This window comes from Lepidochelys olivacea (genome assembly GCF_965140295.1).
Source record: "Lepidochelys olivacea isolate rLepOli2 genome assembly, chromosome: 8".
In the NCBI taxonomy this organism is placed as follows: domain Eukaryota; kingdom Metazoa; phylum Chordata; order Testudines; family Cheloniidae; genus Lepidochelys; species Lepidochelys olivacea.
This window is the reverse complement of record NC_140418.1, coordinates 100,907,254-100,978,492: the sequence shown is the minus strand read 5'-3', so window position 1 is coordinate 100,978,492 and position 71,239 is coordinate 100,907,254. Positions and strand designations below refer to the sequence as shown.

The 71,239-nt window shown below is 47.8% G+C and overlaps 1 protein-coding gene across 3 annotated transcripts; it reads left to right on the top strand.

The window, feature by feature from the left end:
• The first annotated feature begins 14,452 nt into the window (after positions 1-14,452).
• SLC5A9 (solute carrier family 5 member 9) lies at positions 14,453-62,112 on the top strand. 3 transcript variants are annotated; one of them, XM_084635780.1, is made up of 15 exons: positions 14,453-14,514; positions 19,950-20,149; positions 21,593-21,664; positions 28,182-28,286; positions 30,558-30,722; positions 33,644-33,749; positions 34,802-34,882; positions 35,523-35,728; positions 36,220-36,355; positions 37,678-37,785; positions 39,264-39,414; positions 40,671-40,839; positions 42,532-42,747; positions 55,687-55,846; positions 59,185-62,112. In XM_084635780.1, exons 2-15 carry the CDS (start codon positions 20,021-20,023, stop codon positions 59,391-59,393), a joined length of 2,013 nt encoding a protein of 670 aa, XP_084491906.1. In that variant the 5' UTR covers positions 14,453-14,514; positions 19,950-20,020; the 3' UTR covers positions 59,394-62,112. The 3 variants fall into 3 exon arrangements, with proteins under 3 accessions (XP_084491906.1, XP_084491908.1, XP_084491907.1); XM_084635782.1 differs by lacking the exon at positions 30,558-30,722; XM_084635781.1 differs by lacking the exons at positions 14,453-14,514; positions 19,950-20,149 and adding an exon at positions 21,110-21,343.
• The last annotated feature ends 9,127 nt before the right edge of the window (positions 62,113-71,239 follow it).

Below are 71,239 nucleotides of genomic sequence, written 5' to 3'. Positions count from 1 at the left end.
AGCTGTGGCTGAAAAATACACAACACAGCTCAGAAGAGGGATGCAAAGACTGAGTTCCCCCAACCTTGGGCAGGTTGGGCCTGGGTCCAAATCTGAAGCTGCTCAAATTATGCTGGTTGCTAATAGGATTTAGGCAGCAGCTAATGATCAGTGAGGAAGTCCTGGCTATGCCTCCTTCTCCTGACTACGCCCCATACACCAACGACAGGGAGGGGGAGAGGGAGGGGGCATAGGGGTCACTGCTCAAGCTACATGACACCAGAGGATCCCCCTGCAGGGTGGTCTTCCCGTAGACACGGAAGCTGGTGTTAGGACACTTCCGTTAGGGTCCAAGAGAACGTTCCGCACCCTTTTCACATAAATCCCTTGCATGCCACTGAGGCGAAAGGCGGGCCACCGGGGTCAAGCCGCTTGTTGCTGATTTACTGTGCTTCAGCCATGGCGCATCCATACGATCTCTGCTCCACAGCTGAAGGCACATGTAGGGGGGCACGTCAGAATTCATACAGCTTTATTAGATGCTGCGTACAGTAAGCATGCATATGCCCAACCCGTCACTGTGTCTTCCACCTCCCGTCTCATTTACATCAGCTGTTGGGGCATTTCACCTCTCCAAGGACTATCCACTATGTTCCCATTATTCACTCATCTTCCACACTTGTATTATCCCCCCCACCTTGTGCTCGGCCATGCAAACACCATTCCTAAGCATTACAGGGCATCAGAGCTCTGTCCCCCATCCCATAGGGGCCAGAGGACTTTTGGGGTAGGGAATAGGGGGGTGAAAGAGCAAAAAGAACCCAGCAGCTCAAGGTCAGTCTGCTCCCTGCTCTTCCCCTCCCCCTGCAGCCCGTGCCTGGTAGCAGGAGGGCAGGGACAAATCCCTGCACATGTCCCCCACCCCACCACCTGGGAAGGGGGAGAACAGGACCCTGCAGCAGCTGCTCCTCCCCCAGGCCTGGGAGTGGGAGTATGAAGACATTTGGAGCTGCAGAAGAAGGAGGTGAGGTAGGGTGGCAGGGAGGAGCTGATGTGGAGATTGGGAAGGGTGTATAATTAATTGCTGGCCTTGGGGAAAGGCAGATGTGGGGTTGGGGGGGCGGGATCCAGAATTAATTCAGTAAAATGTTGGGATTTGGGGAGACGCAGGAAGATCAGAGCCATCAGGCAGCCAAGGAGACCTGAGGGCTCCTGCAGCAAGGGCCGGAATCCCCTTGCTCAATAAATTTGGACGAGCCAATAAGACTAATTGTCAAATGCTGTGTGGGAGTGTGTGTGTGGGGGGGGGGGAGGGATTTCAATGACTGAAAGACCCAACCTCACAGTATTATCTTTTGTAACCATCTCATGATTTGGGGGGCAATCACTTTTGAACTTTGGGGGTTGGCCATACTGAAATCTCCACAAGGATTTCCTCATTGAGCTCCCCTTGCATGGTGCCAACTGGTCACGGCTGCACCTAGGCCCCCTGTGAGGATGAGGGACGGAACATAGAATAGACAGTCCAGCCTGGGGCTGACTGGCTTCCATAGGGACTGGAGAGGGGATGATGCTCATTGTGACAGGGCGCCTGCCCCGCTCTGGCCCTGAGAGGTTTAAAACGAGCCTAGGAAGTCTGAGTGGCAGGCAGCCAAAGGAGGGGCCGCAGGGGAGACAGCCAATGAGGGTGTCAGCTGCCAACAATTAGGGTGGTGGCTGGAACAGCCAATCAGGGCCCAGCCGGCCCATATAAAAGGAAGCTGCAGACCAGCATGAGTGAGTCTGATGCAGGGAGCCCTAGGGAGAAGACTGGTCCTAGAGGGCTCCTGGTGGGTTGCCAGGACTTACAGGAAGAGGGCAAAGCAGCTGGAGCCAGAGGCAGAAGGAACTGAGAATGTGGGGAAGTGGCCCAGGGAATAGAGACAGTGAGATGGAAGGAAGAGGCAGCAGGAAGCTGCTGGTTGCAGGGTCCCAGGGCTGGGCCTGGAGGACTGGGCGGGCCTTTCCTTCTCCTCCTCCCCTGCAACTGCTGAAGGAGTGGCCCGGCTGGGGACTGCCAAGCCACTGTGAGGACTGGCTGGACTCTTGTTATAGGAGTCCCCTGGATGGGGGAGGGGAAACTGGATGGTGACACAGCTGGAGGGCTGTGCCATGAAGCAGACACCAAGAGGAAGGAGCTGTAATGGGTCTGCAGGTGGAGGCGAGGACGGGAGAGCCACCACCACCCGAGGGTGCACCTGCTGGGACTGAGCTACTTCCTGAAATGTCCAGCAGGAGGTGCCAGTGTGATGAGTGACCCCATGATGCTCATCTAACCCCAGCTCCATCTACTCCTGCCTACAAGCCAACGCAGTCCTGCAGTCCAGCCAGACCAGTTCTCCCACACAGACCCTTGACCATATGCCCAAACAGGGACATCCATATATAGCAGGGTTCCCTTCCCACTCTGCTTTGCGAGTGGCATGACCCGGGTCAGAATTTATACCAGAATACAAGACAGGCAGATGGGGGAACGAACCAGGATTTTCTGCTTTGCATTTATTGAAGAGGAACTTAATGAGCCAATACTGCCATCTGCTGTCAAGTGTAGAGAGCAGGATTATTTCACTGGCTGATGTTTTGGAGCAGGGTGCATTCATATTTTTTTTCTATGTGGTCATTTAGGGTATGTTTACACTGTACATTAAGCCCAGGCTCTGACTCCGGTTTGAGCCCAAGCCCCCTATACTGTCCACACACAAATAAGGGGGGAGGGATAGCTCAGTGGTTTGAGCATTGGCCTGCTAAACCAGGATTGTGAGTTCAATCCTTGAGGGGGCCATTTAGGGATCTGGGGCAAAAATGGGGGATTGACCCTGCTTTGAGCAGGGGGTTGGACTAGATGACCTCCTGAGGTCCCTTCCAACCCTGATATTCTATGATAAGTCAGACACAAGTCAGCAAGCACTCAGGATCTGGGTTCCAGGACCCTACTGCGGAGGAGGTCCAAGCCCAAGTCCCACTGTGACTTAGGTCCAAGCACTATCATTTCACAGTGTGGATGTAGCTCGAGCCCCAGTTCCCCATCAGGAGATCTGTGTAGTATAGTGTGGACACATTAGCACGGTTGTGAGACCTGGCTCCAGCAACTGTAAACCCAGGTTTACAATGCAGTGTGGATACTCAAGTGTGGGCTTAGAAACACCCAGTCCACAAGCACAGGTTCCACAGAGCTGGGTTTACAGTGTAGCATAGACCTGCTCCTAATTCAGTCTAGAAATTAACCCTGTGATTTGCAGAAGGAATCTAGATCACAATGGCAAGGGAGATTCCTGAAAAAGTAGAACAATTTTAAGAAAGAAAACAGCTCCTAATCCAGGAAAGCACATGCTTTACTTGGAGCACCTGAGCAACCTCAGTGACTTCAAGGGGACCAATCTCATGTTTATAGTTGGACACACACTTAATAGCTTTGCTGGCCTGGGGCCAGAGACAGAGAAGGCAATTCTACTGATCCCCTTAACAATATGTTACTTTCCTTTCCAGACAGCTTAGATCTGGAAAAAAAGCTAGAATAAAGTACAATTGATATTAATATTGCTAGTATTTCCCCAGTGTTTTGTATTCAGTTGAGCTTAGCTTTAAAGTGACCCTACTATGATCCTCTAAACAGAGTCCCTAAAACTAATACTAAAATATACCGCACAAATGGCCCCAAACAGCACTTTGATCTGTGATCTTGCTTCCCTAATATTCAGCTGGCTCTGGGTGAATTTCTCCAGTCTCAGATATTATGCCTTGGATGCAAAAAGAAAAACCCAGGCTCTGCAAGAAGTGGCACTGGGGTTCATTGGGTGGCATTTTTCTCAGAGCCCTAATATACTAGTTCCATCATGGGTTTCCATAATTTCTGTAGCTCTGTGAGCCAGCCACCAGGGTGGAGTGGGAGAACAAATTTATGTAACATGTGCAAACCAGTGGGTTACATTAGCATAGCATTTGGGAGTGTTGTGTTGTACGACATGCCATCTTTTAGACAAGATGTGAAACTGAGCTCCGACCACTTATGTTCCTCATAATGTTAGCGTTGCCTGCATTCAGAAATTTAACACACATCTCGTGATATTCAGGGTTTTTTTCTTAAAGCCCCAGCTCCTGGAATCAGGTGACTATGTGAGATGCTCAGCTTGCATGAAAAAGAAAAGGAAATGTCTAGCCCTTGTGGTTGTGGAGAACAGTTTAAAAATGTGCCCCAAGGGCCCACTAAAGGCACAGAAATCAGAAGGCAAATAATAAGACTCATCTTTCTATCTATCAGTATTTTCTTGGAGCCTGACTTGTGATTTTGGAATGCTTGGGTTGGTAGTATTGGAGCTCCCATGACACTTTCCCCAAGAGTAAGTCGAACCCCAGTGTCCTGGCCAAATCCCAATTTGGATGATCCCATTCTGTCTATTTAAAATCCTCCCTCGGACTTTCAATGGAATATGGAATTCTTGATCACTGTTCTAAATTTCTTCAGTGAAGCTGTGAACTAGGAACTAGGGCTTGTACAGCCTACCCGAGACAGTTTTATACTTGAGTGGTGGATCATCGCTGTGTATCAACTTTGAAAAGCAGTTTGACGTATTCCTCTGGATTCAGGCGCTGTTTAGGAGTATTTATTATTATTACGATCACAGTGCTGATTAGCATTCAGGGCTATTACTGGAGAATGCCAGAGTATTTTTTCCCAGGATTTAAACTCGGCCACGGGGCCGTTTTTCTACAGAAATAGCACCCTAGAGAGAGCTGTCATTTCTGGATGCTGATTAGCTTTTGCAAGGTTACAGCAAGCAAGACTGATTACCCTGTAGTGAGCCTGAGTTCATTCACCTAATCAGGACAGCCCAGCGGGCGGGTGGGGGGGGGGCAGAGGGGGGAGAATGTAACCCTACCTCACAGTTTGACAACTTGGACTGTTCCAGAGTTTTTCTCACACCCTCAAGCTGTAGCAATTCATTATGTTTGATTTTCATTCTTCCAGCACCAGCCGTGGCCGGTCCTTCATTCACTGCGTGTTCTAGTCACATGCAATTACGCCCAGGACTCTCTTGGCTTCAGCAGCCTCTGAAAGTCTTTGAAATTATTTATGCACCTATTTTATTTACTGATTAATCTTAAGAAATTAAGGTTCCTTCAAAAGATCTCATGTTAAGTATACTAAGACAAGCTAAGAAAGCAGGGTGTCTGATCTGCCCTGCCCACTTCACAGATTGTTTGAGTTGGGGATGGGCAGACCAGACTTTCTGAAGGCTGGGGCTAGAAAGGAAGCAATGGTCTTGTAGCTAAGGGCACTCACCTTAAGAGATGTGGATTCCATTCCCTGCTCTGACAGCTTTCCTGTGTGACTATGGACATGTCACTTGAGCCCTCTGTTATGCTGGAGGTTGGGTGAAACCAATTGTAAGCTGGTTAGTGTAACAGCCAACCCTCATTTAGAATAAACGTAAGAAGCAATGAAGTTTCTTGATGGAATAGATAGTTGAAACAATAGGAGACACCCCCCACAAAAAAACCCCACCAAAAATAAAAATCCATAAGCCACTTGCAAGGCTGGAGTCAGAGTTCTTCTGCCATGTGGTCTGAGGGGTTTTCCTTGGGGTCTGAATGTAAACACGGGGGGCTGAGTATTATTTGGTGGCGCTATGTGTGTGTGTAAGAGAGAGGGAAAGGGCAGGAGCACACAGAATAAGTGGTAAGGAAGCCCCAGAAAAGCACTTGCAGTGTGACCTTGAGAAAAATCTAAGAGAGAGCTTTTGGGCAGAGTGCTGGCTGGAAAGAGGCTTGGAACAGAGAAACTGTCTGCTGCTTTCCTGAACACAGCAGGACTTTGTACATTCTTTGTAAATAGGATTGCAACAAAGAAATTCCTGACTCCATCATCAATTACTCTGTCAAACAGGAACAACCTCCACACCCCCCACACCCCATATACTGACTGACTACTTGGGCCAAAAAGGGTTACACCTTTCTTGATACCACATTTATAAAATTAGGGTATCGTAACTCTTCCTTTGTATTGTCTTTTTTTAGATTGTAAGCTGCTTGGAGCAGGGACTGTGCATACTTGTACAGTGCCTGATACAAGGAGGCCCTGTCCTTGGGCCCCTGGGTGCTCTGTGATTTCCTCACAAGTGTGCCCGGGGCTGGAGTCAGTCTGGCCATGCACCAAGATGCTTGTGTCCTCTTGCAAATGTCACCTCTGCCCTGGAAGAAAACCCCCTCTCATTGGCTGCCTTCTGCCATCTATCTAAAAGTCCAGGGAGGATGTTAGATAGATGAACAGGAAAGAGTTTCTTTGCTCACAGTTCCAACCCTCTTTCCAGCCAGCACTCTGCCCAAAAGCTCTCACTGTTCATCTCCTGGGGAAGGACAGCCAGTCAGGACGGCTGCAGGTAGAGCCCTGTCCTCAGGAGCCATCCTCAGGGATGAGGAGAGAGCAGAAAGTGCCCCGCAGCTCAAGATGTCTCCCCTTTTCTCCCTCCTCCCCTCCAGTGAGCAAGAGGGTGGCTTTTCTGCTCCTCCCTCCACCCTCCTGCAGCACCTGGCCTGGGAAGGGAGGGGGCAGGGCGATGAATCCCTGCAGCTGCCCACCCCCCGTGGTGGGGGATGAAGAAATCCACGAGGAACAAATGTGGGGCTGGGGTAGGGAGCAGAACTGATGTGGAGGCTGGGAGGAGTGTGTAATTAATTGCTAGCCTTGCGGAGAGGCAGATGTGGGGCTGGGGGGCACCCACAGAATTAATTAATGAGAATGTTGGGGTCTGGGGAGAAGCTGGAAGCTCAGCACCATCAGGCAGCTAGGGAGAGCTCTTGGGCTGGGAGCCAAAATCGCTGTATCCAATACAGTCCGGAGGGTGGGCAATACGAATTCTCTCTCACTCACCCACTCACTCACACACTGTGTGGGGGGGCGGGAGGGGGGCGTTGAAAAAATCAAAAAGCCCCCAAACACAACCTCATCTTTAAAAGAACCCTCATGATTCTGGAGCCAAACTCATGCTTTTTGAACTTTGGGGGTTGGTCATCCAGAATACAGCCGATTAGCCCGATCCCAAATGTATCGGCAAGCACCAGGAAGCTCAGATGATTTTTTAACTGACTTTTTCCCTTTTACATGAACCCTGCTCTTCCCCCCGCCCGGCTCTGTAGAACTGGGGCTGAAAGTTTCTGTGGGCTCGCAAGGGGAACGGGATTGACCAGATCTGATAGTCTCTCCAGTAGAGGGCAGTGGTGCCCAGGCATGCTGCCGGCTAACACATTGCCATGTCTTTATTTAGGCCCTCCAGACACTTGAACAATATGTTTCTGAGCTGTTGCTCTCTCTGCAAAGGGAAAAGCTGGCCCCAGTAATGGTTGCACGCTACGGGATGCTGCTAATGTGTCATCTCATCAGTGGAGACTGAAGTGTCCTTCAGAACAGACGCCGCTCGGTGCGCCTTGTCACAGATGGCTGGGGTGCTGCTTGACTCAGGCCTGCCTCTGGGGCTGAGAAATGTTCATTTAGCATTCGCCGCCTGCCCGCAAGTCTCTCTCCCTAATTAGGAGAACAACACAAAGCGTGCAGACCTCTCAGTCTGATCAGCACCAGGCAGGCATAGAGGAATGCGACGGGAGCAGAGATTTCAGGATCTGGGCTGTCAAGAATCATTCCGCTGAGCACAAAGCAGAAGAGGAAGACCTGTCGGAGGGGATGCTTAGCCAAGCCCAGCCATGCTGCTGGAGTGAAAAAAGTGCTCACAAACATGCCCACCCTCCCTCTGTGTTGTTCCGAATCCATCCCTCAACTGAAACCTATTTCATCCTCCCACTTTTTGACACATGCCGTACAATGAATCCTGGCTTTTTGATGTAGAGGCTCCGGGCGGCCTGCTACTGACCCACCCAAGAGCATGGTAGTACCTGAGCATCTGGGGTCCCATACCTGGGGGTCTGCATTGCAATGTGGGGTCCACCAACTGAGATGTACTAGATAGGAGGAGAATGGATTAGGTATTTGCTTGTCAGTCAATCAGTCATTCCTTGGCTGGGCATTTATTCACTTGCAATAATAATAAAACCAGTATAAAGTAACATAAATTTGCTGCTTCTCTTTAGCGTCTCTCTGGATACTGATCCAGGAGGGATCCCTGGGAACACCAGTGTCTCTTGTTTGTTCCCCACACATTCCTGTCCCAGTTCGCTCTATCCTGCCACCCTCACTCCCTCCCCTTGTTTATTATTATTTAACATTGATATTGCAATAGTGCCCAAAGGCCACAGCAGCCAGGATGGATTGTGCACTACAGGCTGACAAGCTCTTTAAGGGGAGAAGGGTCCAGCCCCACCTGTAACACACTTAGCTCATCTGCCCGGGTAGAGAAAATGATCCAAATCACATGAGAGACATGCAGCTAAACCAGGCCTTTCCTGGTGGAGAGAAGACAGAGGGGGAGACTCCAGGTATGAAGCCCTTGGAGCTGGTGCTTGGTAGAGAGCAGGGAGAGACAAAAAAGGAGCCCAGGATGAGCTGATGGGGAAAGCTGAGCACGGAGGATGGGCTGAACAGAAGACCGACCCTAAGGTAAGGGTAGGGGTGGAAGACTCTGTGTTTGTTTTAGCCTTGGATACTCTGGAAAGAGTGGGCTTTTTTTATGAATGATTTAGCTGGAGGGCCACATCACTGCAGCAACCAAACCAGGCTGGAAGGTCAGGAGATCTGACCTGGATTAGGAGAGACAGAGGCAGCCGCTAGCCTAAAACCAGACAGGGTAGGCAGTGCTGTACAAACCTATCATTACCCCCTTTTGATCTGAGTGGCTAGTCAGGGACCTGGGGGTGTTCCAGGTGGGAGTAGAAACTGACAATGGACTCCGGTAGTTTCTTGGAGGCAGTCGTCTTTATTTACAAGGAACGTATGAAGTCCTGCCTCTGTGAACACAGGAGGAAGCAAAACCAGGGCCAAGCGTCTTGGCTTACAGCCCCAAGCTGCTTTGGCCAGCAGCAGCCATAGCAGCCCTCTCCCTAGCTTCTTCCAGCTTGGAACCCACAAGCTCAGTGGCAAGGAGGTCGGGTCTCTGGATCCCAAATCCCGGATCTGGTGTGGACTGGCTGCAGGGCAAGCAGGCTGCAGGCAGTGTCAGGAGAGCCAGGCTGTCTCCTGTTGCTGGCAGGCTGGTGGCAGGAGGGACAGCTGGTCCTCTCCTTAGGCTTTTTTTGCAAGCTGAGGTTCCAGCAGGCCCGTTGCTGGGCCTGGAAGTGCTGGAGGGAGACCGCCTCTCCTCTCCGCTCCCTGGCTGGTCTCTCCCAGATGGAGGGAAAGCCGGACTATTCACAGCTTCCCTCTTGCTTTCCCAAGCACCTGGGACTCTGCTTGTCATCTGCCTGGCTGTCTTCTGCCCTCTGCTCAGGGGCAACAGGGTGACTGGGAGTGGGGTTTGTTGCATCCTCCTCCCGTTCCCTTTTGTGCTGCCAGGGAAATCACCAGCTCCGGGGTCTGTCGCAGACCCCATGGTGGGCTCCAAAGGCATGTCTGTTCTCTTCGGGCACCGTCCTCTTGCTACAGGGGTGAGGGCTACAACTATAGGATGCAGGTTATAAATACCCATAACATCCCCTCTCTGGAGGCTAGCACCTAGAGTATGTTATGTCCCATGACAACTCTCACTCCACTGAGATCCTTGCAGGGCTTAAACACCAGAGAGTGAGTGAAAGGCAAAGTGGCATCCATCACACCAAGTGTCCCTATTCTTGAGTCACTGAACATTGTGCTCTTGTTAATACCGGTCTCCCAAAGGCTCATTCTGGGACAGAGCAATCGCTCCGTAAATACGACATGATGGGTTCCCACTCACTTTGCCTCTCAGTTTCAACCAAGCTAAATTTACTCTTTCCTAAAATGATTTTTCTAGCTGGCCACTGCTGCAAATTCAACCTGAAACTCTGACTGCGTCCTTCTTTCCTTCATCTATGAGCAGTAATGAAGACTTCGCTGTGTGGGGAATGAGGCAGAGTAGAATCCAGTTTAGTCACCTGTAGCTGAGTTGGCTCTGCAGGGCTTTGTTTGTGTCACTAAGTGAGCAGATGGGAGTGGAAGTCACATGTTTGAGCCAGATTTCACTCTCAGTTACACCAACCTACAGTGACTCAGTTGACCTCCACAGTCCTAATTACATGACAATCAATGCAGAGGGACTTCACTGAAGCAATGATCTTGGTAGTTACGCGGAGTCAATCCAGGGAAACACCACTGAACTCAGCATGCTGAATTCTAGTCTCGTGCCGTGTTTATGCCAGTGTGCTCCTATTGGCTTGATGGAGTTATACCTGATTTACACTGGTGCAAGGATAGGGTGACCAGATAGCAAGTGTGAAAAATCGGGAGAGGGGGTGGGAGGGTAATAGATGTGTCCTTAAGAAAAAGCCCCAAATATCAGGACTGTCCCTGTAACATCAAGGAGGACTTGTGGCACCTTAGAGACTAACAAATTTATTTGAGCATAAGCTCACGAAAGCTTATGCTCGAATAAATTTTTTAGTTTCTAAGGTGCCACAAGTCCCCCTTTTCTTTTTGCGGATACAGACTAACACGGCTGCTACTCTGAAACCTATAAAATCAGAACACCTGGTCACCCTAGGCAAGGAAGACCAGAATCAACCCTGATCAAGTTACTGCATATTTATGCTGATGCACAATAACTGAGATCAGAATGAGGCTTGCAGAGAGCAGAAAGAGGACGTTTTAATTGCATTCACTTCTCTGACATCAATGGAGCTGTGACAAATTACCCCAGCTCAGGTTCTGACCAATAGTATCTAGTGGCATTTAGTTCCCCTCTGAGTTTTTTGGCTGTGGATAGCATTTTGCTAGTGACCATGACGATCTCCTGGAGGAAACATGCTGACCTTGCACTGTACGTGCCAGATGAACATGTCTGCGGATATATGGGCAGGATAGGCCTGGAAAGACTGCCTTGCATGCTGACTATGCTGGCATCGCCTCTGACCATTAGCATGCCCCGAAGAGAGAGAGAGATCCTGGATGCCTTACAGCCACTTTACAGCCAGAAAAATGGTGCCCAAAGTTTGGGGGACACACTGTGCTTCCAGGAATAATACCCTGGCAGTCACTTTCTGATTTCAGCGCCGGGCCAGCCTGTACAGTGAGACACGGGAGAAAACTTTGGCACCTCTATATAATGAGGGGAAACTAAGCGCTAATGATGGTGCAGATTTAATACCATGAAGCTTGATTGCTGTAATGCTCTCTCACTTAGTGCTCACAGCAGGGACTCTCCCTGGCTTGAGCTACCATGACCAGGAATCACCCCCCGCCCCCGTATTTGACGCTGACTGTTGAGGAAGTAATGGATTGTCTTGCAGCTGGCCCTGTTGAATTTCGTGCCCTTTCCTGGTGTGGGAAGGACCTCCAAGGGCAAATCCACCCAGCCCACCGCTGCGAGCTTCCCAGCCCAGTTTGACAGACTTGGGCTTGCACTAAAATTCTGAAACGAGCTGTGTAGACCATGCTTCAAAGTTGTGACTCGAACTGGCACTCAGGTCTCTGTATCCTAGTGGGAGTGGTGGGCTTCAGAGCCCGAGCTGCAACCTCAGAGCACCATCTACACCACGGTTTTTAGAGCACTAGCATGAGCCGCACAATCCCAAGGCTGTTGACCCGGGCTGGGAGACTTGCTGCCACGGGCCGTGTAGATGTACATACCCCTAGAGCCGTGGCTTGATGGCCCAAGCACCACCTGCTCTTTAAGGATCCTGTCATAAATATAAAGGGAAGGGTAAACCCCTTTGAAATGCCTCCTGGCCAGGGGAAAGCTCCTCTCACCTGTAAAGGGTTAAGAAGCTAAAGGTAACCTCGCTGGCACCTGACCAAAATGACCAACGAGGAGACAAGATACTTTCAAAAGCTGGGAGGAGGGAGAGAAACAAAGGGTCTGTGTGTCTGTCTATAGTCTGTCTTGGCCGGGGATAGACCAGGAATGGAGTCTTAGAACTTTTAGTAAGTAATCTAGCTAGGTATGTGTTAGATTATGATTTCTTTAAATGGCTGAGAAAAGAACTGTGCTGAATAGAATAACTATTTCTGTCTGTGTATCTTTTTTGTAACTTAAGGTTTTGCCTAGAGGGGTTCTCTATGTTTTGAATCTAATTACCCTGTAAGATATCTACCATCCTGATTTTACAGGGGGGATTTCTTTATTTCTATTTACTTCTATTTTTATTAAAAGTCTTCTTGTAAGAAAACTGAATGTTTTTTCATTGTTCTCAGATCCAAGGGTTTGGGTCTGTGGTCACCTATGCAAATTGGTGAGGCTTTTTAATCCAACATTTCCCAGGAAAGGGGGGGTGCAAGTGTTGGGAGGATTGTTCATTGTTCTTAAGATCCAAGGGTCTGGGTCTGTAGTCACCTAGGCAAATTGGTGAGGCTTTTTACCAAACCTTGACCAGGAAGTGGGGTGCAAGGTTTTGGGAAATATTTTGGGGGGAAAGACGCGTCCAAACAGCTCTTCCCCAGTAACCAGTATTAGTTTGGTGGTGGTAGCGGCCAATCCAAGGACAAAGGGTGGAATATTTTGTACCTTGGGGAAGTTTTGACCTAAGCTGGTAAAGATAAGCTTAGGGGGTTTTTCATGCAGGTCCCCACATCTGTACCCTAGAGTTCAGAGTGGGGGAGGAACCTTGACATATCCTCAGGTAACCCCTCTAAGATGGAAGGAGGTTTTTCATTCTGCCCTCTGATGACCCGCTCAAGAGGGTCTGGGAGGCAACCGTCGATCGCTGGATCATGGTGTATGCATAAGAGGCCTAGCCAGGTGCGTGATGAATCTGCTTGTGACTGACAAGCCCTATTCGAGAGCAACACCGCTTGTTACAAGTTTCACTGATCCGTGTATTGTCTGAGTTGGACTCCAAGATTACAGCACATTGCTTTCTTCTTTCTCGCTTTGCTTCCATCCTCTGGGTCAAAGCCGCTTCCTGGTGAGCTGCGCCCAGTGCCAGATGTTCCCTCCCGGCTGAACAGGATTCTGTGCGCTCCTCCCAGCTTTCCACATTGACTTCATATCATTTTTACACACACCGTGATACTGCCATAAAGGGCAACCCCCATCACAAACCTCACTGTACAAAATATTCTTAGAGGTACGATCTCCTTCCATTCTTCTGATGTGACCAAGCCCATCGCAAGTCCTCTTCTTATTAAGGGGGTATTAACTTAATAAAGGGTCTGATCCTGCTAAATTACTGTCCGCTAAGACTGAGCTAAATCAGGGCCAGATGCTCAGCTCAGCTATACTGATGTCACTTCAGTTGAATTGCTATGGATGTAAACCAAATTTACACCAGAGCGGACTTTGATTTTACTCAAGCTAAACTCCCAATGAGCAAAGACTAAGAAAAAACAAAGGGTCGGATGAACTGCCCAACATTCCAGAAAAACCCAAAGGAAGGATTTAATAATAATGCCTTAGGTAGGAGGTTAGGTGTGCAATTGTCCTCTTGGACTGTCTTGGCTATGCTGTCATTTATAGATATGTTAGTTCTCCATACATTTATAAAGCCACTAATTATCACCGGAGCTATTTGCTGACGGTTCTGAAGTAGCTCCATAATGAAGAGGAAGCCCATGTATTTGTTAACCTATGGAAAATAATTGCCTGTCACTTAACCGAACATGCTTTGCCCCTGAAACACTTGCTCTTTAGCACTTTTTTAGCTGCACTTCTTGAAATGCCACTTGTAATTTCCATTCCCTCGAAGGTCTCTTTCTCTGCTGCTGTGACGAGAGCTGAAAACTATACTCCTCAAGAGGAGACAAATGTCCTTCCAGTTTTGCTGCTGTGAAAGGATAGCAAATAATATTAAACATAGTTGTGTTGGTTTAGCAAGACCTCATGGAGGCAGATACACTGAAGTCAATAAAGTCGGGCTGATTTACACCACTCCCGCACTGGCCCTATAACATTTGTGTCAATGTCTCACACAGTTGCACTAGGCGATGGAAGTTATATTACCCCCTCACATGCTAGCTCTGTTAAACTTTTACTGTTTCCGGTGCCTGTAAAATTAACACTGATTACCATCCTTAGCCTCTATTGATGCGGGGGTGGGGGACACACATTTGCTCAGGTAATTGACTCAGAAGGTAATTTAATGGCAAGGCGAGCCAGGGAACATGAGATAAATACTACCGCTGGACAAAGCCAACCTGTCAGAAGTCCCAGGTTAAGGTTTGCTGCTCAACGTGTACACAATAAGCCGTCTTTCTGGATGGGTGGCTTGGAATGGATTGGCAACGTGAATGTAAACACTCTGAGCCAAAGCAAATGTGGAGCAAAACAAGTTCATGTCACAGGGCCAGTGCTGGAGGAGGAGGGAAACTGGATTGCCTCATGGGTGTGCCACTGTTTTGCCGTGCCTCCCTCAGGGCACTCCACCTCTGCATCAGGAACCAAAAGGAAAACGGAGGTTATGGGAATACACAGTCCCAGAAGGAAACCCACAGGAGACTGGCTCAAGGTATTGTACACTTTTGAGGCATATTAACAATTACCAGAATTCCTTTGTGGATCGGGAAGGAACTTTATGCATCACAATGTTATTGTCTTTGCACCTTGTGCTCCCCTGTTAACCGTTTAGGGCATTAGACAGGCCAATGTAAATCAGTGTAGCAATGCTGCTGTCAATTGAGAGATTCCCGTTTTCACCAGCAGAGGGTCTCAGCCCTGCATATGTAATTGAAAATCATTATACTTCAGTGGGTTGGAATCTCTTGTGCTTGAAAAGCCTCTTTTGGATAATGGATTTGGTTGGTGGGTTTTGTTTTTGTTTTTTTGTTTTTTTTTGGGGGGGGGGTCGTTGCTTTTGCTAGGAAGCCTTATACAAATGAGGCTTATTGGGGAAAGGCAATTGATTGGCAGCCTGCATTTCCAAGAAAACTAACCTCAAAGCTCTAAGAGATCTTGAGGTGTTAGCATATTGGCACAGAGTGGGGTAGGTGTGAGTCAGCCCATGGTGTAATGGGGATGGGGGGAGAGACAGATCCAAAGAACTAGCGTGCTGCCAAAAATGGCTCCTCGTAGGGAGGAGAAGAGCAGGCAAGCGCTGCCTTGGCACGGCTCAGCTCCTCGGCAGAAAACACCTCCTTGAAACAAGCGACGGACCTATTTGCAATCAGACAAAACTAATTTCAAATAGCAACCCTCGCATTTCAATGGAAGAGTGTAGATGCCAAGGGTGTGTTCTCATTCTTTGGGGAGGGCTCCTTCCAGAGCTGAGGGCCCTGCAGGGGGTTAGCAAGCCCGGCCTCGCATCCCACTCTCTGAGCCAGCAGACTGCCATTTGTTACGCTGGGCTTGGGAAAAGCCTGCCCTGCTCTAGGGCTCTGTGTGCGTGTGAGTCCCTTAGAGAGGGGTCACGCCCGTAATGGAGCAACAGAGGAACTTTTCTTTTTAGGAAATGGCTGGTCCTGAGAGAGGCTGAGCATCGGGGAGCCACTCTGGGCCAATTCCTGAAGTCCATTGATTTGGGGGAGACTCTTGTTTTTATTTTGTGGTTTCTATAGTGCCTTGCAGCCCTGCTCATGGGCCAGGACCCCGTTGTGCTAGGCGCTGTAGGTACAGGATTTAATTCAGTGGGAGCTGCAGCTGCTTGGCATGTCTCCAGATTAGGCCCTTATGCACAGCATAAGATAAATGGACTCAAATCTCATGCACAAGGGTGCACTAGAGTTGCCTGCCGGGGCCAGGAGGGAAATCCACCCACTTGGTGGATTGTCTAGTGTTGCCCAGTTAGCAAAGTGCATTCTGGAGCTGGAATGCTGTGTAGTCACTCTCTTGAGAGGCATGGCAGATCCTGAACCCGGGGACCTCAGCACAAGACTCTTCCACCTGCAGGAAGGGAGCAGCTCCACGGTCGGGAATTCTTCAACAAGCATTTGTTAGCCGGAAAAGGGCAATTTGTCGGAACCGAATCTTTTCCTGGGCAAGGGTCAGCTCTGACCACTCCCCTAGTATGATTTTTTTTTTTTCAAGTTTCAAAATTGTTGAAACGTCCCATTTTGAAACCCATTTTTAGGATCCAAAATGATTTTTTGTTTCACAATGAAATTTAATTTATAGTTAAAAAAAAAGAAGTAAAAGGTGGAAATGGAAATTAAACACTTGGATGGAGATTTGGGGCGGGGCGGGGGAGTTGTTTCTGGATGGGAAACACTTCAAAATCTTGAAAATCCTCCTGGGACAGGAATAGTATCTCCCCCAGCACTCCCCATTACTTGGGCGGAGCAGTAAACTCTTCTCATTCTACGCAGGCAAAACCCCCTGCTGTGGTAGGGTAAGTTACAGGTCATCTTTGCTGCTGGGAGGGAAGCTTACAAATCTGGAATAGCAACCAACTGGACCTCTTATTATTAAAATTGCTGGGGACTGAGCTCCTTGAAACAAGGGCTGAGTACCTCTTGGCTACAACCACACATTAGTGTGTGAGCTCTGGTAATATGCCTACATCCTGACCCAGCACCCTGCTATTTTATCCAAATCCCCCGACCAGTCACATCCCAGATGTGGGTTACGTGGTATCCGTGTTACGTGACTTTAGGAGAAGGAGAAGTAGCCACTGGAGACTGGATTGACACAGCAGCTTGGACATCTTTGAACACTGTCATTTCAGTCATGGAGCTAATTGGAGGTGCCGGCGTTCAAGCCGGGGTGCAGACAAGCCCTTATTCTTAGCCAGTGAGGTGCTAGGGAAGAGGTTTTGTTGGCACTTTGAATCACTACAGTGAAAATCTTCTGTGCAAGTGTAACCCACTCTCGAGTGCATGTTACCAGATGGCCTCTCTGTGCCTCATTTGCAGAGGATGTGAGTCTGTTATTGCCCTCGTTGGAGTGGCTTGGCTCTTTCTCTCAAGCTGTAGCCACTCACACTACACTCTGGAGGTCCCTGGCTCACTCCATGATGTGTCAGCCAAGAAGGTGGCCAGGCTGTCAGACAAGCCCATCAGTTCCATGATGGCTGGGGAGACTTCCCCATTGTGAAAAATCAAGCTGACATCCATGATGGTGTGAGAGCGACCCACACAGCAACTTACTCCCACATCTTTATGGTCTCACGCCCCAGGAGCTCCCAGCTCTTTTTGCTTCCTCCCTTCACTTCACTTCCCTCCCTCCCTTCAGCTCTTAAAGGGTCTCAGATACATTCCTTATTTTTCCCTACGTGCCTACAACTGGTGAAACTGAGGCAACCCATTGAAGTGACTCCCCCTTTGTCAGTGGCACAGTTGTTAAGAATCAGGAATGGCAAGGGCTGGTTTCCTGCTCTAGCCACGAGCCTTGCTCCCTCGCCTTCATCCTCCTTGCGTTGCGCGAGCAGCAGATGTTTCAGGGCAGTTCCAGAAGCTGGAGGAATCAGCTGCTCTTTGAATGTGTCGGATTGCTTTCGTTCCTTTCCCCTGCGGGGGGGGGGGGGGCTACCCTGAATTGGAGCAGCAGCCAGGGAGCAGCAGCCAGGTCCTGCTTGGCTTGAGATTGACAGGATACAGGGCTGCACACCCATAAATGCAGAAGTCCCACCTGCCAGCCAGGGAATGTCCCAAGCTGCACCTGGTGGCACATGGCACTGACAGGATGCAGTGAAGGAACTGGATTTACCAGCTTGCCACACCTTAGAGCAATTACAGCTCCCTGACAAACCCAGAGTGATCTATGCCTGCTCCCCCTACTAATGCCCAGAGACAGCTGCTTTCCCAGGTTCATTCCCCAGCTCTTTGCAGGTGACTGTACTTGATGCTCATGCAAGTCAGGCGAGTTAACTTCGTCAGTGCCAAATATGTATGTGACAGCTCCCAAGACAGGGTAATACAAATGTTACTCCTTGCTATCTGCATTTAACTCCTGTTGATGGGAATGGAATTTAGAAGCTCATATCGAGTGGTCCAGGGTCGCCGTGTGCGGTTTGATTTGATGTCAGGTAGCAGAATACAATAATAATTAAGAGCTTATATTTATACATATAGCAATTTTCCTCCTGAGAGATCAGGAAGCACCTTGCAAACTGCACAGAAATCACTTTAATAATAAATTGTCCTAATAATACTTTTCCCGCTGCTGAAATGCAGCTGGTTCTGGCATGGAATGCTGCAGTTTTCTGCAGGACATAAAACCAGCACACAGCCGTTTAAGGCAGGATGTATGGCCCTGCTGTGGAGAACAGTGCCCGGGGATCTTTAATGACTGCAGGTGGCTAGGCCCTCAGGTTTGTGTCTCATTAACTTGGGTGATTTGCCAACAAGACTCTTTGCTTATGAAGGGCTTGAAAGAAAATTTGCTTATCTAAATAACAGGTCCTGGACTCTCGTTCAATTCAACTCTCTGTTCTCTTCGTGCACCAGGGGGCACTGTGCCATGTATGAATACGTGCCAGCGGCACTCAGGGGTACATTTTTATTTCACCTGCCAGTTATTTGAAAAAAGAAGTTGACGGAGTTTATCTTGAAAAAAAGAAAAAAAAAAGCTAAATTTGGGTCCCAGAGCCAGTGTGGCTGTTTTAAATATGCACTCTGCAGCTTTCGGGACCCTGAGCCTGATCCAACTCCTGTAGAATGGAAAGGCCAACCACAAGCATTCCAAAATCACTTCAGCCCCCCTTCCCCCAACAAATAAGCTTGTCTTTAAAATCATGAATTTAAAAAAAATAATAACTCTTGGGTTCTTTTTATTCTCCTTCTAATTTTTGAGCCTATAAATCACCGTTGGGTCATGTTTTCAAGCTTTTCTCTGCAGCCACGATGGCGGGAAATGTCCTCTTTTTATAATAACTGCTGCTGTTCTCACTTAATCTCGGGACTCCAGCAGCTGGGGATAGAATCATGAGTGTTGACGATGTCACTTCAACAGCAGTCGGAACTAGGGTTGCCAACCCTCCCGGTTTCACCAGGGGTCTCCCAGAATCAGGTCCTATTTCCTGGAGGCTACTGAAGCTAATCCATGAGATTTTTAGGGCACTAAAAGTCCGGCAGTGCAGCAGGGCTAAGACAGGCTCCCTGCCTGCCCTGGCTCTGCGCTGCTCCCAGAAGCAGCCTGTACATCCCTGCGGCCCCTGGGGAGGCAGGGGGTCTCTGCGCACTGCCCCAGCACTGACTCCGCAGCTCCCATTGACTGTGAACTGCGGCCAATGGGAGCTGCAGGGGCAGTGCCTGTCAGGGAGCCTGCCTTAGCCCCGCAGCACCGTCAACCGGGAGCCTCCCGAAGTAAGCAGCTCCCTGCCACAGCCCACACCCTGACCCCTCCTGCCCCAGCCCTGAGCCCCCTCCCACACCCAACCTCCCTCCCAGAGCCTGTACCCCGCGCCCCCACCTGCACCCCAACCCCCTGCCCCAGCCCAGAGCCCCCTCCCACACCCAACCTCCCTCCCAGAGCCCGCCCCCCTGCAAACAACTGCAGCGTGTTTGGTTTTGTGTGATTAGACAATTGGCAACCCTAGCCAGAACAGGCCCTGTACAATTTATTCTTTGTATTGTGATGGAACCTCAGAGTGCAGAAAGTTGGCCCCTACCCCAGTCTAAGTATGTTGTGGGAAGATCTAGTCCCAGCATGTTGTAGGTTCAATTATATTTCCCCAGCCCATATTCTCGGAGTGATTCCTGTTTGGTACCCATCAAAATAAACGTGACATCCTAAGTCCATTTATTCGTTATTTCAAGGTCTTTCAAGTCCCTTTAATCCTGATTCCCTGAACTCGCTTATCTGAGCCACCTTCCAGACCCTGTGAGGGTTTGCCCATCCTTAGCTTGGCATATTACAAGGCAGGATTGAGATGACTGGCTCAGTACAGGATGCCGATGTATGCTGCAGGCAGGGATCCACCAATTGCCCGTGTGCCAACAGTGTTATCTGCCACCCTGTGTTTCTCGATCTCCCCCACTGACACTCTCCCAACCCTGTTAATTATTAAAGGAGAATAATGAAGGAAAACACACATCAAAGTCCAGTGTGAGAGAGAGACAATCAGCAGTTCATTTGCAGCCATGAGCCAGCCCACCCCGGCCACCACAGAGCCACCTGGCCAGCCTGGACAGAGGAACCTTACCTTCGAGGTTGTGGACATCATTGTTGTCATCATTTATTTTGTCTTCGTCCTTGCCGTTGGGATATGGGTGAGTCCGGGAGCTCAATGATTTGCTTCCATTAGGGGACAGAAGACAAGCAGTGTGTATAATCAGCTATGGGCCTCGTGTGTGTGCAAAGATATCTGCTTATAATCAGCCTGCTATTTTATATGTACATAGCACTTATGTAGGGCCAGATAGTAGCAGGACTTGACTGGTATGCTAGGGCGTTGAGAGTAGGAACATTTTCCCCTACACTCCCAGGCAGCTCTGATTCCATTCCCTGCAATCCCCTGAATGGCATTGAGGGAAGGTTAGTGCCACCAGAATTGCAAAGTATCCCATAATGGACTGGGGAGAAGGGGTGAGGCTCCCCATGGAATGGCTGCAGAATGGCGAGCTGGGAGACTTGCCTGGCGTAAGAGGGGGAATGAAGAGAAAAGGACTGAATCGGGCATTGGAAAATTTGGAAAGATGATTATTTGATCCCTATTTTCTTTGACCCAGCCTACTTGGAAGAGTGACCTAGCGGCCTGGCTGGGGAAGCCTTTTTGTACTCCTCACATGTGCACTCACTGGGAGATTGTTAAATGGATTCAGAAGCCCCATCACCCAGTGAGAGGGTAGCTTCTATCCAAGCCGGCAGCCAGCATACATAGGAATGGGGAGAAGGAAAATGGAAAACGTAGGCCTTCACACCCCAGTCTCAGGTTCCCCATGCATCTGCTGCAAGCATCGACCAAACCTTTTGACTCCTCCGAGTGGCAATGCTGCTCCATATCCTGGGTACCAAGATGCAGATGAGGTTGTCGCACAAATCAGAGCGGAGCAACAACTCACTGCTGGTTGGTAACTTTTGGGTACAATGTCCTGACAAACCAAGGGGCTTTCCAACTTGCAAAGTAGCAAGCAGGCCTCCAGCTCAGAAACCAATGAGGCTTGTTAGCTCAGGCTAGTGTTAATAATGAGCTAACAGGAAGCATTCCCCTTCTCACTGGCCAGAAGCGTTGGCTGGGAACATGCAGGGGACAAGCTGTACGTTTCCTGGGAAGCTCGGGAAGGATTGGTCTTCCTAAGGCTCAGTTCCACTCAGAGTTCCCCCTAGAATGGGGCAACTCTTCAGTGCCCCAGTGCAATCCCATGTGCACTATGTAATACGCAGTCTGGGGTCTCCGACAAGGTGATCTCTCCGACGTCCCAGGAATGGATGGGCTACAGCCGGAGGTTTCACCCCGCTGGACGGTACTGGAGGGTATTATTCCCCTGTTTTAACTGCACCTTGAGCGTCTGCCAAATGGTTTATTGAATCCTCCAGAAGCCAAAGCACTGGATGGCCTGGACACGGAGAGGGAGTCAATTCTAGCAGTTGCTGGGAGGGCAGACCTGGGATGACTCCCAGCATGTTGCTGGCAGGACGACTGGAGAGCGGGGCCAGTGTGATGGACGGGAACCCGTGGGGGGGAAGCACTTAATGTTTGTTCTGTTTTTCAGTCATCCATACGGGCAAGCCGGGGGACAGTTGGAGGGTATTTCCTGGCTGGACGGTCCATGACATGGTTGCCTGTGAGTCTGATGCTTCCACTTGTTACTTAAAAATTGGGTTTCAAGCGAATCCAGGTACCTGATAGAAAGGTCTGGGGACAGGCACAGCAAGGCGGTACCCACCCCACACAGCTCTGCCCAGGAGTCTCAGCCCTGAGCTACAGGGACCCCCAACCACAAAGTACCCTCCCCCCACAGCTCTGCCCAGGAGCCTAAGCCCTGAGCTACAGAGACCCCTACTTGGAGAAAACAGACAGTTCAGTCTCTCTGGTCTTTTCAATTCTTAGCTTTTTTGCTCAGGTCAGAGGCAAGGGGATACCTGGTGATGTGGCTTCTGTGATGCAGCCCCAGCTGCCCATGAGGAGCTGGATTTAGATCCTCCCCCTGTTCCCAACTCACTTCACACACAGCTGCAGAACAGCCGTGGGAGCATTAAATGACTCAGGTCTGCATGATGCTGTAAAAATCATGTAGAAACTACAAAGAAAACAATCGTATAGCAGAGCCCTTTGCCTCTACCCTCTCCGGGTGGGGGAAAGTCTACGCTATTGACTGTGCGAGGATTAAAACTCGGCTCCAAACCACAAAAATACAAATCTCCAAAATGATTCACGAGAAAGGAACAAAGCTCTTAAAGGGCACACTTTTGTGGGAACGAAAGGTACACCTAAAAGTTATTTAAAAGTTTTAAAAGAATAAAGGTGTCACAGGAATAAATAATCTTTTCCTCCAATTGCAAAATATACAGCCATATCTCTCTCTAGTGAGTCGCTGGTATCGGAATACAGTTTTCAACCAAAAACTTCTTTCTCTGTGTACACAGTGCCCATAAATCCTCTAGGCTATGTTTTCAACCTCTTCTCTTGGAGAGGCGTACGTATATATAACAACTGTCATTGCTTTCATGTGCTCTGTGCTCCAATTTCTCCCGGGTGACGTTTAGGGAAAAGCGTAGGGGGTGTTTTTGTGACTAGAGCGTGGAAGGTTTAAAAGATGTTGAAAGGAAACTGGCTTTTCCCAGGATCCTTACTGTTCTTATTTCTCATTGTGTTTGGTGGCTCGGCTCACTCCAGGAGCTAATATGGCCAAGTGGTTAGAACACATGAGTGGGTGCTAGGAGAGCTGGGTTCCAGCCTTGGATCTTCTACTGATTCACTATCTGGCAAGTTGCTTAGATCAAAAGCAGCCTCTGAGTTTGCCTGCTTCTGTTTTCCGGGCCCAACTTGAGATACTTTGGGCTTGATTCTCAGAGGCGCTGAGCCCCACTTTAGTCCAGGTGTGACTGTTTTAATACTGACTCCTGAGGAAACATATGATGCAACATGGCAGGAGGTCTGCTCTGCTGCTGAAGGTGCTGTCCTCTGACCACTTTTGATAACTGAAGCATCCCAGCACTCTCTGCAGGAGTTGGGAGGTTAACCCCAGCGTCCCAGCTAAATTCCAGTTTGGGTGGCAACATTCTGGCAACTTCAGGGTTTCAGCTTTGAGCAATAACACCCTAAAGGGTTTGGTCATGAGAGATGGTCTCCAGGGCAGGCCTCTCATGTGATATCACAGCAGCTGAGATCAGCTGAGGTGCCAATAGACCCTCCCGTTTAACCAAAAGGGTTGGCCAAACCGCATTTCCACCTAATGACCCCCCAACTTTGGAACTAATCTCCCCTCCTGATCTGACAGAGCCCATATTTGTTTACAGTATTTCCATCCCATAGCCAACAGCCTGAAGGTGGAAGAAAAATGGCAAACAACCCAAAGTGAGGCTCCTGAATCCAGATTCAGGCACTTAAATCAATGTGGCCTTTCAGAGGCTTAGGGGCCCTGAAGTTCCCATTGACTGAGGTGCGAGCTTCAGCTACCCTGAAGGTCAAGTCTCATTTATTTAGCTGTCTAAGCATGGCCTTAGGAGCCTGATGGTAGGAAGCCAGATTTGAAGATTTTGGCCTATAGCTTTTGTTCTCTTCCACCAATGTAAACCAGGAGTAACTCCAGTGAAGCCTGCAGTTCTCTCTGTGTAAAAACCACTCTCAGTGAAGGCAGTCAGACCCACAGAACCTGCCTTTCCTCTATCACTGATTCCAACCCCCGCCCCATGTATCTCCATTGAGTTTGATGATGTTACTCATGATTTTACATTAGTGTAACAGAGGGCATGATCCCTCTCCCACTGAAGTTTTTCTCCATTGACTTTAATGGGAGCTGGAGTGGGGTCTGAGGATAAACAAGGGGTGGGCAAACTACAGCCCACTGGCCGCATCCCGCCCTCCATCTGATTTAATCTGGCCCTTGAGTTCCTGCTGGGGAGCAGTGTCTGGAGCTTGCCCCGCTCCAGCTGGGAGTAGGGTCGGGGGCCACTCCGCACGCGCATGCCGCAGCTTCCGGAAGTAACGGCATGTGCCCCCTCCGGCTCCTACGTGTAGGGACAGCAAGGGGGCTCCGCACGCTGCCCCCACCCCAAGCACCACCCCCACAGCTCCCATTGGCCAGGAACTATGGCCAATGGGAGCTGCAGGGGCGGTGTCTGCAGATGGGGCAGTGCACAGAGCTGCCTGGCTGTGCCTCTGCATAGGAGCTGGCGGGGGGACATGCCACTGTTTCTGGGAGCTGCTGGAGAAAAGTGCCGCCTGGAGCCTGCACCCCTAGCTCCCTGCCGTGCCCCAAACCCTGCCCCAGCCCTGATCCCCCTCTGTGCCCTGAATTCCTCAGTCCCAGCCCAGAGCACCCTCCTGCACCCCAAACCCCTCATCCCCAGCCCCACCCCAGAGCCTGCAGCCGGAGCCCTCACCCCCCCGCACCCCAACCCCCTGCCCCAGCCTGGAGCCCCCTCCTGTACCCTGAACTCCTCAGTTCTGGTCCCACCCCAGAGCCCGCACCCCCAACCACAGCCCTCACCCCCTCCTGCACCCCAACCCCAATTTCGTGAGCATTCATGGCCTGCCATACAATTTCTATTCCCAGATGTGGCCCTCGGGCCAAAAAGTTTGTCCACCCCTGGGATAAGCCGTAGGGTAAATACAGTGGTGACAAGGGTCAAATGGGCACCCTCCCCATGGTCTCGTGATGGGCCGTGGAACCGCAGACAACCATTTCCAGGGCTTCAGGATTATTTTTCTTGGAGCATCTGTGTCTTCCTGTGAGTTGGACACACGCACTACCAGAATAAATAACAGGGCCACTGTCTCACTGCGCTACATTTTCTGTGTTTCTTACATCGGTGTCCGATACAGTCGGATGTGTGGATTAGAGAAGGTATTTACGTTCCTTGGGAATCAGTATATTTACCCAAGATACAATTTCATGTTACACCAGTCAGCCTTTTAATCGGCAGTTTACTATATGGAGAAGCAGGGCAGTGTTCGTTCTAGCCACGGCTTCCGGCTTCATGCAATATTAATATTTTAACTTTCTCGGAAGGTGAGGAGCAGGGTCAAACTCTATTACTCTTTGCTCAGAGCTCATATTAGGAATCTGCTGTTCAGACAAGGTGTGGTTGGAAAGCAAACTTTCCGCAGGAGGGAAGCCAAAGCTTTGGCAATGCACGGCCAGATTTATCCCTGGTGTATCTCCACTGATGTCAGTGGCCACCTGGGATGAATTCGGCCTGTGTAGAGGTGTGGCAAGTCTTTGTCCCAAAGGAGAGTGATACTTAAAGCCAGGGGTGCTTTATTCTATGGGAAGAGCAGCGTATCCTGCTTTCATCTAGTTAAGGGATCACTGGACCATGCTAGGGGCAGTGTTAAATTAACCTGAGGTGTTAGCATTTTCCAGACTGCTGCAGTTTTCCATCTATATGTGTTTGAACCCACATTTATGCATGGGTTGCAGCCTTCCCAGGGTCACACATTCTTTAAGATCCATGCAACATTCTTTCCATGCAAGTGTTTCTTGAACCACGCAAGATCCGGGCTTGGAGTGTAAATATTTGCCTATAGAAAGGTACTGGATTCTCTCAGGTTATAAATGCAAAAGTCCTTTTTTTCTTTTTTTCTTTTTGCAAGCCTTCACTTCCTGGCTACCCCAGTGGGAATACTGGCATGATAACTACTCAGGGGGCAACATTGTTCCCATTTGAAATCAGTGGGAGTTTTGCCGTTCAATTCCATGTAGGCAGGATTTCACCTCCATTCCTACTTGGTCAGAAGTCCATTGGCTTTTTCCGGAGGAAAAACTAAGGCCCAGATGATCCTCAGCTGCCCCATAGATGGAGGGCACACTGTAGGTGAGGCTCCTCTGCTTTCCTTCAGCCACATCCCAGCTGCCATCTCCTCCCTAACCCCATCCTAGACCCTGCAATGGCGTCTCCATGGGTTTGGGGGCCATACAGGGACGGGGTGGAGATGGAGGGGACCCGTGAGGAGGTTACACATAATGTCATCCCTCTAATCCCTTGGAGTTTAAGGCTGAAACTGTGTCATCTCAGCATGGTTCCCTCTGGGGCACAATGGGGACACTCTGTTGTTTCAGCTCTGATAGATCCATGTGGCCAGGAAGCTGGGGTGGGGCACAAGGCCCAATGCAGAGGCTCAAGGCCTGCTCCCGAGAGAGATGCTAGGTTTGGGGACAGGTCTTCACAGACTGTTGGGTGGGGATAAGGGTGGGGGGAAGAGAAATGCTGTGGGAGGTGGGGTTTCTGTGGGGGGATCCTCACAAAGATTTCCTCCCTCACAATCCCCTGTGTAGATCTGACCAGGGCAGGGGGCTCTGGGCCTGTAAGGACATCAGAGTTTGGCCCACCGGGAGAAAGGGGGTTGGTCTCACAGTATTTCCAGAGGAAAGTGCCAAATGCCTGCACCCCCTGACTTTGTGAGATTCTGAGAGCAGGGAGATTTGAATAAGGTCTGCCCACAAGCCCCTCCCTTTTCACCCCGCGTATCCAAGCCTCCTGCGTTTCATCGATCTTTGTCAAACATGAGCCTTTCTGCTAACAAAGGGTGACGAAAGGAACAGAACTTAAAGGAGCCCCAGGGGCACGGTGTCTGCTATCACCAGCCAGGGCCCCAGCTGCGAGGGAGTGTTTGATTTGCATAACCTCTGCTGAATGGACATTTTTATAACTGCCCCTCCGGTTATCTTGCTGAGCCGCACGGACAGCAGCCAATAAGACAGCCCAGGGAGGTCGAGCGGCGCTGCCCTGCAGATGTGGTATCAGCCCAACACCTGCTAACGTGACAGGCACTCACAAATGTGGCCAGTTCTGCATCCATCACTCCCGTTGGGTTGCATTTCAATGGGGCACCTCGCGAATAAGAGGAGCAGAGTCACGGCCTGGGCATAAGCATGAGGAGTGATCACATGAGGCTACATTGCACATGGTGCATTTGTGTCACACTTTGAAGCTGAAAGTGCTTTACAAACCAGCAGCTAAACTCAGACGCTGATCACACATGGAGGGGGCCTTCCCTCCCTGTAGGGCATCTCAGACACTGCCATGGTGCCAGCCCGTTCCCCAGACATTGCAACTAGCCCCTCTGCTAGTCTGGGAGGCGGGACCTGCACAGTGGGTGGGGACTGAATAGACCAAGGGAGGTGTAGGTGGAGTTCAAGGATGCAAATTGCTCTCACACATGCACCTCCCCCACCCCAAGCTTGCAGACCTCATCCAGGAAACATGCCACCACCTGGAGCTGCATTCATTCTTCCCTGGGGACTCTGCTGTGGTTGGGGATCCCCCTTTAGAGGCGGACCGAGGGCACCCCTGTTAACACGACTCCATCTCACCCACTTTGTCAGGGTGGCACATAGGGTAACAGTTGCAGCAGAGGAAGGGGATCTCCAGTGGGATGGAGCCCAAGGGAGCAACAGCGTCTGGGGCGGGTCCCGCAGCCTGCATCGATACTCTGGGGGCAAAGCAATAAATGTGTGGGGAGATTCCTTGCACTTCATGGAATACCCATAGATTGGAATAAGCCATAAAGAGGGTCCGCAATAATGTACATGTTTACAATACATAAACTTAAAAAGGAACAAGAGCTTGTTTCAAATGGGCCCCATCCTGAATCTGTGCTCGGACCTTATCCATCTATTTACCTATGTAACTGCTGTGGTATCCCTCACTGGTGTATCTGAGCTCCTCGGAATTCACGAAGACAACTCCGCCGTGGTGTCTGTCGAAGGGGGGAGGGATAGCTCAGTGGTTTGAGCATTGGCCTGCTAAACCCAGGGTTGTGAGTTCAATCCTTGAGGGGGCCATTTAGGGTTCTGGGGCAAAAATTGGGGTTTGGTCCTGCTTTGAGCAGGGGGTTGGACTAGATGACCTCCTGAGGTCCCTTCCAACTCCGATATTCTATGAATCTATGAAGGGAAAACTCCCACTGAAGTCAGTGACTGAATGAAAACTGACTGGATGAGGGCCGGCACCAGGGGGCAGACTCACATATGGTAGAGTACTTTAAGAAGTCAAAGCACGGTATCCTTTAAAAAAAAATCCACCAGACAGCAGCTCTGACGTGACAGCAGGATGGGCCATAGGGAAGTGCTTTATGTTGCTTAGAAACGACTTGCGGTGACTCTCTGCATTCTCTGCCTGTGCGGTGTCTTCCAGATCGGAGCCTCCCTGATGTCAAGCAACGTGGGCAGTGGCTTGTTCATCGGCCTAGCAGGCACAGGAGCAGCGGGGGGCCTCGCCGTCGGGGGCTTTGAGTGGAATGTAAGAATCCAGGCTGCCCTGGAGTTACAGTTTACAAGGGGCCAGGGTGTGGGTCCCATGAATCTGTTATTAACAGTATTGTCACACCCCCTGCTTTCCCGTGCTCACAACTCCTGAATCAGGCCCCCTAAAAACCACGAGATTGTCTTAAAAATCACGAGACTTAAAATAGGTAAATGTTGTGGTTCTTTTTCTTTAAACTGCTGCTGACTGAACCTTCAGGGAGTTCCCAAGTTATGTTTTTAGGCTGTGCTTTGCAGCCATGAAGGCTACATAAAAGTTGAAATTCTCACATAGCTACAGGATTCCAGGACCTGGGGCTTTAGGGAAAACAACACATCTTGCAAACGTAGGGTTGCCAACATTGTATTTCAAAATAAGGGACTGTGTTCTTAGCACCCCCTCCCCACCCTTCCTCCTGATATTATTGTTTTTTATTATAATTAATAATAAGCAGTACTTGCCTACATTTGCCAGGGGTATTTATTCCTGCTTTTTGCAGTGCTCAGCAACTCCCAGTCTTGTTGTACAGAGATGAAAAAATAAGGGACATCCCTTGTAACAAGGCAGTAATTCTCATCCAGGCCACGAGCAGGTTTTAGTGGGCCACCAAGCAGGGTTGATATTAGACTCACTGGGGCCCAGGGCAAAAAGTGAAAGCTCCACCATGCAGGGCTGAAGTCTGGGCCCCCGCTGAAGTCGGAGGCCCCTCAAAGCCTGAGCATCTTAGTTTCACGTGGCCCCCTGTGGTGTGGGGCCGCAGGCAATTGCCCTGCTTACTAATCCATAACACTGGCTTTTATATGCAGAAAACCAGTTGTGGCACAGGTGGGCTGTGGAGTTTTTATAGCACGTTGCGGGGGGCCTCAGAAAGAAAAAGGTTGCGAACTCCTGTAATAAGGGACTGTTGGCAGCCCTACACACCCACACAACCCTACACACACCATAAAACCACAAGAGCTAGCAACACTGTAATAACATTTCAGGTTCCAAAATGTGTGTTTCTGTGTTCAACAACTGGGTGTGAATTGGGGCCTATTGAAATCAATTGGAGGTTAGCCACTGACCCTTCTAAGAGCATGAATATGAGGTGTAGCATGTACAACTCAAGAGGAATTACTAGCTGCACTGGCTAGGAGTGAGTCTGGTGCTAGCTTTCCTGCAATACTCATCAATCTGATAACTCGGAATCTCTGCTGTTCCATTCCAAGGCCTCCCTTGAGCAGAGCCTGGTAATGGTGCCAATTTATCCCCAAGGGGCAAGTAGGAATCCACCCAAGATCAGTTTTCTTGTATATATTTTCGCTGCAGCTGGTATTTTCAAGGCGCCTACGGGAATTGGGATTTGGGTCCCGTTGCGAATTCCAATTTGCACTAACAAGCCCTTTCAGGAGAACATGGCGTCTAAGTGCAGGCCAGTGCACCGTCAGACATATCGATATATTTTGATGACCATGGAGAACAAACGTGACTCCACTCATTGTAACTTCTCCATTTTGGCCTGGGCTGGATTTTGGAGCAGCAGAGTGTGATGGGAGAGAGAAGACTTTAAACTCCCAAAAGACACTTCATCCAAATCAAATAATCCATGTCATGCTGGATCTGCATTGCCACTGGTTTTACCATGTGCAGGTGCAAATCCAGTTCAATCACACAGAAAGTTGTCCAAAAGTCCATCAGAGTCTTTCTGTTGCTTCTCTTTCTGCTGCTCAGAGAGATTCTGTTCATTCAGCGTCCTCATCTGCTATCCGAGTCATACCGTCCTGCAAAAATCAAGAGATGCTCAAAGGCTTCTCTGAAGCCGGGAGCCTGAAGGTCAGTTAGACCCAGATCCTCAAAAGTATTTAGGCTCCTAACTTCCCGGGCCTTAGATCCTTGGCATAAGTGGTAATGCTGCTGGTACCAAAGGTCACCAAATACTACATCTCCTTTTACAGACCTAGTGCAATGAAGTGGAAATCTTGCCAAGGAGGCAAGGAAGTGGAACAGGATCTGACATCCTATAAAAAAGAGAGAGACAAGAGATCTCCAAAGGCTTGTCACTGTACTGACAGCCATGTTTATCCTGTTCTCATTCACCCATCTACCACCTTGTAACCCCCAAGTCCCTGGATTTTCCTGTCTGTATGGCAGAGCAATACTCTCCCTTAGAGATACCATATTTTCATGCTGTCTGATACTGTCATGGCATGTACAGAGAATTTCCATTGTGGAGAGTCTGTCACATGTGTTTAATTATGGCCCTTTTTTTTCCTTCCTCCCCATTGCCAGGCTACCTGGGCGCTGCTGGCCCTCGGCTGGATTTTTGTGCCTGTTTACATTGCTGCAGGAGTTGTCACAATGCCCGAGTACCTGAAGAAGAGATTTGGAGGACAGAGGATTCAAGTCTACATGTCCGTACTGTCCCTCATTCTCTATATATTCACCAAGATATCAGTATGTATCCCATTGGAAAGCAACATTGTGTCTACAGCAAGCTGGCTTCATAGACAGAGGCAGAGTAATCACTCTGTGAACCTTACAGTAACGTTACAAATAATTAAGGAACACATTATGCACCATAAATGCCCTCTTGCTTCCCCCATACTCCTTCCCATAGATCAGAAAAGATCCTCAGCTGGTATAAATTGGCTTAGCTCCAAACTGACTTCCATGTACACCAAAGTAATGTACACCGTCTGTGGAGCTGATCCATTGCATCTTGTGTTGATTAAATTCTTTGCAAAATAATCTTAGAGTAATAGTATTTCTATGATTATTTTCTTTACTGAAATTTCTAGTTTTAAGAATTGTATTTTAAGGAAACAGCTAGTGTTATCTCTAGTCCCTCCATCTTCACGAATTGCTTCTATTATTTCAATCTGTAAGATGAATGGGAAATGTATTCCACCTTAAGGCAAAGAAGCACAGCGTTCTTAAAGCGTTATTAGTTACAAGCCAGTAGCATTTTATGGCACATGAAGGAATATCAGCTTCTGATCATTTGCATGCTGCAAAGAAAGGAGTATATTCTCTGCTCAGTGCATTAACGGGAGTTACCTGTGCACCCGGAGGGAGGATTAGAGTGCGAAGTCTTAGGCACAGGAGATATTCATTACCCAGGGGACTAGCCAGTTCAAGGGACTGGTAACGGGAACTACAGTCTTTTGTCTCAAAGCCAATATCTCTAAGTTTACTTCCAGCCCACATCTGTAGTGACTAAGGCCCGGATCCTCACAGATCCTTCTGCCTGTGGAAGTTTGGAGCCTAAATACCTTTGAGAATCTGGGCCCAAATGCCCTTCTGGGCTGATGACTTCTGGTCAGCTTCTGTGAGAGGAGTTGCTGGCCTCCGTACAGTATGTCGTAGGTGCCATCAGCAGAGTAGGAGCTATTTGGTTAGCAGACTGAGCTGAGAAAAGTAGGAATGAATGGGCCATGGACACAGGGCTACGTTTTCACCCTAGAAGTGGTCCCTAAAGGCCAGGGGTGGACCAGACTGGTGGGGCAGTCTGGGTAAGCTTGCACTGCGGCTGCCTGTGTCATGCAAATCTAGGCAAATACAGAGCTTCAGTCTCTAGGGCTCTGGTTCTGTGGCATCAAAGGCCTCGCTCCAAGGTCCTGCCCTAAGGACTCTGGCACATGGAGCTCATATTCACCTCCCCATCGGAGGTTAACCACAGCCTGGTCACCTGCAGGCTCCTCTGCACAGCAGGGTACCAGATACTGGGAGGGAGGGAGGGAGCCTACAGCTACCCAAGGCTCATCACAGCTACAAGGTGGCTTTGGGGGAAGCAGTATTTTCCAATGCATTTTGGTTCAGTGGTGTGTGCTTAGTATTCACTGCTTATTCTCAGAGACCTCTCTTCTAAGGCTAATTCATACGCGTCTGACAGGCGTGTCTGGTTCAGCTTATTGGTCTCAGAGGTGTTTTCTCTAAGGTAACACCTTTTGTTTTCAGAGTGCGTATTTAGTGGCTGGCTCGACAGCAGGAGGTTTGGTTATGAGGGGGATTTTTCATGCCGCACTTCCTGCTGGAAAGTAGGTTAATAACTTTGCTGCTCAGTTTCATAATCCTCCTGCTTGCCAGGAAGAGTGGAGAGCTGAGTGAGAGATGGGGTCAAAGTGTGTGGATGCAGTTCTCTTTATATTTCCTGCTGGGAAGACAAAGCTCATACTCCATTATGTACAGGAGGCTCTTCACACACCCCGCCAGCCGCCTCACCACTTTGTGTATCTGAGGGCTGTAAAGATCAGGCGGTCTAATGGAAGCTGGATTTTAGGGAGATGATTTGGGGACAGAGAGGAACACTCTCTTTACCATTCCATTATGTCTCGCTTTCCCATGGACAGTGCCTGCATCTTTCCACATCCCAGCTTTACAGATTTCTTTTGAGTTGATTAATACAGAACAAAACCTCCCCACTTGTTATGTGCCACCTTCTGTATTTACAATGGATGCATCTCAATTTTAATGCTGCTTTTTTTCAATCTGGCCTCATTTACTATCCCCCTCCACAAAGTAAAACCCAAGTAGCTTCTGCAGCTCTAGTTCAGATCTCCAGCCTGCATAAATAGGCCTAATGTTATTGAAGCTCTGATCTACACCAGTGAGGAGCTGACTAGGGTCCATTTTGAGATAGATAGGTTGAAGCACAAGACACTGGCTACTCACACATGGTCTGTCCAGCTGATAGTCCATCACTCTGACCATTAGATCATGTAGTCTCCCAAGCCCAGGGTGATACCAAGATGTTCTGTTTTAACAGATGCCGATGACCCCACCTACTAGAAAAGCGAGCTCAGACTAACCATTCACGACACCCACAGTGCTTGGGACCCTCCCTTGTTTCCCAGTGACTCATGCTCTTGTCAGTGCATTCATTTAGTTGCCCCTTCCAGTGCCAGAAGCCGTTTCCCACTTAGAGCGCAGGGAGTTCTGACCCTGTCTGAATGAAGTGCCAACCACTTACAACCCTCGCAGGCTGCTCTAAGTTGTGCTGTAATGGTTTCTGAAAGCCACTGCATGGATATAGAGCTGCTGAGGGACAGGCCAACCTGATCTCACCGCAGAAGGCCCCCCACACTAGGGGTATTAACCTGAAGGGGAGGGTTTTTGCTTGTCTCAGGCCTGGCACACGGAGCCACAGTGCAATACTGAATCAGGCCCAATGCTCTCCACAGCCCAATGCACCTTCTTGAGCCTCTTGTGTCTGTCCTTTTCCCCTCTGTCTCCCCCTCCCTCGCTTTCAAAGCATCCTCCCTTTTGGTTGCCCATCTAATGGGTTTTGAGCCTTCCGGTGGGCTGGCGATTATGTCAGGGAAGTGCTGATAAATGCAACCCACTAGAGACTCAAATTCTCCTTGCTCTTATTCCAGACAGATATTTTCTCTGGAGCGCTGTTCATCCAAGTCTCCCTGGGCTGGAACCTTTACCTGTCCACCGTGATCTTGCTAGCCGTGACAGCTGTCTACACTATAGCTGGTAATGATACTGCCTTAAAAGCAGCACACTGATCTGGAGCCTGGTGAAGACTCGCTTCCCCCATGCATTTTACTTCTGTGCATTCTGGGCCCAATCCAAAGGCCATTGGAGTTAATGGACAGAATTCCATTGACTTTGAGCTTTGGATCAGGCTCCCTAGTAATGGACTTAAGGTGAAAAACCTTACGTGCAGATCAACAGGGCAATGCTAGGGCTCAGGTATGCCTCTCCAGGGCAGGACTGCACAAAGAGAGGGAGGGGAGGCAGTCCCTGAACAGCAGCATGTGAAACAAGCATATAATAATAATAGTTATTAATTTTGCATGGCTCAGCCATTGCATGAGCCTTTGAACATTTGGCTCCAAGAAGCAAAGACTTCTCCTGCTCTTCCTGCCTCCCCAAGTTGGAAGTCAGTCTTTGAAGAGCTCTAGGAACAGATAATTTCTGCAGGGTGCTTCTGAGGGTTACAGAAGGCTCCTTGGTCCCCATAGAAGGCTGAAAACTCCTATCCCGACCCTAGCCCAAGTGTTTGCATCATTTGCTGGTCCTTTGATGATGGTCTAGTGGGTAGGGCACCAGACTGTGCCTCTGGAGACCTGGCTTCCCAGCTCAGCCACCAACTCCTGGTGTGACTGTGGGCAAGGGACTTACTATGTGCCTCAGTTCCCCTCCGGTAAATTGGAGATGATGTTCCTGTGCTTCACAGAGGTGTTGTGGGACTCAGATCCATTAGTGACTATGAGGTGGTCAGGCAGTGCGATAATTGGGGCCAGATAAATACCAACCTAGGATTCTCCTGGTTGCCCCTTTCAGAATGCCAGAACTGAGACCTAGGAAGCAGTCCTCATAGGGGGGAGAGCTCCCCCACAGGTAACACAGAAGAGTTGGCCATTTATATAAATATGGTGACCTGCTTACTCTGTGATTGTAGCCATGTTGGTCGAAGGATGTGATAGGTGAGGTAATATCTGTAACTGACCAAATTCTGTTGGAAGGATATTACCTCACCCTTTGGCTCTCTCTTACTCTGTTGTTTGCCATTCTCCCTACAGGTGGTTTAACGGCTGTGATGTACACAGATGTGCTGCAGACTGTGATCATGGTACTCGGGGCTTCGGTTCTCGCCTTTATAGGTAAGAGGAACGAGGGACTGTGTTACCTACAGTCTGAGCCAAACAAGGTGTTGAACGCCTTTTGCTCCCTTTGGGAGTTGACGGAGCAGCTTGCTGGATCAGATCCTCAGAGTCAAACTCTGCTCTGGTGCCCCTTAACTCCTTTGAGTTTCAGCCATCTCTTCTGCTTTCCTCTAGTGGAGTTACTCTGGATTTACAAGGGAATCACTGGAAACAAAAACGGACCCTTAGCACTTTGCTCTAAGCCCTGCTTACCAAACAGTAACCCAAATGCTGCCTCCCGTGGTTTCATGTTTTCCTGCCGAGGCTCTTCCAAAGGGTTTTGATCAGCGACTCTGGCTTCCAGGGGCACTTTCTTGCCAGTCCGGGTAATGATGCCACTGCTAAGGGAATTCCGCGGTGCTGATGCTGTCTCCCCCAGAATGCACTGCAGAATTCCACAGATCCCATTCGCATCCCAGCGTCTCTGGGTGCAGTCCTGCTACCCCCATCACACACGCCAACTGGGCCACGAAAACCTATGTGAGAGGACAGCAAGGAAGAGAGGAGGGGGAAAAAAGCGAGGAGGGGAGAGAACAAGATGGATGAAAGACCTTGTAGCAGGGCATCAAACCTAAACCACTGCCTGCTTCCTTCTCAGGGTTTGAAAAAGTCGGCTGGTTTGAAGGACTTAAAGAGAAATACAGCACCATGATACCCAGTGTCATCGTCCCAAACACCACCTGTCACCTCCCACGCGCTGACGCCTTCCACATGCTCAGGAACCCTGTCACTGGGGACATTCCTTGGCCTGGGCTTATCTTCGGCCTCTCTGTGCTGGCTACTTGGTGTTGGTGCACTGATCAGGTAAAGTAAGTCTCTTTTCTCTCTCTCTTCTCCCCTTCCGCCTTTCATCCCAGTATCTTCCTTTCCAGGCTGCTGCACTGTTCGCAGAGTCAGTAAAATGACGAATGTGTGTGTCCGTCTGTCTGTCTGTCTGTCTTTGGGGGGCCACCGCCTCTGCCCATTCTTTCCGCTACTCAAGCTTGTGCAGCTCAAGGCTTCTGAGTGTTGGGGGTGGGGGGCTTGTTTTGATGGTGGGGAGCAGCTATCATCACCATGAAGTGATGCCTGTGAAGGACAAAGGAAAATTTCCTGCAATCAGACCCTCGCTGGTGTCAGCAAGAGCGAACCATGCAACAGAGATCTGCAGTGCAGATCAGAGAGGAGAATTTCCCTATAGGCTTGCACAGTGCTTTGGGATCCTTTGAGATGAAAGTATCCTGCATTAGATGATGACTCTGTTTTCTCTCTGCAGGGTTTTCTTTTAACACTTTCCATTTTTATGCTGACGGCAGGTTATAGTACAAAGGTCTCTCTCTGCCAAGAACCTCTCCCATGCCAAGGGTGGATCAGTGCTGGCGGGTTATTTGAAAATGCTCTCGATGTTTTTCATTGTCATGCCTGGTATGATCAGCAGAGCTCTTTACCCAGGTAAGCTGCTGTTCCTTACAGTTGGACTGTTCGTGGGTTGTGAATACAATGTCCTTGTGTCAGTGCAGACCTGCCAGAGCTCAGCAATCTTGTCCCAAGGTTTATCTCCAGATAGTGCTCACATCTGTTAGCTATTCAGATGGAGCTTCCCAGCCCCTGACTCCACTTCCAGGTTTGGGGTGCTGCTTTAGGACACCTGTGGCAGAAGCCATTGGGAAAGTTGCAAGGGGCAGGTGTCAGAATGCCATCTTGTGGACACTGCATGTATCTAATAGGAGACAAAAGGGAGTAGGCTAGAGAGAGACATGGAGACATAGGGTATGTTTAGACTGCACCCTAAGCCCAGGCTCTGACTCAGGTTTGAGCCAACTCCCCCTTCCATCCACACACAAATCTGTCTGACTCAGGTCAAGAAGTACTCAGGACCCGGGTCCTAGAAACCTCCTACTGGGGGTGGATCAGAGCCCAAATCCTGCTGTGACTTGGGTCCTAGCCCTGTCAATTTGTAGTGTGGAGGCAGGTAAAGCCGCAAACCCAAGTCTGAAGGTCTACATAATGCAGTATGGACATGTCAGCACATCCAGCAACTGTAAGCCCAGGTTTACAATGCAGTGTGGGTGCTCAAGCATGGGCTTGGAAACACTGAGTGCACAAGCCCAGGTCCCACAGACCTGAGTTTACAATGCAGTGTAGACAGACCCATACACACTTTAGGGGCAGGTCTTTGAGTCAGACATGGAATCTGGTTTGTTCCATTATGACGTTGATGTAATAGTAAAAAGTATTTCACCTGAGTCACCCTCTTCCTCCCGCTTTGTCATGGGTTCTGCAGGGTAGGCCACTGTGAGTCCTCAGATTCTCACTGTTGCTTTGGATAGGATTGCTGTGAAGGGGGAGCCAAGCTGGACTTCAGTGCATGTTTCCTCTGTCGTCCTCTAGTGATGGCTGGGCCACAAAGAGAGATGGATGAGCTGGCTCTTTTAGCATAGTCAGTCAAGACTCATGCGTTTAGAACCAGATGTCCCAGGTTCAATCCCAGCTGCCACCAACCCATCTAGGGGTGAAGCATTCCATCTGCTCTGAGCCACGTTTGCAGTGTGTCATCATGAGGCTCCACCTTTATTTGGGGACCCAAAATGTTCTTTGGCTCCCATTGCTATAACTTGGAAAACTCTGTTCTTGCTGTTTTACTGACTTATATTAAATAATAAGGTAGCAAGAAATCCACTCCTTTAAGACAGTTTCCAATAGCTGGAGTAGATATGCCACAAAGGAGGTTTAAGCTGGCTTGTTCGGTTTCTAATCTTTCCTCTCTGCTACAGATGAAGTGGGATGTGTGGACCCGAAAGTCTGTGAAACCGTCTGCGGAGCTAAAGTGGGTTGTTCTAACATTGCCTATCCTAAGCTCGTAATGGGACTCATGCCTGTAGGTGAGAAAGCTGTATGCCAAGGGGTATGGGCTTGTACTAGTGCTGAACAGCTGAGTCCTTGGAATGAAGTGGCCTTTTGAGCTATCCATATGAGGAACTAATGCCCTGCAACTATCAGTTGGATTGGTAAACAAATTAAAAGATAGCAAAGTTTTCTTTTCCATTATGTAGCAGGCAAGTATGTATGTGTGTGTTTGACAAACAGATGGATAAATAGATAGATAAATAGAAGTAGCCGCACTGAACGGAAAAGAATAAAGTGTTTGCTATGGCAAAATATCAAAAGAAACCAAAAAAACCAACATATTTTTCAAAAAATGTTATGGAAATTTTCCAATTTTTCAACTAAAGTTTTTAGTTTTCACATTTTTAATTGAAAGATTAAAATTCTAAAGAAAAAAATGTTCCTGGAAATTTTTTATTTTGAATAAAGGACATTAAAAAAAAAAGAATTTGACCTTAAACAATTTTGACCTTTATATTTATGACTAGCTGTCATAAATATAAAGGGAAGGGTAACCACCTTTCTGTATACAGTGCTATAAAATCCCTCCTGGCCAGCGGCAACATCCTGTTACCTGTAAAGGGTTAAAAAGCTCAGCTAACCTGGCTGGCACCTGACCCAAAGGACCAATAAGGGGACAACATACTTTCAAATCTTGGGGCGGGGGAAAGGCTTTTGTTTATGCTCTTTGTTTACGTGGTTATTCTCTCTTGGGACTGAGAGAGGCCAGACAGCAATCCATCTTCTCCAACCCATCCTAATCCAAGTCTCCAATATTGCAACCAGTAGAGGTAAGCCAGGCAAGAGAGATTAGTTTATCTTTTGTTTTATGTGAATTTTCCCTGTGTTAAGAGGGAGGTTTATTCCTGTTTTTGCCCAGAGAGGGATCCTCTGTGTTTTAAATCTGAATACCCTATAAAGTATTTTCCACCCTGATTTTACAGAGATGATTCTTTTACCTTTCTTTTTTTTTAATAAAATTCTTCTTTTAAGAACCTGACTGATTTTTCCATTGTTCCAAGATCCAGGGGTTTGGGTCTTTGATGATTTTATAATAAATTGGTTAGGATATTATTCTCAAGCCTCCCCAGGAAAGGGGGTGTGTAGGGCTTGGGGGGTATATTTTGGGGGAAGACGTCTCCAAGTGGTCTCTTTCCCTGTTCTTTGTTTAAAACGCTTGGTGGTGGCAGCATACTGGTTAAGAAGAAGGCAAAGTTTGTACCTTGGGGAAGTTTTTAACCTAAGCTGGTAAGAATAAGCTTAGGGAGTCTTTCATGCGGGTCCCCACATCTGTACCCTAGAGTTCAGAGTGGGGAAGGAACCCTGACACTAGTTCTAAAAAGTCAAGATGGGCCTGGACCAGAGCCACAGATCCAAAGAGCTCTCTGGACTCTGTTTATGTTAATCTGCAGCACATGATGCAGGAGCTAAAAGACCAACGATCTGAACCAAATTTTCCTTGTTGGTTTCCCAGGACTACGGGGTTTGATGATAGCTGTGATGATGGCAGCCCTGATGAGTTCCCTCACCTCGATCTTCAACAGCAGCAGCACGCTCTTCGCCATAGATATCTGGCAGCGGATCCGCAAGAAAGCCACGGAGCAGGAGCTCATGATTGTTGGCAGGTCCTCTCACTTCCTTATGGCTTCACTGAGTGTTTTAGGCAGAGACCATTTTTTGTTGTTATTTTGATGGCAGGTCTTAAACTCTCCAAAATGTCCTAATCTGGGCTCCGGGATTCATAGATTCCAAGTCCAGGAGAGACCACTGTGATCATCTCATCTGACCTCCTGTACAGCACAGGCCAAAGAACTGCCCTGAATCAATTCTTATTTGAACAAGAGTGTATCTTTTAGAGGGAGGGAAAAAACAGGTGAAAATTAACATGCATATTAATGAAAAAAGTAAAACCTGAGATGAGTTATGTTTCCCAACTTTACCTGGAGTAGATTCAATTACATACACAGGCTCAATTTGCCACTGAACTGCAGAGACTATTTCTTCTGTGTTCTCTAAATGTGTCATAGACTCCTGTCCTAAACACAATCCATAGTGAAATCATGGCACCCTCTATTGGCAGATGCCAATACTGCATTACACCAAGGCTGTAAAACAGTTCCCTTCCCACTAACACTGTTAATAATAATCTGCAGGTCTGTAGAGCCTTTTATCTGAGGTCACACATATTAACACATCAAGTAAGCTTCAAAACATCCCTGTGAGTTAGGTGAAGGATAGAGAGGGGCGAAAGCAACATGGCACACCAGCTTAAGGCAGAAATGAAGGAGGATATTGTATGCCGCTGAAACTTCGGTGGGAATTTTATTAAGTAGGAGGTAATGACTTTGTTGGAATTTGGTGAAGGCACTAAACACCTCTACTCTTCTGAAAGGTGGCTGTGGGATTTTCATGATCACAAGTTGTCAGGGTCTCTGTCTTATCCAAGAGAGAGTGCCTTCAGCAGTTCTCACTAAAACCATGTCAGGCTACTGGGGCAGTAATGGGTCAGCTAGCCCTGAGATTGCCAGGCACCGAACCACCTGTACCACTTCTTGCAGCACTCTGGATTCTCCTCAGATCTCTCCCATTCATGTCCTTACAAGGCCCCACACAGCTTAATTTGTGCACTCTGACCAGATCTCAGCAAAGGGTTGTTAGCCATCCTCCTTAGGAGAGTGAAATTTACTTCCTGCTTGCAATTACCAGGAGAAACCTGTCCTAGATTTCACTTTAGATGAGGAATTCACTCAGGGTGCACAATGATTTTCCCTAGAATTCATTGAAAACCCAAGGAAGCTTCTCTTAATTGGGGATTGCATTTCCAGGTGGATTCTAAAGCATGCAGAGCTAATACTCTTTGTTCCAATCTCCGGTCTTCCAGAGTGTTTGTTCTCATCCTCATTGTCATCAGTATTCTCTGGATTCCCATCATTCAGATGTCCAACAGCGGTCAGCTCTTTGACTACATTCAGTCCATAACCAGTTATCTGGCCCCACCAATTACTGCCCTCTTCGTCCTGGCAATCTTCTGCAAGAGGATCAATGAGCCCGTAAGTGAGGAATCAGTGACCGGGCCAGTCTGAATAGTAGTACCACCTCAGGGTGGGGGTGGGGGTGGGTGTTCGGGTTCTTAGTAAACACTCAAGTGGATTGTTGCTTACCACTAACTGGAAAAATTAGAAATCAGAGGAGTTAGAACTGGTTCCAGTCATTTGGGATTAACAATAAAATGATTTTAAACAGGAAATTTCACAGGACAGGATGGTTGGGGGACTGGGACTGATCTATAGAACCTTTCATCTCTAGGCCACCCATTCAAACACAGCCCAGCAAAGCTGTGACTATCATCAAGTGGCTTAGTGGCATGAGTTAGTGGGCCTTACGCCTGTTTCTATTGGATGGGTGTCAGCTTCGCAGAAGCCACCACAACTCGGGCTAATTGGCAGCCTCGGCAGAGGGGCCATGGAAACTCAACCAGCTTTGTACTCCTAGAAGTGGTCCCTCTAGGTCTAAGTCAGTGAGGGGCAAACTTGCACTCCCATTGTCTGTGCTGTAACTGCTCTAAGTACAGAGAGGGCCTTAGGCCTAGATCTTCAAAGGTACCCAGGTTCCTAAATCCCATAACTTTGAGGATCTGGCCTTAGTCTCTAGGAGACAGATCCTCAGCTGGTGAAACTTGTTCTAGCTCCATTGAAGTCTGTCCATCCAGCACCTTTCACGAGCTCGAAATTCGTTTATAAAACACCTACCATGTTTGGCTTCCCTCCAGTCCAATATGCAGAGGTGGAGACTCAAACTTCTACCGTTCCCTTGTGTCTCTCTGTGCCCTCTTCTTTCCACTGTCAGCAAGAAGGGGGAGCATCACTGAGGCTGTTTAATTCCATTGTTTTGAAACTTCCACAGGAGTCTGGTTCTGCTCCAGACACACGCTCAGCCTTTGAGGCAGGAGAAACCCCATAAAGGATTTCCGACTCTATTTCCGATCCTAGCTCAGGGTCCCAATTATTTCTGGAAAATCAGACCTTTTTGCTGGACCCCTTGAAGTCAAGATGGAAGTGAAAATGAACCCTCCCTCCCTTTTCCAGTGACAGCCCCACATGAAGCTCAAACCATCACAGAACATAGAATATCAGGGTTGGAAGGGACCTCAGGAGGTCATCTAGTCCAACCACCTGCTCAAAGCAGGACCAATCCCCAACTAAATCATGCCAGCCAAGGCTTTGTCAAGCCTGATCTTAAAAACCTTTAAGGAAGGTTTCTTTCTAACCTTTCTTATGGTTTGGTCTCTCCCCCTTTATGGTGTGGCCAGAATCAAATGTCTCCCCTGGGAAGGACTGCAGAGTTACCCCTGTTTCTGAAGCATGTGGGGCGGACACTGTCTGAGACACACCATTGGACTAGATGGACCAATGGGTCCCAATCCTGCAATGAGATGAACCTCAGTGGAACCTTGCACCCACAGAGAGCCTCACTGAAATCAATGGAAGGACCTTAGCTCAGTCAGGTCTGATGTGTCTGTCTTGCAGTTGGGGCGGGGGGGGGGATGTGTGGATTACAAGTTCTGAGGGCCATTAAAGGTATCGAGCAAGAATGAATTCCCCTCCCTTGCTGTCCTGCTCTGTTGACTCCATCCAGGAGAGAAGGGCTCATTCCCAGAAAGGGACTATACAAACCCCACACACAAAGATGCTTTCAATGATCCCTCACTTCCTTATGCGTCTCTTCCCATGTTTTCTTCACAGGGTGCTTTCTGGGGCCTCATGTTCGGGCTGGTAGTAGGTGGCATTCGAATGATCATGGAGTTTTCCTATGGGGTGCCCTCCTGTGGCGAGGAGGACCCAAGACCAGCTGTCCTAAAGGATGTACACTACCTGTACTTTGCCCTCATTCTCTGCGTGCTCACTGCCATCGCCATTATCCTGATTAGTCTCTGCACCCCACCAATCCCAGAGGAAAAGGTAAGCGGCTCTCCAGTTCAAATCTTGCAAGCCTCTCCCCATCATAGGGTCCAAGAGGACTCTCTGATCTGTACAGGCCTGTCTCTCCTATTGCTGAGGTCTCAGGGCCTATAATGCACGTCTACAAAGAAGCACCTTTCCCAAGCCCTTCTGTTTTCCAGGGCTCAGAGAATTAACACTGCCTGGGGCTCAATGAACTATTGCAATGGAGTGTGAGTTCTCATGCTGTGTGTACAGCTCTGCACACACACACCGCAGCAGAAGAGAAGGGAGAGAAGGAAGAGAAGTGTGTGTGTGTGGGGGGGATCATATTACAGTGTGTTGCTGAGAAGCAATTAAATGGATCTGATTGAAGCTTCTGCCCTATTTCAGCAAAGCCCCCATCAATCTTGCAAGCAAACAAGATTAATATCTTTGCAACACTGGCATTTAGAGAAATAACATTCCAGCCCAATGTGATCTAAATTACATTTAACAACATAGTGTCACGGGACAGAAGAAAGCAACTTTCTTTTACTTACTGTATTAAAACAGAACTGTGCATAAAGGTTAAGGTTTTATTGAGTGTCAGCTTAAAGAGATACTGTCAAGTAGTTTAGGGTCTAAGGATGTTTGGTTTACTGAGTGTTTGCATAAAAATTGAGCTCAGGAAAAGGAAAAAAAATATCAAGTGCAACCATGTTCCATGAGTGTTTTTTTAAACGAACTTCTGAATGGGGTCTGGGATATAGAGATTATCTGGGCCACTTGTAGCCCTGGTGTATCTCCATTGTCTTCAATGGAGTTAAGTGGGGGTGAATTTGATCCCAAGTGGAGGAGGATAAAATGACCTTCATAGATGCCAAGGCCAGAAGAGACCACTGTAACCTCCTGTAGACCGCAGGCCATAGAACTTCCCCAAAATAATTCCGAGAGCAGATCTTTTAGAAAAACATCCAATCTTGATTTCAAAGTGGTCAGTGATGAAGAATCCACCCTTCTTTTCTCCATGCCTGAGTGTAAATCCTGCCAGGAATTATGGCAATTGTGTATGAGCAGCGAGTGAATCAACCCGATGGGCTAAACGGTAACCTTACAATCTGCCCCGAGTAAGAGGCGGTGCCCTGAGGCAGGAGCAGAGCAGAGCAAGAATGGAGCTCCAGGGAACACAGGGGCTGGCAGGGGCCATTTCTAGCTCTAGGGGACGTACCCACACTAGTTAGCGCACTAGAGCTAGAAGGGCAGCTGCGGCAGGGCAAGCAGCAGGAGGGACTGACCGCCCAGGTACATCCCTACAGCCTCGGATGGGATTGTACTTGGAGAGGCTAGATCCTGCTGGCACAGTTACACTTCTATTTTTAGCGTGTCGTCTCTGGCAGAGCTAGCGCAGGTAAGTCTCCTCCATCTCCAGCGCAGCTCTACACTCTGAGTCCCAATTCCTTCCTGTCCCTCACTTCCTCACCCCTTTGCTCTGGAGCCCTTGTGGTGGCTCCCCATTGTGCACCTGACCAGCTACTCTAGCCAGTGAGTAAGGGGGCAGTGCAGACAGGGTTCTTCCTTCACTGCCCCACTCAACCCTTTTGCTCACCGTGGGAATCTAGGCTGCAGCCAGTATAACAATGAGTTGGGGAATTAGCGGGGCCTCTGCCTGGCTGGGTCAGGGCTGTGACACTCGATCCCTAACTCGTTTCATTCTCATCTCCACTGACCTCCCCTGGGAAAGTGAATCGTCCACCCAGTGCCTCCTCCGATCCCATGACATGGCCCTTGTGACATTCCCAGAGGTTTGAGTCAGCGGGGCTTGGCCAGGGCAGTCCGGTTGGGTTTCACTAGGATGGGTGGTGGCCCAACAGCCCTGCACAGAGTCGACTGCTTCCCTACATTATCCCACCCCGGTGCTTCAGGGGTATTCAGAAGGGAGCTTTTTCCCTGTCAGAGTCAGTCTGTGGGCTATGTGCTGGAACTGGGCAGGTGGCATGGGAAGTGTCGATAAAGATGGAATTGCCTGTTAAGTGCTCACTGAGCTGAGACCACTGCCTGGACATAGGCCATAGAGGAGTATTCAGATGATAGTGACTTTTAGTTACTGCAACCTGGCTTCAGGGGGATAGATTCTGCAGACTAAATAGGCTGGCCAGGCCCAGCAGCTGGGGGACCCTGCAGCTACCAGCTGCCCAGGCGAGAGCACCCCGCAGCAGCCCAGCCCCAGGGGCAGGGGAACCCTGGAGCTCCCAGGCATTGCATCAGAGGGGGACCCGGGAACCCCAACAGCAGTGGGTGCTGACCCCACCTCTCCCTTTTGTCAGCAATATTTTTAGTGAAAGTCAGGGACCGGTCATGGGCTGCCATGAATTTTTGTTTATTTCCCGTGACCAGTCCCTGACTTTTACTAAAAATATCCGTGACAAAAACTTAGCCTTAATTATATAGCTTAACGTGCTTTTATTCAGATTCTTAATTTGGACATTATGTTAGAAAATGATGCATTTTTTATTTGCTAGATGATGCTTCATTTTTTACTTGTGTTTTGTGTCAAACTCTATTTGGATGGAACTTCAAATTCAGTTAAAATGCTCCAAACCAGCATTTTAAATTTTTATTATTATTAATTTGTATTATAATGATATTTTATTTGTTATTTATTATTAAATACAGCTACCTTACATGTGCTGGATGCATACGAAAAATGTTTTTCAAAACATGGTTTTGCATTTAAAACTAACTGCTTTATTCAACAAAGGCTGCATTATCGGTAGTTAGGGAACTGAACTGATTATTTCTTGCCACCGTATCCTTTAAGATTTTAGAACTAGCTGATCTGGTCCTCTCACACTTAGATTTTATTCACTGATGGAAAGAGACACACAGGTTTTCCTTGGTTTCTTAACTTTGATTGAACCAGTCACTGAACTGAGCTAGCTGAATAAACTGAGATGAAGAAAATATTCTCCCTGCGTTTGTAGAAAAGGCTGCAGCTGTCAAAAGTTGGTTTCGCACTTCATACGCTTGTTCCAGGTTCTTAGCCAGTGATGTCCACCAGACATGCTTTAAAAGCTGGCATGTATACGACTTGATGTTATTATTTTTTGCATTCAATTTAAACGTTTTAATAGAGTCATGACAAATTTCGGCCTTAACACAGGTTGTCATTATTTCAAATTTCGTTTTAAATAGGTCGGTTTAAAAAAAAATAAAAATAAATGTATATTTAATTTAAATTAAAAAACAATTTGGAAACCTGGATTTTTAAAAATATTTTATTTAAACATTGATTTTTTTTATGCCCCCTGCCTGGAATGGGTTTGAACCGATAACATTTTTTAATGTTTTTTAATGTTTTTAATAAAGTAAATACTAATGGAAACTGTGTGATCATGTGAGACTTTAACTTCCCAGATATAGACTGGAGGATGAGTGCTAGTAATAACAATAGGGCTCAGCTTTTCTTAGATGTGATAGCTGATGGATTCCTTCAGCAAGTAGTTGCTGAACCGACTAGAGGAGATGCCATTTTAGATTTGGTTTTGGTGAGTAGTGAGGACCTCATAGAAGAAATGGTTGTAGGGGATAATCTTGGCTCAAGTGATCATGAGCTAATTCAGTTCAAACTGAATGGAAGGATTAATAAAAATAAATCTGCAGCTAGGGTTTTTGATTTCAAAAGGGCTGACTTTCAAAAATTAAGGAAATTAGTTAGGGAAGTGGATTGGACTGAAGAATTTATGGATCTAAAGGTAGAGGAGGCCTGGGATTATTTTAAATCAAAGCTGCAGAAGCTATCGGAAGCCTGCATCCCAAGTAAGGGGAAAAAATTCATAGGCAGGAGTTGCAGACCAAGCTGGATGAGCAAGCAACTCAGAGAGGTGATTAAGAAAAAGCAGAAAGCATATAGGGAGTGGAAGAAGGGAGGGATCAGCAAGGAAAGCTACCTTATTGAGGTCAGAACATGTAGGGATAAAGTGAGACAGGCTAAAAGTCAAGTAGAGTTGGACCTTGCAAAGGGAATTAAAACCTATAGTAAAAGGTTCTATAGTCATATAAATAAGAAGAAAACGAAGAAAGAAGAAGTGGGACCGCTAAACACTGAGGATGGAGTGGAGGTCAAGGATAATCTAGACATGGCCCAATATCTAAACAAATACTTTGCCTCAGTCTTTAATAAGACTAAAGAGGATCTTAGGGATAATGGTAGCATGACAAATGGGAATGAAGATATGGAGGTAGATATTACCATATTTGAGGTAGAAGCAAAACTCAAACAGCTTAATGGGACTAAATAGGGCGGCCCAGACAATCTTCATCCAAGAATATTAAAGGAATTGGCACAAGAAATTGCAAGCCCATTAGCAAGAATTTTTAATTAATCTGTAAACTCAGGGGTTGTACCGTATGATTGGAGAATTGCTAACATAATTCCTATTTTTAAGAAAGGGAAAAAAGGTGATCCGGATAATTATAGGCCTGTTAGTTTGACATCTGTAGTATGCAAAGTCTTGAAAAAAATTTTGAAGGAGAAGGTAGTTAAGGACATTGAAGTCAATGGTAAATGGGACAAAATACAACATGGTTTTACAAAAGGTAGATCGTGCCAAACCAACCTGATTCCTTCTTTGAGAAAAAAGAAAAGGAGTACTTGTGGCACCTTAGAGACTAACCAATTTATTTGAGCATGAGCTTTCGTGAGCTTAATCAAGGTGGGCCATTTCCTGGGGTGGGGGGGTGAGAAAACCTGGATTTGTACAGGAAATGGCCCACCTTGATTGTCGTGCACATTGTGGGGAGAGTGGTCACTTTGGATAAGCTATTACCAGCAGGAGAGTGAGTTTGTGTGTGGGGTTTTTGGAGGGGGGTGAGGGAGTGAGAGAACCTGGATTTATGCAGGAAATGGCCCACCTTGATTATCATACACATTGTGAAGAGAGTGGTCACTTTGATTGGACTATTACCAGCAGGAGAGTGAGTTTGTGTGTGTGTGTGGGGGGGGGGGGCGGAGGGTGAGAAAACCTGGATTTGTGCTGGAAATGGCCCAACTTGATGATCACTTTAGATAAGCTATTACCAGCAGGACAGTGGGGTGGGAGGAGGTATTGTTTCATGGTCTCTGTGTGTATATAATGTCTTCTGCAGTTTCCACGGTATGCATCCGATGAAGTGAGCTGTAGGTCACAAAAGCTCATGCTCAAATAAATTGGTTAGTCTCTAAGGTGCCACAAGTCCTCCTTTTCTTTTTGCGAATACAGACTAACACGGCTGTTACTCTGAAACCTTTCTTTGAGAAAGTAACAGATTTTTTAGACAAAGGAAATGCAGTGGATCTAATTTACCTAGATTTTAGTAAGGCATTTGATACCGTGCCACATGGGGAATTATTAGTTAAATTGGATAAGATGGGGATCAATAGGAAAATTGAAAGGTGGATAAGGAATTGGTTAAAGGGGAGACTACAACGGGTCCTACTGAAAGGTGAACTGTCAGGCTGGAGGGAGGTTACCAGTGGAGTTCCTCAAGGATCGGTTTTGGGACCAATCCTATTTAATCTTTTTATTATTGACCTTGGCACGAAAAGTGGGAGTGTGCTAATAAAGTTTGCAGATGATACAAAGCTGAGAGGTATTGCCAATTTAGAGAAGGAGAGGGATACCCTACAGGAGGATCTGGATGACCTTGTAAACTGGAGTAATAGCAATAGGATGAAATTTAATAGTGAGAAGTGTAAGGTCATGCATTTAGGGATTAATAACAAGACTTTTAGTTATGAGCTAGGGACGCATCAATTAGAAGTAACGGAGGAGGAAAAGGACCTTGGAGTATTGGTTGATCATCGGATGACTATGAGCTGCCAATGTGATATGGCTGTGAAAAAAGCTAATGCGGTCTTGGGATGCATCAGGAGGGGTATTTCCAGTAGGGGAGTTTTAGTACCATTATACAAGGCACTGGTGAGATCTCATCTGAAATACTGTGTGCAGTTCTGGTCTCCCATGTTTAAGGAGGATGAATTCAAACTGGAACAGGTACAGAGAAGGGCAACTAGCATGATCCGAGGAATGGAAAACTTGTCTTATGAAAGGAGACTCAGGGAACTTGGCTTGTTTAGCCTAACTAAAAGAAGGTTGAGGGGAGATATGATTGCTGTCTATAAATATATCAGAGGGATAAATACCAGAGAGGGAGAGGAATTATTTAAGCTCAGTACCAATGTGGACACAAGAACAAATGGATATAAACTGGCCACTAGGAAATTTAGACTAGAAATTACAGGAAGGTTTTTAACCATCAGAGGAGTGAAGTTTTGGAATAGCCTTCCAAGGGAAGCAGTGGGGGCAAAAGATCTATCTGGCTTTAAGATTAAACTCGATAAGTTTATGGAGGAGATGGTATGATGGGATAACATGGTTTTGGTAATTAAATATTCATGGTAAATAGGCCCAATGGCCTGTGATGGGCTATTAGATGGGGTGAGATCCGAGTTACCCAGGAAAGAATTTTCTGTAGTATCTGGCTGATGAATCTTGCCCATATGCTCAGGGTTTAGCTGATCGCCATATTTGGGGTCGGGAAGGAATTTTCCTCCAGGGCAGATTGGAAGAGGCCCTGGAGGTTTTTCGCCTTCCTCTGTAGCATGGGGCACGGGTCACTTGCTGGAGGATTCTCTGCTCCTTGAAGTCTTTAAACTATGATTTGAGGACTTCAATAGCTCAGACATAGGTGTGAGGTATTTTTTTTTTGTAGGAGTGGTGGGTGAAATTCTGTGGCCTGCGTTGTGCAGGAGGTCAGACTAGATGATCATAATGGTCCCTTCTGACCTAAATATATATGAATCTATGAATAAACCGTGTGATGAAAGGGCTCCATATCTCCTTACCAGGCCCAACCCAGCTAGTATCACTGGAAGGCAGTGTGATGCATTAGAGAGAGCTCTGCTTGCTGCTCAGCTCCTTTGTAAAATGCATCGAGATCTACTGAGGAAAACTGCCACATAAGAGCTAGGAATTATTATTATTCTGTCAAGTGAACTAAAAAAGACATGCCACCAAAAAGCCCAAGAAAAATACCAACAAGTCAGACTCTCAGCTCTGGTGTACATTGGCATAGCTGCATTGATTTAAAATACTAAAACCAGCACTTCAGTGAAGCTATGACGATTTATACCAGTGGAGGATGTAGCCCAGCCACCTTTAATGACTCAGTGCTTTACACACAGAAGGGGAAAGAGCGATTTGTAGCTGATGTTGGAGTGGTACAGTTAATGTGCTGAGGCTTTAAATGAATTACAATCCAAGAACTGCCAGCAGTAGCATTTCTCCCTGCTGTTTTGGACACTCTCCCATCCCTGTGGGTGATTGATGCTGTGCTGGGAAACAAATATGCAAAGAATTTGTTTGGTATGCTCCGAAGTTCATATGTCTTCATTGTAGGTAGTCCATATTGTGTCACGCCGTCCTTGAAAGCCTTGCAAAAGAGCTTACAATTAAATTTGAGACGGTGAAACTGAAATGCAACTGTCAGGTGCCAGATGGCATTTTGGAACAGAAGGATTTATTCTCACTTTGCCGACGTCTCTCAAAGTCCCTCGGGCAAGGAGAACGTGGGGGAGAGGGGCCACGGAGGGAAGGAAATGGTACAGTAACATGGCAATGTTCTGCAAATGAACAGGGCCACCTGGGCTGATCGCCTGCTACACTCCCAAGGCCTGTGCTTGTCTAGAGGCCTAGTGCACTGGGAACTTCAACTGTTCTGCTCCAGAGAGTGAGATTGATACATTAGGTGTCTTGTTTTCCAAGTTGCTGAGTTCCCACAGTGCCAGGTGCAGCCAATGGGAGCTGGAAATGCTCCTTTCCTCTGAAAATCAGCCCTTCAAAAGTGTGCAGAGGAGACACAGGCTCAGACTAAAGTCTGGGATCCAAATGCTCCCAGATTGGAGGTGTATAGACCAGCTTTCACAGGAGAGATTGAGTGAGCGATCCCTATGAGAATACGCTATAGCCCAGTTGTTAGGGCTCTCGCTTGGGGGACCTGGGGGACCTCTACATTTGGCAGAGGAAGGATTTGAACCCAGGTCTCCCCCAGCCTGGGTGAGTGAGCTAACCACTGGGCCGTTGGGTATAAGGCAGGCACTACTAACTCCTCCTTGTTATTTGTGAGACAGGACTGACCTGCCTTAGGTGCCTAACTCCCAGAGAGGGTTCACAGTTGTGAATCCTAAGTGGAGGGAGGCACCTTCTGGTAGGCGCCTAACTCCCTTCGGGGGCAGGAGCTTCACTCATGCCCCTCTCCTCAGCATTTCCTGTTGGCTCGCTTAAGCAGTTTCCTACTCAACTTGTGCTGGCTTTTGTGAATCCCATTCTTAGGCACCTAACGGCCTCCATGTCGTGTGTAGGGAGCCTGGGTGTCTAACGTGGGGCTGCAGCTTCCACTAAGTGGCAGGCGGCCTAAAAGCAAGGCACTGCGACACTGAATCTAGGTCCCCTGAGCAGATCTAGACCCTGCCGCGATGCTAAAACAAAGTGCTCTTTGTAGCTCTACTGATTCATGCCCAGCTTCCAATCAGAAATACCACCTGCCTTCAGTATTCAAGTCTGTTCTCTCTGCGTTCCAGCTCTTCTGCTACACCCAGTCTATTGAGTCAAATACTGTCCTAAAGTCCATGTAAATTATGCTGCTAACTTTCCCCCGTCAGCAGTTGTTGGTTTGGTTTTTTTTTTTGCTTACTCCAAAATAGCTGCCCTGTTAGACATGATCTCCCTTTAGTAAATCCCTGCCGACTGAGCTTAATGAGATTACAGCTCACTAGATATGCCACTGCTGTGTCCTTGGTTTGTCAGTGTTGAAGGCAAGCTGCTGCAGTTGCAGTTTTTAGGACATTGCTGGACATGTAGGACACACGATAAGGCTTGTCCCCAACATGACAGCCTGTCGACAAGTTCCTGAGTGTAAAGGTGAGAGGTGGAGGGAGAATTGGGACTCAGGGATGCAGGGGAAGGCATTTCATGGCAACTCAGCTGAAAGGGAACATTTTCAAGGCGCCTAATTCCAAATGACTGGCCATGGGAGTTAGGCACTGAACTCCCATTAGTGACTTAGCAACTCTTGCCCCTTAAAAACTTTACTTCTGAAAGTAAAGTTTTTTGGGGGGGAGCACGAAGCTCAATGCACCTTGAATATCTAGGCTCTGCTCTGTAACTTCCCCTTCCTTCCCCTCTCTACCAAACTGGGTTTCTGCCCTTCCCAAAAATTGAGAAACAGATTTCTCAAGTGTTCAGCACCAGCAGCTCTCCACAAAGCTTCGCTTTCATTTAGGCAGGGAGGTAAAGGTCAGGAGTGAAATCTTGACGTCAAGGGCAAAACTCCCATTGACTTCAGTGAGGGGCCAGGATTTCAGACACACACACCCTCCATCCCAGGCTTTCAAAAGAGGTATATAGCATCGCCGGAGCTCAGGCCAAAGGTAGGCTCTGAATTTGCACTGATTTCAATGAAAGTTAGGAGCCTACCTTTGAGGATCTGGGCCTTAGCTCCAATCTTCCGAGTTCTTTTGAAAATCTGGCCATATTTTGAGGCCTAAATTGGAATGGGCCTGTTTTGAAAATAGGCGATTAGTTCTGAGCTCTTAGGAAAATTCTGGCCTTAATACATTAATTCCAAGAGAAAGCTCATGCACAAGCAGCCATTTGTGTTTGGGGAGGAAGTGGGGGTGATGGGATCTGCATAGTTTCTTGAATTCTTTTGTGCTCAGAAACTTTGCAACATTCCAGTGACATTTCCTAAGTGATTTAAAAAAAAAAATCCTCAGTAAAGATGTGGATCATCAAATCAAAGTAATTTAGCAAAATGTGACAAGAAAGATTAGCCTTGCCTGATGCTCATCTTGGTTGAAAATGATTTAAATAAAGCTATAAATCTTCTGGAACATTTTGTGTCAGTTGGAAATTGCCATCTAGATTTTGCGTGTTTACAAAAAGAAAATCTACATTTATACTGGTGATACTATATGTGCAACCCAGTGGAGAACTTAATTTCCATGGAGGCAGAGAGGAGAAATCTGCTGTCAGGAGAAATGAGTGACTTTGCCCTCTCCTGAGCTGTCTGGCAGAAGAGCCGCTCCGATGGGTGTAGTTGGCCAGTGTCAGCTGCTCCCAGTGGCTTCTGTTCCCCTCTCACAAACACATGGGAATTCAGCAGATCAGAATTAACTCCACCATCTCTCAGTAATGTTACGTGGGAAGGGATGCCAGAGGAAAGCAGCAATTCCCTTCCCCCACCACTCCAGGACAGAATGGGAAGGAAGTGCAAACACCAACACCTCCAGCTGGGCTGTGTAGGGTATGACCATATAAACCACAGTGTGTTGATAGTTAAGGACCCAGGTCCATTAAAATCCTAGCCCAGTTCAAGCCCCCACTGTGCATTTCCCTGGAAGGTCCAGACTTTTTGACTCCTGTGCTTACACACCACACAAATGAGCCGGGCGTCGAGTCTCTTGCTACGAGCTGAGTTTTATGGACCATCCTGGCATTGCCATGTGCATCGAAAGGGAGGGGGAATGAGAGCACATGTTTCTGGAGTCAGCAGCTGCTCTGCTCCTTGCTGAGGCAGGAGAAGGCCTCCCAGACCTGCCAAAAGCCAGTGAGAAATGGGGAAGTGGCAAGTCCTAGGCTGCAAGTGTAAAACCTCCCGGCTTTTAATAAAAAGGAGGTGGGCAGACATCAGCTGGCTCTGTTGAAAGCAAGAGATTGCTTATCTGAATGTCTCTTTTGTTTGTGCCAAGTCAATGCACACGCAAAGTGCCAGGCCAAGATGCTGCTCTGTAAAGTTACAATGATGATGCAGCTTTCTCCTTTATCTGCAACCAATTCCTACCGGCTATTAGCACTTTTCCAGAACTTAGCACAAAATGCCAGGGTGCCTTGAATCCCTGGGTGCATATTGGGCCTGGGTGGGTGCCACAGACAGATAGGGAAGAGAGGACTCCTCTGCACCAAGTTGTCAAAGAGCAGTTGCAGCATCCTCTGTGATGCCAACACTGCCGTCCTTTTGCTGGGAATGGCCAGTGGATCTGTATAGTGCCAGGTCCCTGTTCCAGTTGCCGACTTTCCCTGAGGCCTAGTGTGGCAGATATGGCAATTTCCTACAACATGTCTGGGAGATCTGACTGCCTTACATTCGTGGATTGTTGTGGGCCAGGGACTGTATATAATTCCATGGGGGGCAGGTGACCTGTGTGTGTGTGTGTGAGAGAGAGAGAGAGACAGAGAGAGAGAATTAGGCAAGTTGACTCAGATTGTATCACCTCCAGAGAGATCCCTCTTCCTGGGGAGGCTCACCTTTACTAGTTCAAACCGGATTCTACAGAGGCCAACAGACTTGTGGATTAATAGCCAGCATTTAAATGGACACAGGACCTGCTTTCTGATCCAGCAAATGGGCAGGACCTTTTGTCCAAGGGCCGGGGGACCCCAAATCCTTAAGGAAGGGTTGGAAGCACTGATACCTACCAGAGTTTGTAGTGGGGGAGCTGGTCTCTCATCAGTTTTCTAGCATGCATGTAGGTTCTTTTGTTGTTTCTAATATGATTTCTCTGTCGTGCTTTCACCTTAAGAATAAAATGTGCTTGCTTAGAAAAGGCTATGTGGTAACTTATAACTGTGGGCACGTAGGCTATTCGTAAGCCTTCGAATAGAAAGCTAAGTGCAGATGCTGGTCCAGTCAGCTAGTGTTGCTTGCTGGGAATAGCAGAGTGTAGATGAGGAACTGCGCAGCCTGGAAAAGTCCCGATCAGGAGGGAGAGACAGAGACAGGCAAGTCTCTGCCCAAGAGAGGTGATGGTGGGGTAACCAGGACCCTAGAGTGGGTGCCTTTGCTGGACCATGGGGAATACAGGTGAAGTTGCCCTACACTGGGACACCTAGGCTGTAACTTTATAATCTGCCTTGCACAAGGGACAACACATAGCCTTAGCAGAGAGTGGATTGTGTTTCCGGCAGTCCCACTTCCTCCCCACTGCTTTACTCTTGCTCCAGGGGAGGAGAGCACATACCAGCAAGAGAGAGGGGGAGGCCAAGGCTGGCCCTGCTCCCAGCCCTTCGCCCTCCACCCCCATCACAAGCCAGGCAGGGGATCTGAGGGACATTCTCTCTGTCTCTCCTATGTGCCCAAATAAGGGACCCTGAATGAACATGATGTTGTCAAGGTCTGTCTTGGCCCAGTGCCCTGGGTGTGGGAGGGGTAGAAGGTCCTGTCTCTGCCATGCCCTAGCCCATTGTTGTTCCTTCCATTGGTTGTTCCTTTGCTGTAACCTTGAGCTTCTGGCCCTCTGTGCCTAGGATTTGGGCTTAGTTCCTTTGATGGGGTTTCACTGTGAAAGGTCATTCCATATCAGCAGGATTGAGGTGCTGGATACGGCTGTTGTCCCTTTGCATCTCTATGGAGAGCCAGCCGGTTGTGTTATTGTACTGGAAGCCTGCTTCACCAGCAGTTAATAACCTGTGCTGTAGACCGTGATTTGGCAGATTGCGGGGAGGGGGGGAGAAATCAGCAACTTAATTAATTAAAGCTGAATATTTCCTGGCTTTAACTGGATCATATTTTGGGGAGAAGGGAGTATCTGAGAAGGGGGCACCATATATGACTACAAAGTGTACTGGCCCTGCCTGCATCATCAACACATACATGTTTTGGGCCCCCAATCCAGATCTCGACCTGTACTGATCATGTAATTTCCCAAATTGAGGAGCCTTCACACAGAGAGGTGTGCTCGTCTCAAAAGGATTAAAATGGCACAAGTCAACTGAAAATACAAGAACTGTTGGAAAAAAGGAACACAGATTTTTGTGAGGTCAAACCCTCTCCATTCTAATCACAGCTCCTGTTCCCAGCCGAGTCACCAACACTGGTCTTGTTCGATGAACTGACAGCTGTTTAAATTGCTTTCCCTGTCTTGTTTTGCATTGCTGCATCCAGCTGGCTAGCCTGACGTGGTGGACTAGACACAGCAAACCTCCCGCAATTGACCTGGTGAGCTACAAGAGCGAGTCGGCGGAGGTAAATCCTTCAGTGGGCGAGAGTGACGGGGACGTGCCGACGTGGGAGAACACGGATTCAGGGAGCAAAGAACATGGAGGTAGGTTAGCTGGGTCTTCCAAATATGTGCAATGGGTGGGCGTAGGGGACCTGGTCCAAGGCCCACCAGCACCCTTCCAGTGCCTTCAGTGGCATCCGTCCCATGGATCTGATGGTACCACGTTTGTGGCGGTGACAGCTACATGCTAAATTAATTTATCTTTGACCACCGCACCTGCACTCTGCCTGATACCCCATCCCCCCTCGGGTTTATTCTAACATTCCAACCCTCTGTTTCATTCCAGAGAGCTTCCATTTAAAACCAAAAAAAACCCCAACTTTCCAGAGACGTGTTTCCTCCTTCTCCCCCGAAATGTGGAATTTCCCTCTCCCACATGGCCTCAGCCTCAGAACCAGGTTCAGCAACAGCATTTTTAAACTTTAAAAGTATCCCAGCTTTTCTGGCCTGGCAGATCTCTGCATCTGCCAGGCCAGCTGGATGCAGAAACTTCTCAGCAGAGCCTGAAATGGACCAGTGATGGGGACCAGAGAACCACTGAGATAGACCAACCAAGCACTTGCTTTTAAGCTCTAAAGGGCCTGAGATATGGACTTTAAAGCCAGGACATTTTTAGATGCAGACACGCCGTTTTAGGTAATTTGTTGAGGTTTTTGGGGTGCCAGGACTTGGGGCACCGGGCTTCATCTGCGGGGTCCGTGGTCCCCCCTGAAATAGCTCGCATCCCCCCGCTCAGTTGAGAACCACTGATCTATACCATCCCAGACAGATGTTTGTCTAACTTGCTGCTAAAAGCCTCCAATGATAGAGACGCCACAAGGTAATTTGTTCCAGTGGTTAACCAACTATTTAGCTTAAATCTCTCTTCACCCTCCCTGGTATTTACAGAGGGTAATCATAGTCCCTCTCAGTCTTCTTTTTGCTAGGCTATAAAAGCCAAACTTTTTCAGTCCCTTCTCATAAGCTAGGTCCTCCATTCCCCTGATCATCCTCTTCTCTGCACCTGTGCCAGTTTGAATTAATCTTTCTTGAACATGGGTGACCAGTATGGTACACAGTATTCCAAATATGGTCTTACCAGTGCCTTGTACAATGGCATTAATATGGCTCTGTCTCTACTGGAAATGCCTCGCCAGGTATTTCCTAGGAGCGCATTGGTCTTTTTTCCACCTGCATTGTATTAGTGGCTCATAGTCATCCTGAGATCAACCCCCATACCCAGGTCTTCCTTCTCCTCTATCACTTCCAACTGATGAGCCCCCAGTTTGTGTAATAAAATTCTTATTATTAGACCCTAAATGCATAACTGTGCACTTTGCACTGTTGAATTTCATCCCGTTTCTATTACTCAAGCCTTCATGGTCATCCCGATTGTCCTGTCTGATATTCCGATCCTCCTCCGTATTGACAAGGCCTGCCAACTGTATCAGCGAATTCCATTAGCACATTTCTAATTATTAGTTTATTAGAACGAAAATAGCCCCCCGCTCCTTCTCAACATGGTCAGAGGTTTCCTTTGGAAAACCATCCAAAATTTCAAGTGCCCATTTTGAACCTAACCCTCCTGAGTCCACAAAACTGGAGATCTCGCAAGATGGGAACTCTCTTGTGAGCTTTTTCTACATTTGCTTAGTCTAGACTGGCCATGCTCGAATTAGTTCTCGCCACAGCCTCAGAATGAAGAAGTGAGAAACTACAAAACTTCTCCTCCATTTTTTGGAAATGGCGGCAGTTGGGATTCAAGTTTAGTATAGCTGTTCAGGGTGCTGATGTTGTTTCTTATCAATTCTTATTATACCTGACCCAGCTCATCTTTTTATAGCCTGACGTCTTGGTAATTTGGTAATTAGCAATGATGGGAAAGGAAATGCAGAACAGCTTATACAACAGTTTAATGAGGTTTTGGTAACATGTTTTTTCAAGCTTTTAAGACAGGCTACCTTTCAAAGCATGGAAGGAACAGCAAGTGACAAGTAAAAGGCATAATTCACACAGCACTTCACGCCTGATAAACAAGCCATGAGTTCTGTGTCAGAGACCATGAAATCCTACAAGTTTTGTGGAGCTTGGTGGAAGTTGGGCAGTGGAGAAATAAGAAGGGTTTTTATTCATTAAACAACAAATGCTTTATATGTCAATCGACAGGGCTTATTTAACCTCTTTGGAGGACAGATTTTCGTTGTCATTTTTAGTTTCATTTTAAGAATGCTGGGGCAAAATAGGGCAGGTTGGATTTGGGGCCTGAGTGCAGGGCTGGGATCCAGGAACATCTCAATCCTAATGGTGGCTGGGCCACTGATTTAGGACAACTATTTTCCAAAGTGACCACTGGTTTTGGGATGCTCACGTTGAGATTCTTTATGCCTGATTGTCCAAGTAGCTGAGTACCTGTAGCGTCGGGTCAGCTTCTGGGAGATATGGGCACGTGGAACTTCTTGAAATGGTTCAAGCGGCGCATCCAAAAACGTAGGTGCGGAAAATCAGCAGCCACTTTGGCAAATCACCGAACCTCTTTGCAGCTCAGTTTCTGTACAATGTTATACTCACTTGGCTACCTCCAGCCCATGAAAAGGACTGATTCATGCTTGCCCCGCACTTGGAAAATATCAAGTGCTACTGATGCAATGTGCTATTTTAAATGTCCTTTCATCTGGGTTTCAGCTAGCTTACTTGTGCTGTGAGGGTGAACAGGGCCGTGCTGTTTAACCAGCTTACCCGTTCACTTCCTTTGCAGCACTGACAAGGTCTGGCTTTTGCTCTGTGCTCTTAGAAGAGAACAACTTTTTAACCACAATCATGGTCATTTTTGGACTATTAATTCCTCTGGTTGGGGTGAATCCTTTAATGCGGAGCCAGGGGCGCCGGAATGTCCCTAAAAGTGGGGCGGTCCATGGGCACCCGAACTGTGGCTCCGCCTTCACACTACCGCTTCCCTCAAGGCCCCGCCCTCACACTGCCCCTTCCCCCTGAGGCCCCACCCTCGTGCCACCCATTCTCCCAAGACCCCGCCCTCACGCCACCCATTCCCTCCAAACCCCGCCCTCGTGTTGCCTCTTCTCCCCAAGCCCCCCCCACATCGCTCGCATTTACGGCCAGTAAAAAGTGGGTGGGCATACCCCTGCGCAGAGCCGTTCCTGAGCTGCAACCATTGGTTCCTGGACCTATCATCAGCTGAGAGGGTGAAGCGTTCCCTTCCATTGAGGATGTGGCTCAATGTGGCTGGTTTTCACCCCGTACACCTCAAGCAGTAATGCTGCATGGGAGATGTGCAGACAGGTGACATGGTGCATTTAGGGCATGGGACAGAGGTGAGGCGAGTGGAATACCCCAGCGTTTAGAATATGGGACTAATTCCCCCTCTCTGTATGTATTTCCTACAGCAGTGAGCCCTCCTTGCTGGAAGAAGTTATATTTCTGGTTCTGCGGGATCTCCAGCAGCCCAGGACCCACACTGACCAAGGAAGAGAAAGCAGTCCTGGAAAGGAAACTCACCAGCATTGTGGAAAAGCCCTTATCAAAGATTGTTTGCAACATTAATGCTATAATCCTGCTAGCTTTTAACGTCTTTCTGTGGGGATACTTTGGCTGAAGACGGGGCTGCAGACAGTACTCGGCTGGCTTGGCTTTGATTTAGAATATAGCAGTAATGCTTAGAGACTTCAAGCAGGTCAGGACCACATTGTTCTTGATGCCACGCATACAGTAAATGGAATTCCCTGCCCCAAAGAGCTTACAATCTAGAAGACCAAACCTAGTGGGCAGGGATAGCATAGCATTTACCAGGGAGCATTTTTATCAGGTAAAATCATGTTTTTTGTCACCTAGGGAAAAATGAATTGGGCCCAGTTTATGATATTTTCTATTTTTAAAATTGTTTTACTATCACACACATCACACTTAGTTGTAGTTACATAGTCAAATTGCATTATGTAGTCAAATAAGGCACTCGATTAGGAGATTAATTTAGGGTTGTACAAATAAACAAGTAAAATTGCAGTGAGCATAATACAAATGTATGTAATGAGAATAGTGTCAGAATGTCTGTAAACAGTTTAGTTTGGTGTTTTCTCCAGGAAGTTATACAGGCCATGACAACTTTCAGTTTTCTATATTCTATAACCCAAAGTCAAAAGCCTTCAGTGACAATAATGCAGAGTTGTAGCCATGAAGCATTAAGCAATCAGAAGCATGCAGCGCTGCAGACAACCTGTACAGGTCTGGTTGGCCACGGAGCCTGCTGTAGCAGACCAACTTGGATGCAGTGGGTAGATGGAACCTATTTCTCCGTTTTGAATGGATGTATCCAAAGTCTGAAAAGATTCATTCTATGCTTGCTGAACTGGCTGGACACCGATGGACTTGCACCACCGGTTCTGTGACATCAGGGGGACTCTTGGCATTCTTCAGATTTTTTTCCACCATGCTGAAGGGGAATATTTTTTCCTTGTAGTGGATGAAAACGTCAATTTTAGCTACAGTGAGTCTTCTATGTTAAATGCAAGTAAATATGGCAGAAAGTCAGGATTTTTGCTCAGCAGCTACTGCTTGCAATTTCTTCTTGTTCCGATGACACATTTCTTGCCTGCATATTTTGGCTGAAGGAGGTCGGCCAACATTTGTAATTGCCTCATGAAATCTCTTTGGTACGTCTGCTTTATGTGGGGCAAGATCTTCATTTATCAATAGATCCATCTCGTGTCCCTTTTAGAGTATGTTAAGTGCTGCAGAAACTGAATTGAATTGACTGATCAAGTTATTTGCTTCTCGGTAAATCCTTTGATTATTAATTTCACTGACCACTCTATCTTGAAATTCCGCCTCTAGCTCACTCATAATCCTGAGATAATGTGGCCAATTTTTGAATATATGTTTCCAGACATGTTGTTTGACTGTTTCAGTATAGTATGTGTTACCAGGGATTTACAGAACTTGACAGTCTTTTAACCAGGCTCCAGGTGATTACGAAAATACTTTTGTAAATCGCCAACATGTTTCTTCAAAGCACTCAACGTAAGGGCTTGTCCAAGTCGATTGAGCCAATGTGATGCACATCCATACTTAGCCAAAGTGTGGTTCGCTTGTTCCAAATCACTGCCCATACTTGGCATTTTTTCTTCATTGTCTGTCGGGTAGCTCTTAACACAACCATACCGTTCGTTGCTAATGCCTTGGCTTCTCTTATCGGTGTAGCACAATACTTTCCAGTCTTCTTATATCAACTGCTGCTTAGGAAACCACAGTCAGCTATCACTGGGACAATGTGGATGTTATGCCAGCCATCTTGTAGTCATGGAACTGCTTTTCCATATAATTTGTTGTGTGCTTCCACCTTTAAGCCATCAGTAACTGCATCTAACCGTTTACCTGCTTTCAGCTGGGTGCTTTGTAGCCTGGCCTTAGGCAGCTGATCAGTGCTTGAAAAAAGTGGATGTTCAGTCACTGAAAAGGGAATAGTACAGCCATAAAACAGTTCTGCAGTTTTCAGGGCTACCTTTTGTTTTAGTTCTGGCGTTGTTTTCGTGACAAACATATGCATGTGTGATTGAAAAACTGTGACACTGCCTCCTCATTGTCTTTGGCTGATGTGGATCTGCCTTTCTCTTGCTGCTCTTGGCAATAGCAATGCACTATTATCGGTACCTTCTGTGGTTAGATGTTGATAGATGTTTGGCTGCGTGTGTGTTCCCTCTGTGTGCCACCCCAGCCCTGCGCAGACAGCTGGCACGGCAGACCTCAAGCGAACCACCCAATGACCACAAGCTCCAGTAAGGGACGAAGGCACCCAGCCAGGTTTATTGTCAATGAAGCATGGTACTAGTGTCCCAGACCACTAATACATGTATGCCCATAACAATGGACCGGGTCAGTGAACGGTGGGATTTTCCATTCCTGTGCCAGACAAAAATATTCCCTCTGAGATACATCTTTATACCCCGATACAAACAAGTTACATACTGCCCTTCTGACACAGTCAGTTACTGCCCCCTGACATAGTTAGTTTTACCCATTACCTTGAACATGTTGGTTCAATCAAAGCATTTCTATTACGTACTGTCATCCTGACCTAATCTTTTAGGAGGGGTCAGTGTGTTCCTGTTATCCTTGGGGAATGTTTTTCTACCATGCTTGATATCGGGATGTTCTGATACCACTTGATATCAGGATGTATTTGTGTGAGTACTCTGTGACTTCTTAGGAATGTGTATTTCTACAATATCTGCCCTGTTCTTGCCAGATTCTGAGAGCAGGTCCTGCCTCATAGCAAGCCTCTAATAAAAAGGCTTATGTCTCAGGCTCTCTTCCTACAACACCTTCATCCTCAGAGTCTGATTCTAATACTCACCTATATTGTGGGGGCAATTAATGTGTCAGGCCTGAAATGAGTTACAGTGTGGGGGGCCCTTAGCCAGCCGGTATTGTGGGGCTCCCGGGGAAGGGGGTCACGCTCCTGTCTAGGGCTGCATCATTATGTAATTACCAAGACTCCCTATTGGAAATAATGGTGCTTTAAAACAAAAATTTAAGAGGGTTTTTAGAGTGTCTGTTTCCTGCTGCTGTCAGCACTGGGATGGTGAATGAAGCGACTTATCCGGCCTCGCAGCTAAACATTCTGCACCCAGCGTGATATAACCAGACCCAGGGCCAGAGCTGCAGCCAGACAGTCTGCTGGGCTGCCATGCTTATCACAGACAGGTGGGCTAGGGCCTGTGCTTTTCATATTAAAATGAGCATATTTTGCGCTGGCTGGTTATGCTGCACAGGCTGCTGGGCCGGGCTTTGCAAGCCCGGGGTGGGGGGGGCAGAGGGGGCCGCCTGCTGAGACATCTCGCTGCGCTTGGGTGGCCTTACTTAAGAGACAGTGTGCAATGCTTGCATGTAGGGGCTTTGCAGCTCACTGAGCCCCTGTGCGGCGAGCACTCCCACTGGGGAACCAGGACCATCCGCTCTGGGACTCATCTAGCCCTGTGGTGGCCTCCTAGCAGCCGAATGCCAGTTCTGCATCTGAGCCAGGTTTCTCTGGCAGCGGGGGCCAGGGGGATGCCGCATGTTGCCAATAAGCCCGTGCTAGCCCTCTCAGTCGTACTAGGAGGTGGATGGAACAGGCCATCCTTACAAGTATCAGAGCAGTGCCATGCAATGGGGTGTTTTCTTTTCCTACCTTATCTGGGGCTGGTACATAGCCTACTGGCCCTAGCCTGAGCTCAGACAAAGGCAAGGTAACACGGCCGGGATTCAGATATGACCGCATAAGGAGTCAACGATGAGTGGAGAAAGACTGGTGCAATTTAAGAGAGTGCATGACAGGTTTGTAAAAGACAATTCCCAAGTGTGTCTTTCACGGGTGGCATGATTATTAGGCAGGAATAAATACAACCGGGAAGGAATAGAGATTCTCGGACTCACCACAAACCCCAGCGTCACTGCGACACGGAGGCGTTCTGCCTCTCAGAACATTGTATGTCCAAGAAAGTAGAGATGCTTTTACTTGTGAGAGAGGAAGACACACGAGTGCTTAAACTTCTGGGGCAGAGCTTGGTGGGAGCTTTTTGTGATCTACGCGTCGGGGGTAGCACACAGGACGGCGTGTTGGCAAACACTGAGAGCTGAGCTATTTTCACCTAGGCTTCGGTAGCTCAGCTGGCACAAATTGGCAATGCTCCACTACCGTCAAAGGAGCTATGTGGATTTACACCAGTCGTGGCTCAAGCCCGAGCAGTTGCGGTTGTGCAGAACGGTGCCCAGATGAAGCCCGTGGGTGCTTCAGAAACACTTTAACAGAGAACTGCTCCAGGTTAGAGACTAGTACAATTGGACCTCTGTACGTAACACGTTCAAGTGGCCTAGGAAAGGGGGAAGGACGAAAAAGGAGAGATGAAAAATACACACAGATCCATCCTTGAACGGGTAAAGCTTTATCTTCCATGCCAGCATTTCTCACGGACTAACTTGTCTGCATCGCAAGGCCTTGTACATCCTTGTTGTTCAGAGCATGTGATAAATGGCAATATCCTAAAAAGACTGCATTGCATTCAGAATTGTAATGGGTACACAAGTCCATTGGCAGCAGACATTATTAATCATGCCAATGTGTATTTTCTTATTTATCATCCCTACTAGGCTTGTGTCTATCAGCAAATGATTATCATTCATTTTCCTCACAAATCTATCAAGATCATTCATGATTGTTCAGCAAAGGATCGTCTTTTAAACAAAGATTAATGACTTGACAGTTTGTCTGACTGGCTGAGCAAAAGGAAATGAAATTAACAATGAACCCTACAAACATGTCACCACTTTAATTTACCAGAAAATATTTCAAAATGTTCGCTGTGGTAGGCAGATTTTTTTATATAAAAAGGAAACTCCATAAATTTTAAGGTGATGGACAGCAAGTTAGCAAACATGGAACCATTTTTCCTGTAGTTCTTTGCCTAGATTTTCTAAGAGAAAGAAAGAAAGAAAGAAAGAAAGAAAGAAAGAAAGAAAGATCTCCTCACATGGGTCTCCCCTCAAGTCAGTCTGCACAGACAATCTTACCAACAACCTTGGGATGAACTCCAGCAAGGGGGTGACAAATGAGGATCAAAAAAGCATTTAACGAAGCCAATCAGATCCATTACTGAGCTCAAAGCCCTTTGCATCACCCAGGTGCCACAAAGGAGCCAGCATCCAGCTGTAAGTAGCCATCAGAAAATTTCCTCGCCTAGAGGAACAGCGTGCTGGTGCAAAACTGGTGGCGGCATCAGGATCATGGCAGGAAAGGATGTTCAAGGTGGGGGAGAGAGGGGCTGTGGCAAGCAGAATTCCATTACGTCTAACCTCCAATGGCCTACTACAGACTCTACAACAAAAGGAAGTACACTGCAGCTGGATTAGTGCTTTCGATTTCCTTTCCTCCACGTTCTCTTTTAGATCGCTGAGATGAAAGGTAAGGACTCTGTGATTTGGGTCATAAAAGTCCCACACAACCAGTTAAACCCAATGTTTCCTGGCTTACGGGAAGGAGTAGTATAATTACAAATCCAGTTCCTCTTTGATGTCATCACAAAATGGCTGCACATTAGCAGCTCCCATGGGAACATGAGCATATGCGACTAATACTGTTTAGCACTTATACGGTGCTTTACCTCTCCAAATCACTGTACCAACATTACAGCTAAAGCATAGGGCTGCCAACTTGGTAATATTTAAAAACCAGACATTCCAGCAGGGGTGCTGGGACCTCCCTTGCCTCATCTCTTCCCCCTGAGACCTCAACCCACCCCCCCAAAGCCCCTCCCCTGTCCCACCAAGCCCCTGCCTCTGCCCCAGCCCCGCCTCTTTGCCGGAGGCCCTGTCCCAATCCACACCTCTTCCTCCCTCTCCCCTGTTGCGTGCTACTTTTCCCCTCCCAGCCCCATCCAAGTCAGGAGGGACTTGCCTGCAGAGACAGGGCTGGGAGCTGATGCCACCCAGTGAAGGTAGGAGGTGGCCCCAGCTGAGTAGGGGCTGGTGCGGGTGATGGTCCCGGCTTCCCCCACCTGCAGTAACCAGACTTTGGGTAGCTGGTCAGTAGAGCAGACCGGACACTGTCAGGTCCCCTTTTTGAGTGGACTTTCCAGTCAAAAATCAGGCACCTGACCACCCTACTAAGACAGCCAGGGGCTATGACTAGTAAAAGGAGAGGTGAGAAGAATCAGGGCAGATACATACAATACTAAGAGCCCCTGCCCCTAAGAGCTTTCAGTCTAGCCAAGGCAGACAATGGGTGGCAAAGGAAGCAGTGAGAGCAGACAGTCAGCCGGGAAGAGAACTGGTGTCTTTTCCATTCCCTGGTCAATGCCCTGTCCACCCGACTCCACTGCCCCCAACTGCAGAAAGCCTTCCAAACGAAAACGCCACAAGCTTTGGCCCCAGTGTAAAATCTCTGGCCCAGGAGCTTAGACGCTTGAGAGCCAGTGGGAGACTCAGAGAGTGATCTGCTGTGGCTTTCTCTATTGGGCCCCACTGACGTTAATAGTGAAGCACCTGCTGGCATGTGCTTTGAGAACATCATATCCTGGGGTGATCTCGCTCTGGGCTTTGGGTGGTGGGGTCTGTCCGTGGGTTTTGGTTCATGCTGGAGGAGGTGGGTGCTTTTGCTTTGCTAGTTGGTTAGTAACGGCCCGAAGACTGATGTGGATTAGAGAAGGGTTTTTCAACCGCTCTGCTCTTCCCACTGGGCTAGCTGAGATGGGGTTTCCCAGGGGATGGGGTCGCTGAGAATGCCTGGGTTTGTTTATGGCATGACAGAAGACTATTAAGGTGGGATGTGAGGAAAGCCAGTTGGATCTCTTGGCGGGGGCGGGGGAGGGGGTGCATGTTGCTGAATGCAGTTGCGTCCATGGTCTTTTAATGCAGGCTTGCCCTCGGTAGATCATTTGCCCAGCTCTGCCTAGACTTTAGTGTCCCGGCAATGGGGCTTCCCCCACTGCACATCTGACTATTCCACTTTCTTCATGGCAGGAAGTTTTTCCTGATTCTGCACCTGATCGGGCCTGAGTCTCAGCCACACAAGGACATGAGTAATTTTACTCACACAAGTAGTCCCCTCGACTCACCTGTGCCTGTGTCTTCAGGATTGGGCCCTTAAGTTAACCCTATTACTAGCTTTAACAATTCTCCATCCTTGCTGTCGCTGCCCTGAAGGAAGGCGGGGAACTGCTTTCATCCTCACCGTGGAAAGCAAACTATTTGGCACTGTGCGAGCGCCTCAGGGGTTTGGTTAAAACAATTTTGTATTTTGTATTGGCAAGTGCGTCTCATCCAGAAAATAATAAAAATCCATCCTTCCTTCCGGGTATGCACCTTAGCTCACTGAGCCGCCTGGTTAGAAGCACTGTTGTGAACCCAAGTCCAAAAAATAGGGTTATTTTTTTGCTGATCTCCAGCTGCTGCAGTTGCAAAGTGATTACATGGTCACAAGAGGCGTTCGGCATGTGCTTCGCTGTATCGCAGAAGGGCAACAAAACACACCAGCTCAGCTGGCTGGCATTTAACAAGACATTTCATCTCTACGGCACTAAGCGTACGCTTTCATCTTCAGGGGAGCTTTAAAAACAACAACAACCCAGCCTTGCCAGTCTACAGAACAAAAAAGAAAAGCTGACAGAGACCCACCAGCAGACCTTGGGGGCTAGTCCTGGATGTGGCTGCAACTGCAGCAAGCCAAGAGGAGAAAAAATACCAACCATCACTTTTGTCAGTTACCGCAGTATTTTAACGTGGTAAGCTGAAAATTGCAGAGCATCATGTCAGGTGCAGAGTCAAGGTTGGTCGTCTGGCTTAACTATGCACCGGTTATGCACCTAAATAGTTGAGCTGCTTGAAAAATTAACCTAGATCATAAGAATGGCCATACTGGGTCAGACCAAAGGTCCATCCAGCCCAGTATCCTGTCTACCAACAGTGGCCAATGCCAGGTGTCCCAGAGGGAGTGAACCTAACAGGTAACGATCTAGTGATCTCTCTCCTGCCATCCATCTCCACCCTCTGACAAACAGAGGCTAGGGACACCATTCCTTACCCATCCTGGCTAATAGCCATTAATGGACTTAACCTCCATGAATTTATCCAGTTCTCTTTTAAACCCTGTCATAGTCCTAGCCTTCACAACCTCCTCCGGCAAGGAGTTCCACAGCTTGACTGTGCGCTGAGTGAAGAAGAACTTCCTTTTATTTGTTTTAAACCTGCTACCCATTAATTTCATTTGGAGGCCCCTAGTTCTTATAGTATGGGAACAAGTAAATAACTTTTCCTTATTCACTTTCTCCACACCACTCATGATTTTATAGACCTCAATCATATCCCCCCTTAGTCTCCTCTTTTCCAAGCTGAAAAGTCCTAGCCTCTTTAATCTCTCCTCATATGGGACCCGTTCCAAACACCTAATCATTTTAGTTGCCCTTTTCTAATGCCAGTATATCTTTTTTGAGATGAGGGGACCACATCTGTACGCAGTATTCAAGATGTGAGCGTACCATGGATTTATATAAGGGCAATAAGATATTCTCCATCTTATTCTCTATCACTTTCTTAATGATTCCTAACATTCCGTTTGCTTTTTTGACTGCCGCTGCACACTGCATGGATGTCTTCAGAAAACTATCCACGATGACTCCAAGATCTTTCTCTTGATTAGTTGTAGCTAAATTAGCCCCCATCATAATGTGTGTATAGTTGGGGTTCTTTTTTCCAATGTGCATTACTTTACATTTATCCACATTAAATTTCATTTGCCATTTTGATGCCCAATCACTTAGTTTGGTGAGATCTTTTTGAAGTTCTTCACAATCTGCTTTGGTCTTAACTATCTTGAGTAGTTTAGTATCATCTGCAAACTTTGCCATCTCACTGTTTACCCCTTTCTCCAGATCATTTATGAATAGGTTGAATAGGATTGGTCCTAGGATTGACCCTTGGGGAACACCACTAGTAACCCCTCTCTATTCTGAAAATTTACCATTTATTCCTACCCTTTGTTCCCTGTCTTTTAACCAGTTCTGAATCCACGAAAGGATCTTCCCTCTTATCCCATGACAACTTAATTTACGTAAGAGCCTTTGGTGAGGGACCTTGTCAAAGGCTTTCTGGAAATCTCTGTCCACTGGATCCCCCTTGTCCACATGTTTGTTGACCCCCTCAAAGAACTCTGATCTCCGTTTACAGAAACCGTATTGACTTTTGTGCAGCAATTTATGTTCTTCTATGTGTCTGACAATTTTATTCTTTACTATTGTTTCAACTAATTTTCCCGGTACTGACATTAGACTTACCGGTCTGTAACTTACACTGGAGGTTTCAGCCCCCCCACCCCCATGGGGCTGAGCGTCTGTGGGGTTTGGGGCTTTAGTCCCCACCCCCACTCAGAGCTGAAACAAGTAAATTAGCTTCACACGGCCACCCCCTCAGGCAATTGCCCTGCTTCCTGCCCCTAACTCCAGCCCTGCTTGCAAGCCCCCCAAACCAGTCCCATCACCCCCCTTGGGTGGTCACAACATCCCCCCCCCCTCGAGTTGACAAACACTGATTGAGTTCAACGTCCTGCACTGGTAGCTCAGAGAATTTTAACCAATAATTCCTGCATTAAGACCATCTGTTTGAACGACAGCATATCATTTTGAACACTGTTCAGTCTTCATTTAAAGCCCACCAGGTATGGCGAGGCTGTAACATGCTGAAGTAAGTTAAGTTGTTCCAATGGTTAATTACCCCTACCAGCTGAGACTTTGTGCCTTCCATCTAGTCTGAATTTGTCTCACTCCCAATGGCTGGATCTCATTAGGCTTTTTCTGCTATATCAAAGAGCCGTCTATGCTCGGAAAAGATCTCAAAGCATTTCATAAAGCGAGAAACATTTTACAAACAGGGGAAACTGAGTCACAGGGACATGACGTGACCCAACCAAGCACAAAGCTAGCCACAAATAGAAAGCAGGGCTCCTGATGCCTGGCACTGTCCCCTGGCCCAGGGCAAGGCTCTGGTAAGGAACATATGACAAAGTGAAGGGTAATAATATATTCTTGTGGGATGACAACCAGTCCCAATTAATTTCCCCAAATGTGTCAAGTGGTTTACAGTGTCTACTCATTGCTCCTGTCTTGTTTAACCACACACTTCAGAGTTAGAGCTACAGCAGCCAGGTTCAGGGTGTCTGGTGAAAGGGATTGGCAGCGAGGGTGGATTTATTTTTAAGGCTAGAGTTTTGGTGAAGGTTTTTCGTCTAGGCTACATCTACACTTGGAGCTGGTGCTGAGATATCCCAGCTCACTGAGGTGTGTGCTCATCAAGCTAGCACGCTAAAACTAGTAGTGTCACCTGGTAGTATGGGCTAAGTGCCCCAAATACGTACCCACAGAGTCCCGAGGGTTTGCGCTTGGGCCAGCTACCCTGCCACTCACCGCTGCCAGTGCTATCATGGCTACACGCCTGGTTTTAATGCAGTAGCACGAGTATGTTTACACACACACTACGACTCAGAGCCCTAGCTCCAAACATTCACCGTTCATGTTTTCATAGGTGAAAGGGGCTAGCTCCCTGATTTGAGATTTTTTTGCAGCATTGGCTTTGACATATCGATACACAAATGGTTTAGGGGAATTAACTGTGCACCCAACCATGCAAACCACTCACCACCCACATACATCATTACAGGCAGCGTTGGGACATGCAATATGTAACCCTCCAAAAACCAGGACGTGGAGAATTACTGTACAAGCCATTTGCACCAAACAACCTTAACTTTGTGCCCCTGGAGCTAGCAATAGCTCCTGCAGCTGGTTACGGGAGGGTATGCTCATCACAGGTAAACATGAGGCATTTCGAATCCCATGCCCTTGTTTGCATGGTGCACCACAGACTGAAATGCCAAAACTTGTCTGCGGGCACACCAGCTGCATTCACTATGCACTGTGACGGGGCAAAGCCACATGGCTATAGGAAAGTAGTGAGAAACAGGTATGTTAGCCCCAGGATAAATAAATCCCTGTTACCACAGTAACCAAATGGCAGTTGCTCCAGGTTAATCAAGACACCTGGGGCCAATTAAGATCCTTCCACAAAGCAGTGGAGGCAGCTGTGTTGATTGGGACACCTGAAGCCCATCAGGGGCTGGCTGAGACCAGTTAAAAGCCTCCCAGTTAGTCAGGTGGGGCACATGTGTCAGGAGCTGTAGGAGGAAGCCATGCTGCTGGAGAAATGGAGCAGTACAAACCCTATCAGGCACAAGAAAGGAGGCCCTGAGATAAGGGTGACAGAGATATTGAGGAAGTGGGGGCTGCTGTGAGGAAGTGGCCCAGGAAATCGTACTCATCCTGTTTCCAAAAAGTCAGCTACCATGAGCTGCTACGATCAGGGTCCCTGGGCTGGAGCCCGGAGTAGAGGGCGGGCCCAGGCTCCCCCCTCCCCTCCCTGACTGACAACAGAGACTGGGAGACAACAGAGACTGTGTGAGGGAAGGTGGCTTCTCCTCACCTCCCTTGCTGGCGTACGATGAAAATGGCTCAGTAGTCTGTGACCCTTGCCTCTAGAGAGAGAAGGGCTACGTAGAGGGTCACAGTGAGCCTCCAAGGAAGCATGGGACCCACTGAGACAAGGTCAGAGCTTTGTCACAGCACTGAATGAGAACAGGCTTAGTTGAAGTCAGTTGGTAGATTCATGGCTGTGATTTGCGGAGACATGCACATGTGTTCTGAATGAGCAAGTACGCCTCAGTTCAGCGTTGCCTTCCTTCCATTTTGTCAGCAGAGGTGTACAATGGTGTCTTCTTGCATGTGAATGCAAGACCTGACAGTAGTCTCCAGGACTTACTAAAGGGCACGTGAATTCAGGGTCTCAGAAGGAGCTCTCTGGGGTGAAGCGATGGTAACATTTTTTCAAGTGTGGGTGCGGTTTGTGTGGCATAGACTGAGGCAAGGC

Excerpts from the sequence above, each read along its gene's own strand:
- SLC5A9 (XM_084635780.1), top strand. The coding sequence starts at position 20,021 with ATGAGCCAGCCCACCCCGGCCACCACAGAGCCACCTGGCCAGCCTGGA. Across the intron at positions 36,356-37,677 it reads CAGCAGAGCTCTTTACCCAG|ATGAAGTGGGATGTGTGGAC; the intron begins GTAAGCTGCTGT and ends TCTCTGCTACAG. Across the intron at positions 39,415-40,670 it reads GAGCTCATGATTGTTGGCAG|AGTGTTTGTTCTCATCCTCA; the intron begins GTCCTCTCACTT and ends CCGGTCTTCCAG.